At 44.9% G+C, this 55000-nt stretch overlaps 1 protein-coding gene across 3 annotated transcripts; it reads left to right on the forward strand.

Moving 5' to 3' along the window:
• The first annotated feature begins 6724 nt into the window (after positions 1-6724).
• On the forward strand, positions 6725-49534 carry LOC109882849 (carboxypeptidase Z). 3 transcript variants are annotated; one of them, XM_031820142.1, is made up of 16 exons: positions 6725-7014; positions 11516-11548; positions 22633-22687; positions 23048-23231; positions 23446-23593; positions 25805-25946; positions 26186-26259; positions 32603-32847; positions 34201-34362; positions 37740-37898; positions 38818-38885; positions 38962-39029; positions 39531-39670; positions 41812-41911; positions 44267-44412; positions 47718-49534. In XM_031820142.1, exons 1-16 carry the CDS (start codon positions 6903-6905, stop codon positions 47979-47981), a joined length of 2100 nt encoding a protein of 699 aa, XP_031676002.1. In that variant the 5' UTR covers positions 6725-6902; the 3' UTR covers positions 47982-49534. The 3 variants fall into 3 exon arrangements, with proteins under 3 accessions (XP_031676002.1, XP_031676004.1, XP_031676003.1); XM_031820144.1 differs by having other exon boundaries at positions 32603-32799; XM_031820143.1 differs by having other exon boundaries at positions 22636-22687.
• Positions 49535-55000: the final 5466 nt, after the last annotated feature.

Genomic DNA, 55000 nt, shown 5'->3' on the forward strand with positions numbered 1-55000 from the left:
TACCTACAGTCACATACCTCTTTACTTACAGTCACATACCTCTTTACTTACAGTCACATACCTCTTTACCTACAGTCACATATCTCTATACCTCCACCTACAGTCACATACCTCTTTACCTACAGTCACATACCTCTTTACTTACAGTCACATACCTCTTTATCTACAGTCACATATCTCTATACCTCCACCTACAGTCACATACCTCTTTACCTCCACCTACAATCCCATACCTCTTTACCTCCACCTACAGTCACATACCTCCTTACCTCCACCTACAGTCACATACCTCCTTACCTCCACCTACAGTCACATACCTCCTTACCTCCACCTACAGTCACATACCTCCTTACCTCCACCTACAGTCACATACCTCTTTACCTCCACCTACAGTCACATACCTCCACCTACAGTCACATACCTCCACCTACAGTCACATACCTCTTTACCTCCACCTACAGTCACATACCTCTATACCTCCACCTACAGTCACATACCTCTATACCTCCACCTACAGTCACATACCTCTTTACCTCCACCTACAGTCACATACCTCCACCTACAGTCACATACCTCTTTACCTCCACCTACAGTCACATACCTCTATACCTCCACCTACAGTCACATACCTCTTTACCTCCACCTACAGTCACATACCTCTTTACCTCCACCTACAGTCACTTACCTCTATACCTCCACCTACAGTTACATACCTCTATACCTCCACCTACAGTCACATACCTCCACCTACAGTCCCATACCTCTTTACCTCCACCTACAGGCACATACCTCTTTACCTCCACCTACAGGCACATACCTCTTTACCTCCACCTACAGGCACATACCTCTTTACCTCCACCTACAGGCACATACCTCTTTACCTCCACCTACAGTCACATACCTCCACCTACAGTCCCATACCTCTTTACCTCCACCTAGTCACATACCTCTATACCTCCACCTACAGTCACATACCTCTTTACCTCCACCTACAGTCACATACCTCTATACCTCCACCTACAGTCCCATACCTCTTTACCTCCACCTACAGTCCCATACCTCCACCTACAGTCACATACCTCTATACCTCCACCTACAGTCACATACCTCTTTACCTCCACCTACAGTCACATACCTCTTTACCTCCACCTACAGTCACATACCTCTATACCTCCACCTCCAGTCACATACCTCTTTACCTCCACCTCCAGTCACATACCTCTTTACCTCCACCTACAGGCACATACCTCTTTACCTCCACCTACAGTCACATACCTCCACCTACAGTCCCATACCTCTTTACCTCCACCTAGTCACATACCTCTATACCTCCACCTACAGTCACATACCTCTTTACCTCCACCTACAGTCCCATACCTCTTTACCTCCACCTACAGTCCCATACCTCTTTACCTCCACCTACAGTCCCATACATCTTTACCTACACCTACAGTCACATACCTCTATACCTCCACCTCCAGTCACATACCTCTTTACCTCCACCTCCAGTCACATACCTCTTTACCTCCACCTACAGTCACATACCTCTATACCTCCACCTCCAGTCACATACCTCTTTACCTCCACCTCCAGTCACATACCTCTTTACCTCCACCTACAGGCACATACCTCTTTACCTCCACCTACAGTCACATACCTCCACCTACAGTCCCATACCTCTTTACCTCCACCTAGTCACATACCTCTATACCTCCACCTACAGTCACATACCTCTTTACCTCCACCTACAGTCCCATACCTCTTTACCTCCACCTACAGTCCCATACCTCTTTACCTCCACCTACAGTCCCATACATCTTTACCTACACCTACAGTCCCATACCTCTTTACCTACAGTCACATACCTCTATACCTCCACCTACAGTCACATACCTCTTTACCTCCACCTACAGGCACATACCTCTTTACCTCAACCTACAGGCACATACCTCTTTACCTCCACCTACAGTCACATACCTCTTTACCTCCACCTACAGTCACATAGCTCCACCTACAGTCACATACCTCTTTACCTCCACCTACAGTCACATACCTCTATACCTCCACCTACAGTCACATACCTCTATACCTCCACCTACAGTCACATACCTCTTTACCTCCACCTACAGTCACATACCTCCACCTATAGTCACATACCTCCACCTACAGTCACATACCTCTTTACCTCCACCTACAGTCCCATACCTCTATACCTCCACCTACAGTCACATACCTCTTTACCTCCACCTACAGTCACATACCTCTTTACCTCCACCTACAGTCACATACCTCTATACCTCCACCTACAGTCACATACCTCTATACCTCCACCTACAGTCACATACCTCTATACCTCCACCTACAGTCACATACCTCTATACCTCCACCTACAGTCACATACCTCCACCTACAGTCACATACCTCCACCTACAGTCCCATACCTCTTTACCTCCACCTACAGTCACATACCTCTATACCTCCACCTACAGTCACATACCTCTATACCTCCACCTACAGTCACATACCTCCACCTACAGTCCCATACCTCTTTACCTCCACCTACAGTCACATACCTCTATACCTCCACCTACAGTCACATACCTCTATACCTCCACCTACAGTCACATACCTCCACCTACAGTCCCATACCTCTATACCTCCACCTACAGTCACATACCTCTTTACCTCCACCTACAGTCACATACCTCCATACCTCCACCTACAGTCACATACCTCTTTACCTCCACCTACAGTCACATACCTCTATACCTCCACCTACAGTCACATACCTCTTTACCTACAGTCACATACCTCTTTACTTACAGTCACATACCTCTTTACCTACAGTCACATATCTCTATACCTCCACCTACAGTCACATACCTCTTTACCTACAGTCACATACCTCTTTACTTACAGTCACATACCTCTTTATCTACAGTCACATATCTCTATACCTCCACCTACAGTCACATACCTCTTTACCTCCACCTACAATCCCATACCTCTCTACCTCCACCTACAGTCACATACCTCCACCTACAGTCCCATACCTCTTTACCTCCACCTACAGTCCCATACCTCTTTACCTCCACCTACAGTCACATACCTCTATACCTCCACCTACAGTCACATACCTCTATACCTCCACCTACAGTCACATACCTCTATACCTCCACCTACAGTCACATACCTCCACCTACAGTCCCATACCTCTTTACCTCCACCTACAGTCACATACCTCTATACCTCCACCTACAGTCACATACCTCCACCTACAGTCCCATACCTCTATACCTCCACCTACAGTCCCATACCTCTATACCTCCACCTACAGTCACATACCTCTTTACCTCCACCTACAGTCACATACCTCTATACCTCCACCTACAGTCACATACCTCTATACCTCCACCTACAGTCACATACCTCTATACCTCCACCTACAGTCACATACCTCTATACCTCCACCTACAGTCACATACCTCTTTACCTGCACCTACAGTCACATACCTCCACCTACAGTCACATACCTCTATACCTCCACCTACAGTCCCATACCTCTATACCTCCACCTACAGTCACATACCTATTTACCTCCACCTACAGTCACATACCTCTTTACCTCCACCTACAGTCACATACCTCCACCTACAGTCACATACCTCTATACCTCCACCTACAGTCACATACCTCTATACCTTCATACATTAAGCAGGACATTCATACCAGCCTTACAGTCCAATTGTAACCCAGTAGTAGTGTGAGCTGCTCTCATAAAGCGACATGGAGGCTGTTTCTACAGCCGGACCCTGTTTCTACAGCCGGACCCTGTTTCTACAGTCGGACCCTGTTTCTACAGTCGGACCCTGTTTCTACAGTCGGACCCTGTTTCTACAGTCTGAGGCTGTTTCTACAGTCGGAGCCTGTTTCTACAGTCGGAGGCTGTTTCTACAGTCGGAGGCTGTTTCTACAGTCGGAGGCTGTTTCTACAGTCGGAGGCTGTTTCTACAGTCGGAGGCTGTTTCTACAGTCGGAGCCTGTTTCTACAGTCGGACCCTGTTTCTACAGTCGGACCCTGTTTCTACAGTCTGACCCTGTTTCTACAGTCTGAAGTCCCCTGTGTTTTCCCCCGCGGTGGAGAAATTGTGCGCACCGACACGGAGTGTGTGTGTGTCTTTGTGTGTGTATGTGTGAGTGTTGTGTGTGTGTCTTTGTGTGTATATATGTGTGTGTGTGTGTTCTCGGTTTGTGTGTGTGTGTCTTTGTGTGTGTCCTTAAGGTATCCCTCCATACCTCAGAAGGCTCCCTGAGTAACATACTTCACATTCCTGGCAACAATGGCTCTGTTTTCACTAGCCTGTTTTACAGAGGGTCTTCAGAGCTGTTTTCAGTAGTCTGTTTTACAGAGGGTCTTCAGAGCTGTTTTCACTAGCCTGTTTTACAGAGGGTCTTCAGAGCTGTTTTCACTAGCCTGTTTTACAGAGGGTCTTCAGAGCTGTTTTCAGTAGCCTGTTTTACAGAGGGTCTTCAGAGCTGTTTTCAGTAGCCTGTTTTACAGAGGGTCTTCAGAGCTGTTTTCAGTAGTCTGTTTTACAGAGGGTCTTCAGAGCTGTTTTCAATGGACACTAGTTTTACATTGAGTTGTATTGACAGTGAGTTTGTGTTTTTGAAGTCAAAGTGAACTTTAAAGACATGATTCTAAAATTGTTTCAGTAAGTTATTTATTAATTGTAAAAATGTCAGGTAATTAAATGTTATTTTGTGACGACTAATGCTGCATCCCAAATGGAACAGTAAACCCTATTCTCTATGGGCCCTGTGGTCTAAAGTAGTGCACCCTATTCCCTATGGGCCCTGGTCTAAAGTAGTGCACCCTATTCCCTAAGGGCCCTGGTCAAAAGTAGTGCACCCTATTAGACCTACAAGGTATCACGGTCCCACTTCAGAGTCAAACGTTTCAGATGGGGGGAGGGAGGCTAAACGTCAATGTGTGAAGTGAAAGTAAACATTGATTAAAGTTTTAGTCATTAAATACAGAGTGTTTAAAACGTCTTCGTGACGTTTGAGCTAACGTAGGCTAATGCGATTAGCATGAGGTTTAGCTAACGTAGGTTAATGCGATTAGCATGAGGTTGAGCTAATGTAGGCTAATGCGATTAGCATGAGGTTGAGCTAACGTAGGCTAATGCGATGAGCATGAGGTTGAGCTAACGTAGGCTAATGCGATTAGCATGAGGTTGAGCTAACGTAGGCTAATGCGATTAGCATGAGGTTGAGCTAACTTAGGCTAATGCGATTAGCATGAGGTTGAGCTAACGTAGGTTAATGCGATTAGCATGAGGTTGAGCTAACGTAGGCTAATGCGATTAGCAATGAGGTTGAGCTAACATAGGCTAATGCTATTAGCATGAGGTTTAGCTAACGTAGGTTAATGCGATTAGCATGAGGTTGAGCTAACGTAGGCTAATGCGATTAGCAATGAGGTTGAGCTAACAGGCTAATGCGATTAGCATGAGGTTGAGCTAACGTAGGCTAATGCGATTAGCATGAGGTTGAGCTAACGTAGGTTAATGCGATTAGCATGAGGTTGAGCTAACATAGGCTAATGCGATTAGCATGAGGTTGAGCTAGCCTAGGCTAATGCGATTAGCATGAGGTTGAGCTAACCTAGGCTAATGCGATTAGCATGAGGTTGAGCTAACCTAGGCTAATGCGATTAGCATGAGGTTGAGCTAACGTAGGCTAATGCGATTAGCATGAGGTTGAGCTAACGTAGGCTAATGCGATTAGCATGAGGTTGTAAGTAACATGAAAATGAAGAGGCTAAAAGTTGTTTTTATTTTATATTTTATTTAACCTGGCTGGTACTGTCATTGGGGGATGCAGGGACAGACTGTCATTGGGGGATGCAGGGACAGACTGTCATTGGGGGATGCAGGGACAGACTGTCATTGGGGGATGCAGGGACAGACTGTCATTGGGGGATGCAGGGACAGACTGTCATTGGGGGATGCAGGGACAGACTGTCATTGTGGCTTTCCATTTTAAGTTCCGCTGTCTCCTGGACAACCTCTCTGGGACTAAATAAACTGCCAAGACTCTTGAGACACACACGTACACACCATGCACACACACACACACACACACACACACACACACAAACACAGACCTGAAATTCCTCAGACAGCTTCCAGTAATAAGAGACTCTTCTCTCTGACGCCACAAACTATAAACCAAGAGGTCTTTACATTTAATCCACCCGTTCAACACACACGGTAGGACATGTTCCTCTTTTGTCTTCCCGCCAACACACACACACACACACACTCTGGATGTCTTCTGTAATATGATCTACTGGAAGAGTATTCTCCTGATTTTCCTGGCTGTGGGGGTTCAGGAAGACAGACAGGGAGAGGAGAAAACGTTTTTCAACTGTGGGAGGTAGGAGAGAGAGAGAACGGGGAGAGAGAGACAGAGGAAGACTGAAAGAGGAAGAGAGACTGAAAGAGGGAGAGAGACTGAGAGAGGGAGAGAGACTGAGAGAGGGAGAGAGACTGATAGAGGGAGAGAGACTGATAGAGGGAGAGAGACTGATAGAGGGAGAGAGACTGATAGAGGGAGAGAGGGAGAGAGACAGAGAGAGGGAGGGGGGGAGAGAGAGAAAGAATACGTTTTCAACTGTGGAAGGTAGGAGAGAGAGAACTTTTTCATCTGTGGAAGGTAGGAGAGAGAGACTGAGGAATTTAATCTGTGGGAGGTAGGAGAGAGAGACCGAGGAATTGAATCTGTGGGAGGTAGGAGAGAGAGACCGAGGAATTGAATCTGTGGGAGGTAGTGTAGTGTAATTACGGAGTGTATAGCAGACCTGCTCCACTCCGTACCAAACCTGCCACATCACTATGGACACAATGGAATATAAGACACATTTAACCGTTTTTACCCTCTTCTGTGTCCTGTCGATATGCTGGTGTGCCCCTCAACGGTTCTGCCAGCCTGGAGAAGACAGTTCGGGTAAAGTACCACTTGTATTCATTCATCATCCTCATGGCTGGTTACGCATCACGGAGCTATTGAAGTAAGTTACGAGGTCGTTTCTGAGACGATTGTCTTTTTTTTCCCCCCCATGTGATTTTATAAAAGCGTATAGTGTTTGTTTGCTACAGCCTAGCGGTCCATCCAGATTAGCTACTCAGTGCTTCTACATCTGCATGGCTGCTTGGGGTTTTACGCTTTAGGGTTCTGTATAGAAACGTTAATGTGCACTGTCCCTTTAAAAATATAACATTTACTCAAACTCAGTATGAGTATTTCAAGTCAGGTTACTAGTATTTCACGTCAGGTTACTAGTATTTCAAGTCAGGTTACTGGTATTTCACGTCAGGTAACTAGTATTTCAAGTCAGGTTAATAGAGATTTCAAGTCAGGTAACTAGTATTTCAAGTCAGGTTAATAGAGATTTCAAGTCAGGTAACTAGTATTTCAAGTCAGGTAACTAGTATTTCAAGTCAGGTTACTAGTATTTCAAGTCAGGTTACTAGTATTTCAAGTCAGGTTACTAGTATTTCAAGTCAGGTTACTAGTATTTCAAGTCAGGTTACTAGTATTTCAAGTCAGGTTACTAGTATTTCAAGTCAGGTTACTAGTATTTCAAGTCAGGTTACTAGTATTTCAAGTCAGGTAACTAGTATTTCAAGTCAGGTAACTAGTATTTCAAGTCAGGTTACTAGTATTTCAAGTCAGGTTACTAGTATTTCAAGTCAGGTTACTAGTATTTCAAGTCAGGTTACTAGTATTTCAAGTCAGGTTACTAGTATTTCAAGTCAGGTTACTAGTATTTCAAGTCAGGTAACTAGTATTTCAAGTCAGGTTACTAGTATTTCAAGTCAGGTTACTAGTATTTCAAGTCAGGTAACTAGTATTTCAAGTCAGGTTACTAGTATTTCAAGTCAGGTTACTAGTATTTCAAGTCAGGTTACTAGTATTTCAAGTCAGGTTACTAGTATTTCAAGTCAGGTAACTAGTATTTCAAGTCAGGTTACTGGTATTTCAAGTCAGGTAACTAGTATTTCAAGTCAGGTTACTGGTATTTCAAGTCAGGTAACTAGTATTTCAAGTCCAAACCACAGTATCCGTTTATAAGTGCAATATAATTTTAGAAAAAATGTCAAAGTAAATGTCATCACAGATGTTGATTCTTCGTCTGTGTTGGTGTCTGACGTTCTACAGTGGCTTGCGAAAGTATTCACACCCTTGGCATTTTTCCTATTTTGTTGCCTTTACAACCTGGAATTAAAATGTTTTTTTCTATGGGGGTTTGTATCATTTGATTTACACAACATACCTACCACTTTGAAGATGCAACATCTTTTTTCTTATTGAGAAACAAACAAGAAATAAGACAAAAAAACAGAAATTTAGCATAACTATTCACCCTCCCAAAGTCAGTACTTTGTAGAGCCACGTTTTGCAGCAATTACAGCTGCAAGTCTCTTGGGGTATGTCTCTATAAGCTTGGCACATCGAGCCACTGGGATCTTTGCCCGTTCTTCAAGGCAAAACTGCTCCTGCTCCTTCAAGTTGGATGGGTTTCGCTGGTGCACAGCAATCTTTAACACATATCACAGATTCTCAATTGGATTGAGATCTGGGCTTTGACTAGGCCATTCCAAGACATTTAAATGTTTCCCCTTAAACCACTAGAGAGTTGATTTAGTAGTATGCTTAGGGTCATTGTCCTGCTGGAAGGTGAACCTCCTTCCCAGTCTCAAATCTCTGGAAGACTGAAACATGTTTCCGTCAAGAATTTCCTTGGATTTAGCGCCATCCATCATTCATTAAATTCTGACCAGTTTCCCAGTCCCTGCAGATGAAAACCATCCCCACAGCATGATGCTGCTGCCACCACCATGCATCACTGTGGGGATGGTGTTCTCGGGGTGATGAGAGGTGTTGAGTTTGCGCCAGACATAGTGTTTTCTTAGATGGCCAAAAAGCTCACTTTTAGTCTCATCTGACCAGAGTACCTTCTTCCATATGTTTGGGGAATCTCCCACATGCCTTTTGGGAAACACCAAACGTGTTTGCTTATTTTTTTCTTTAAGTAATGGCTTTTTTCTGTCCACTCTTCCATAAAGCCCAGCTTTGTGTAGTGTACAGCTTAAAGTGGTCCCATGGACAGATACTACAATCTCCACAACCACAGGCTCTTTGGAAGGGTTGCCAGAAGAAAGCTCTTTCTGACCCCAAGACACAGACGCAAACGCAAACGCTTGGAGTTTACCAAACGTCATTTAAATTAGGACTGGAAGAAGGTGCTCTGTTCAGATGAGACCAAAATTGAACGTTTTGGTCAGAAACAGCATCAGCAGAGATGCATACAAGGAGAGGCACCTCATACCCACGGTGAAATATGGTGGGGGGTCAGTGATGTTTTGGGGCTGTTTTAATTCCAGAGGTCCAGGGGCACTGGTTAAGATTGATGGCATAATTATATCCACCAAGTATCAGGCAATTTTGGCTGACAATCTGGTTGCCTGTGCCAGAAGGCTGGGACTTGGCCGTAGGTGGACTTTCCAACAAGACAATGACCCAAAACATACCTCAAGATCCACACAGAAATGGTTCTGTGACAAAAAAAATCTATGTTCTGCCATGGCCATCTCAGTCACCAGACCTCAATCCAATTGAAAACCTGTGGGATGAGTTGAAGAGGGCAGTTGATAAGCGCAAACCCAAGAATGTGAAGGATCTTGAAAGGATCTGCATAGAGGAATGGTCCAAAATCCCTCCAAATGTGTTCCTTAACCTTGTCAAACATTACAGGAAAAGACCATGCTGTTATCCTTGCCAGAGGTGGTTGCACTAAGTAGTAAATGAGTGCCAAGAATTATGAAACCTTGATTTTGGTTAAATTTCTTTTGTATTAAATAATTATGATTTCGGTTGGTTCCATTGAAACATTAATAAAGTCCAGTATTTCTCATACGCTGGTATTTTGAGTTTATCTCTATAATTGTATTGTTTGTGCATTGCCAGTCAGGAGCGCTAGTAATTTTGGAGCCCACTGTACATGGTAGGTCTACGGGTTCTCAAGGAGAGGTTAGAGAACCACTGCAGTAGGTTACATAGAGTCTGGGGGTTCTCCAGGAGAGGTTAGAGAACCACTGCAGTAGGTTACATAGAGTCTGGGGGTTCTCCAGGAGAGGTTAGAGAACCACTGCAGTAGGTTACATAGAGTCTGGGGGTTCTCCAGGAGAGGTTAGAGAACCACTGCAGTAGGTTACATAGAGTCTGGGGGTTCTCCAGGAGAGGTTAGAGAACCACTGCAGTAGGTTACATAGAGTCTGGGGGTTCTCCAGGAGAGGTTATAGAACCACTGCAGTAGGTTACATAGAGTCTGGGGTTCTCCAGGAGAGGTTAGAGAACCACTGCAGTAGGCTACATAGAGTCTGGGGTTCTCCAGGAGAGGTTAGAGAACTACTGCAGTAGGTTACATAGAGTCTGGGGGTTCTCCAGGAGAGGTTAGAGAACCACTGCAGTAGGCTACATAGAGTCTGGGGGTTCTCCAGGAGAGGTTAGAGAACCACTGCAGTAGGTTAAATAGAGTCTGGGGGTTCTCCAGGAGAGGTTAGAGAACCACTGCAGTAGGTTACATAGAGTCTGGGGGTTCTCCAGGAGAGGTTAGAGAACCACTGCAGTAGGTTACATAGAGTCTGGGGGTTCTCCATGAGAGGTTAGAGAACCACTGCAGTAGGTTACATAGAGTCTGGGGGTTCTCCAGGAGAGGTTAGAGAACCACTGCAGTAGGTTACATAGAGTCTGGGGGTTCTCCAGGAGAGGTTAGAGAACCACTGCAGTAGGTTAAATAGAGTCTGGGGGTTCTCCAGGAGAGGTTAGAGAACCACTGCAGTAGGTTACATAGAGTCTGGGGGTTCTCCAGGAGAGGTTAGAGAACCACTGCAGTAGGTTACATAGAGTCTGGGGGTTCTCCAGGAGAGGTTAGAGAACCACTGCAGTATGTTAAATAGAGTCTGGGGGTTCTCCAGGAGAGGTTAGAGAACCACTGCAGTAGGTTACATAGAGTATGGGGGTTCTCCAGGAGAGGTTAGAGAACCACTGCAGTAGGTTACATAGAGTCTGGGGGTTCTCCAGGAGAGGTTAGAGAACCACTGCAGTAGGTTACATCGAGTCTGGGGAATCTCCAGGAGAGGTTAGAGAACCACTGCAGTAGGTTACATAGAGTCTGGGGGTTCTCCAGGAGAGGTTAGAGAACCACTGCAGTAGGTTACATAGAGTCTGGGGGTTCTCCAGGAGAGGTTAGAGAACCACTGCAGTAGGTTAAATAGAGTCTGGGGGTTCTCCAGGAGAGGTTAGAGAACCACTGCAGTAGGTTACATAGAGTCTGGGGGTTCTCCAGGAGAGGTTAGAGAACCACTGCAGTAGGTTACATAGAGTCTGGGGTTCTACTACACGTACTTCTATTGTGATGTGTTTTGTGTTTTGTGTTTTGCAGGAAGATGCAACAACGGTCCTGATGAAGAAAAACGTAAGTTGTTTCACTGAACTTTTTATTCTTATAAGAAAATAAATTAAATGTCAATAGGATTGTAAAATATATCTTATGTATGATAGTCCATATCAACCGTATAACAGTGCACTGGATCTGACAGTGTTTATAGTGTACATACCACACTGTATCTTAGTGTTTATAGTGTACATACCACACTGCATCTCAGTGTTTATAGTGTACATACCACACTGCATCTCAGTTTTTATAGTGTACATACCACACTGTATATGACAGTGTTTATAGTGTACATACCACACTGTATCTGACAGTGTTTATAGTGTACATACCACACTGTATCTTAGTGTTTATAGTGTACATACCACACTGCATCTCAGTGTTTATAGTGTACATACCACACTGCATCTCAGTTTTTATAGTGTACATACCACACTGTATATGACAGTGTTTATAGTGTACATACCACACTGTATCTTAGTGTTTATAGTGTACATACCACACTGTATCTCAGTGTTTATAGTGTACATACCACACTGTATCTTAGTGTTTATAGTGTACATACCACACTGTATCTGACAGTGTTTATAGTGTACATACCTCACTGTATCTGACAGTGTTTATAGTGTACATACCACACTGTATCTGACAGTGTTTATAGTGTACATACCACACTGTATCTGACAGTGTTTATAGTGTACATACCACACTGTATCTTACAGTGTTTATAGTGTACATACCACACTGTATCTGACAGTGTTTATAGTGTACATACCTCACTGTATCTGACAGTGTTTGTAGTGTACATACCACACTGTATCTTAGTGTTTATAGTGTACATACCACACTGTATCTGACAGTGTTTATAGTGTACATACCACACTGTATCTGACAGTGTTTATAGTGTACATACCTCACTGTATCTGACAGTGTTTATAGTGTACATACCTCACTGTATCTTAGTGTTTATAGTGTACATACCACACTGTATCTTAGTGTTTATAGTGTACATACCACACTGTATCTGACAGTGTTTATAGTGTACATACCACACTGTATCTGACAGTGTTTATAGTGTACATACCTCACTGTATCTTAGTGTTTATAGTGTACATACCACACTGTATCTTAGTGTTTATAGTGTACATACCACACTGTATCTTACAGTGTTTATAGTGTACATACCACACTGTATCTTAGTGTTTATAGTGTACATACCACACTGTATCTTAGTGTTTATAGTGTACATACCACACTCTAGCTGACAGTGTTTGTAGTGTACATACCACATTGTATCTTAGTGTTTATAGTTTACATACCACACTGTATCTTAGTGTTTATAGTGTACATACCACACTGTATCTTAGTGTTTATAGTGTACATACCATACTGTAGCTTAGTGTTTATAGTGTACATACCACACTGTATCTTAGTGTTTATAGTGTACATACCACACTCTAGCTGACAGTGTTTGTAGTGTACATACCACATTGTATCTTAGTGTTTATAGTGTACATACCACACTGTATCTCAGTGTTTATAGTGTACGTACCACACTGTATCTGACAGTGTTTATAGTTTACATACCACACTGTAGCTGACAGTGTTTATAGTGTACATACCACACTGTATCTTAGTGTTTATAGTGTACATACCACACTGTATCTGACAGTGTTTATAGTGTACATACCACACTGTATCTTAGTGTTTATAGTGTACATACCACACTGTATCTCAGTGTTTATAGTGTACATACCACACTGCATCATAGTGTTTGTAGTGTACATACCACACTGTATCTTAGTGTTTATAGTGTACATACCACACTGTATCTTAGTTTTTATAGTGTACATACCACACTGTATCTGACAGTGTTTATAGTGTACATACCACACTGTATCTTAGTGTTTATAGTGTACATACCACACTGTATCTTAGTGTTTATAGTGTACATACCACACTGTATCTTAGTGCTTATAGTGCACATACCACACTGTATCTTAGTGTTTATAGTGTACATACCACACTGTATCTTAGTGTTTATAGTGTACATACCACACTGTATCTTAGTGTTTATAGTGTACATACCACACTGTATCTTAGTGTTTATAGTGTACATACCACACTGTATCTTAGTGCTTATAGTGTACATACCACACTGTATCTTAGTGTTTATAGTGTACATACCACACTGTATCTTAGTGTTTATAGTGTACATACCACACTGTATCTTAGTGTTTATAGTGTACATACCACACTGTATCTTAGTGTTTATAGTGTACATACCACACTGTATCTTAGTGTTTATAGTGTACATACCACACTGTATCTCAGTGCTTATAGTGCACATACCACACTGTATCTTAGTGTTTATAGTGTACATACCACACTGTATCTTAGTGTTTATAGTGCACATACCACACTGTATCTTAGTGTTTATAGTGTACATACCACACTGTATCTTAGTGTTTATAGTGCACATACCACACTGTATCTGACAGTGTTTATAGTGTACATACCACACTGTATCTTAGTGTTTATAGTGTACATACCACACTGTATCTTAGTGTTTATAGTGCACATACCACACTGTATCTTAGTGCTTATAGTGCACATACCACACTATCTTAGTGCTTATAGTGCACATACCACACTGTATCTTAGTGTTTATAGTGTACATACCACACTGTATCTTAGTGTTTATAGTGCACATACCACACTGTATCTTAGTGTTTATAGTGTACATACCACACTGTATCTTAGTGTTTATAGTGCACATACCACACTGTATCTTAGTGTTTATAGTGTACATACCACACTGTATCTTAGTGTTTATAGTGCACATACCACACTGTATCTTAGTGTTTATAGTGTACATACCACACTGTATCTGACAGTGTTTATAGTGCACATACCACACTGTATCTGACAGTGTTTATAGTGTACATACCACACTGTATCTTAGTGTTTATAGTGTACATACCACACTGTATCTGACAGTGTTTATAGTGCACATACCACACTGTATCTGACAGTGTTTATAGTGCACATACCACACTGTATCTGACAGTGTTTATAGTGTACATACCACACTGTATCTTAGTGTTTATAGTGTACATACCACACTGTATCTGACAGTGTTTATAGTGCACATACCACACTGTATCTGACAGTGTTTATAGTGCACATACCACACTGTATCTGACAGTGTTTATAGTGTACATACCACACTGTATCTTAGTGTTTATAGTGCACATACCACACTGTATCTTAGTGCTTCTAGTGTACATACCACACTGTATCTTAGTGTTTATAGTGTACATACCACACTGTATCTTAGTGTTTATAGTGTACATACCACACTGTATCTTAGTGTTTATAGTGCACATACCACACTGTATCTTAGTGCTTATAGTGTACATACCACACTGTATCTTAGTGTTTATAGTGTACATACCACACTGTATCTTAGTGTTTATAGTGCACATACCACACTGTATCTTAGTGTTTATAGTGCACATACCACACTGTATCTTAGTGTTTATAGTGCACATACCACACTGTATCTTAGTGTTTATAGTGTACATACCACACTGTATCTTAGTGTTTATAGTGTACATACCACACTGTATCTTAGTGTTTATAGTGTACATACCACACTGTATCTTAGTGTTTATAGTGTACATACCACACTGTATCTTAGTGTTTTTAGTGCACATCCACATGTGGATTTGTGTCAATACAGCTACAGTTGAAGTCGGTAGTTCACATGCACTGTTGTGCTCAAAATATATCTTCATTATTAAAAAGCCACAGGGCCAACCCAATGTGCAAAATATAAAGTACTCATGAAATAGTAGGAGATATTCCTCTCAGGAAAACAATGTACGACAAAGGCAAAGGGGATCCCATCATATATACAGTTGGAGTCAGAAGATTACATACACTGAGGTTGGAGTCATTAAAACTCGTTTTTCAACCACTCCACATATTTCTTGTTAACAAACTATAGTCTTGGCAAGTCGGTTAGGACATCTACTTTGTGCAAGACACAAGTCGTTTTTCCTACAATTGTTTACAGACGGATTGTTTCACTTATAATTCAATGTATCACAATTTCAGTGGGTCAGACATTTACATACACTAAGTTGACTGAGCCTTTAAATAGAAAATTCCAGAAAATGATGTCAAGGCTTTAGAAGCTTCTGATAGGCTAATTGCCATACTTTGAGTCAATTGGAGGTGTACCTGTGGATGTATCCCAAGGCCTACCTTCAAACTCAGTGCCTCTTTGCTTGAAATCATGGGAAAATCAAAATAAACCAGCCAAGACCTCAGAAATACAATTGCAGACCTCCGCAAGTCTGGTTCATCCTTGGGAGCAATTTCCCAATGCCTGAAGGTACCACATTCATCTGTACAAACAATAGTATGCAGGTATAAACACCATGGGACCACGCAGCCGTCATACCGCTCAGGAAGGAGATGCGTTCTGTCTACTAGAGATGAACGTACTTCGGTGCGAGAAGTGCAAATCAATCCGAGAACAACAGCAAAGGACCTTGTTAAGATGCTGGAGGAAATAGTTACAAAAGTATCTATATCCACAGTAAAACGTGTGCTATATCGACATAACCTGAAAGACCGCTCAGCAAGGAAGAAGCCACTGCTCCAAAACCGCCATAAAAAAAGCCAGACTTCGGTTTGCAACTGAACATGGGGACAAAGATCATACTTTTTGGAGAAATGTCCTCTGGTCTGATGAAACAAAAATATAACTGTTTGGCCATAATGTCCATCGTTATGTTTGGAGGAAAAATGGGCAGGCTTGCAAGCCGAAGAACACCATCCCAACCGTGAAGCACGGGGGAGGCAGCATCATGTTGTGGGGTGCTATGCGTCAGGAGGGACTGGTGCACTTCACCAAACAGATGGCATCATGAGAAGTAAAATTATGTGGATATATTGAAGCAACATCTCGAGACATCAGTTATATAAAAGTTGAAGCTTTTGTCGCAAATGGATCTTCCAAATGGACAATGACTCAAAGCAGACTTCCAAAGTTGTGGCAAAATGGCTTAAGGACAACAAAGTCAAGGTATTGGAGTGGCCATCAAAAGCCCTGACCATAATCCTATAGAAAGTGTGTTGGCAGGACTGAAAAAGTGTGTGCGAGCAAGGAGACCTACAAACCTGACTCAGTTACACCAGCTCTGTCAGGAGGAATGGGCTAAAATTCCCCCGTGGGAAGCTTGTGGAAGGCTACCCGAAACGTTTGACCCAAGTTAAACAATTTAAAGGTAATGCTACCAAATACTAATTGAGTATATGTCAACTTCTGACCCACTGGGAATTTATTGAAAGAAATAAAGCTAAAATAAATCATTCTCTCTACTATTATTCTGACATTCTACATTCTTAAAATAATGTGGTGATCCTAACTGACCTAAGAAGGGGAATTGTGACTCTGAATAAATGTCAGGAATTGTGAAATCTGAGTTTAAAGGTATTTGGCTAAGGTGTATGTAAACTTCCCGACTTCAACTGTATATATCTGTATATTCTGATAATTGTCTGTGTATTCTGTTTATTGTCTGTGTATTCTGTTTATTGTCTGTGTATTCTGTTTTATTGCCTGTGTACTCCGCTTGTTGTCTGTATATTATTTTAATTGGCTGTCTGTATATTCTGTCTGTCTGTATATTCTGTCTGTCTGTATATTCTGTCTGTCTGTAGATTCTGTATGTCCGAAGATTCTGTTTATTGTCTGTAGGTTCTGTTTATTGTCTGTAGGTTCTGTTTATTGTCTGTAGGTTCTGTTTATTGTCTGTAGGTTCTGTTTATTGTCTGTAGATTCAGTTTATTGTCTGTAGGTTCTGTTTATTGTCTGTAGGTTCTGTTTATTGTCTGTAGGTTCTGTTTATTGTCTGTACATTCTGTTTATTGTCTGTAGATTCTGTTTGTCTGTACGTTCTGTTTATTGTCTGTACGTTCTGTTTATTGTCTGTAGGTTCTGTTTATTGTCTGTAGGTTCTGTTTATTGTCTGTAGATTCTGTTTATTGTCTGTAGATTCTGTTTATTGTCTGTAGATTCTGTTTATTGTCTGTAGGTTCTGTTTATTGTCTGTAGGTTCTGTTTATTGTCTGTAGATTCTGTTTATTGTCTGTAGGTTCTGTTTATTGTCTGTAGGTTCTGTTTATTGTCTGTAGATTCTGTTTATTGTCTGTAGGTTCTGTTTATTGTCTGTACGTTCTGTTTATTGTCTGTAGGTTCTGTTTATTGTCTGTAGATTCTGTTTATTGTCTGTAGATTCTGTTTATTGTCTGTAGATTCTGTTTATTGTCTGTACGTTCTGTTTATTGTCTGTAGGTTCTGTTTATTGTCTGTAGATTCTGTTTATTGTCTGTAGATTCTGTTTATTGTCTGTAGATTCTGTTTATTGTCTGTACATTCTGTTTATTGTCTGTACGTTCTGTTTATTGTCTGTACGTTCTGTTTATTGTCTGTAGGTTCTGTTTATTGTCTGTAGATTCTGTTTATTGTCTGTAGGTTCTGTTTATTGTCTGTAGGTTCTGTTTATTGTCTGTAGGTTCTGTTTATTGTCTGTAGGTTCTGTTTATTGTCTGTACATTCTGTTTATTGTCTGTAGATTCTGTTTGTTGTTTTTTGGCAGTACCATTTAACAGATTCAAATTCCTTTACATGCAAATGTAGCAGGATGGAACAAGCCTGTACATAGATGCCTGCATATAGATGTCTGTGTGCATCCCAAATGTCAGACTGTTCACTATATAGTGCACTACTTCTGCCCAGGGGCCATAGGGACTAGGATCCCAAATGGCAGACTGTTCACTATATAGTGCACTACTTCTGCCCAGGGGCCATAGGGACTAGGAACACCGTTTGGAACACCTCCGTAGTCTCAGGAACATTAGTTAGGACCCTGTAGGGGGATGTTCTGTACTGTCACCTGTCTGTCTGGGATGATGTAAATTACAGTTATGTAGATATCACTTAACAAAGAAATGTATTGTTAATAAAAAACATTCTAGGCAGAGTTGCAAAGAAAAAGCCATATCTCAGACTGGCCAATAAAAAGAAAAGATTAAGATGGGCAAGATAAGACACTGGACAGAGGAACTCTGCCTAGAAGGCCAGCACACCGGAGTCTCCTCTTCACTGTTGACGTTGAGACTGGACAGAGGAACTCTGCCTAGAAGGCCAGCATTCCGGAGTCTCCTCTTCACTGTTGACGTTGAGAGTGGAAAGAGGAACTCTGCCTAGAAGGCCAGCATCCCGGACTCGCCTCTTCACTGTTGACGTTGAGACTGGACAGAGGAACTCTGCCTAGAAGGCCAGCATCCCGGACTCGCCTCTTCACTGTTGACGTTGAGACTGGACAGAGGAACTCAGCCTAGAAGGCCAGCATCCTGGAGTCGCCTCTTCACTGTTGATGTTGAGACTGGACAGAGGAACTCTGCCTAGAAGGCCAGCATCCCGGAGTCTCCTCTTCACTGTTGACGTTGAGACTGGACAGAGGAACTCTGCCTAGAAGGCCAGCATCCCGGACTCGCCTCTTCACTGTTGATGTTGAGACTGGACAGAGGAACTCTGCCTAGAAGGCCAGCATCCCGGAGTCTCCTCTTCACTGTTGACGTTGAGACTGGACAGAGGAACTCTGCCTAGAAGGTCAGCATCCCGGAGTCGCCTCTTCACTGTTGACGTTGAGACTGGACAGAGGAACTCTGCCTAGAAGGCCAGCATCCCGGAGTCGCCTCTTCACTGTTGACGTTGAGACTGGACAGAGGAACTCTGCCTAGAAGGCCAGCATCCCGGAGTTGCCTCTTCACTGTTGACGTTGAGACTGGACAGAGGAACTCTGCCTAGAAGGCCAGCATCCCGGAGTCGCCTCTTCACTGTTGACGTTGAGACTGGACAGAGGAACTCTGCCTAGAAGGCCAGCATCCCGGAGTCGCCTCTTCACTGTTGACGTTGAGACTGGACAGAGGAACTCTGCCTAGAAGGCCAGCATCCCGGAGTCACCTCTTCACTGTTGACGTTGAGACTGGACAGAGGAACTCTGCCTAGAAGGTCAGCATCCCGGAGTCGCCTCTTCACTGTTGACGTTGAGACTGGACAGAGGAACTCTGCCTAGAAGGCCAGCATCCCGGAGTCGCCTCTTCACTGTTGACGTTGAGACTGGACAGAGGAACTCTGCCTAGAAGGCCAGCATCCCGGAGTCTCCTCTTCACTGTTGACGTTGAGACTGGACAGAGGAACTCTGCCTAGAAGGTCAGCATCCCGGAGTCTCCTCTTCACTGTTGACGTTGAGAGTGGAAAGAGGAACTCTGCCTAGAAGGCCAGCATCCCGGACTCGCCTCTTCACTGTTGACGTTGAGACTGGACAGAGGAACTCTGCCTAGAAGGCCAGCATCCCGGAGTCTCCTCTTCACTGTTGACGTTGAGACTGGACAGAGGAACTCTGCCTAGAAGGCCAGCATCCCGGAGTCTCCTCTTCACTGTTGACGTTGAGACTGGACAGAGGAACTCTGCCTAGAAGGCCAGCATCCCGGAGTCTCCTCTTCACTGTTGACGTTGAGACTGGACAGAGGAACTCTGCCTAGAAGGCCAGCATCCCGGACTCGCCTCTTCACTGTTGATGTTGAGACTGGACAGAGGAACTCTTTCTAGATGGCCAGCATCCCGGAGTCGCCTCTTCACTGTTGACGTTGAGACTGGACAGAGGAACTCTGCCTAGAAGGCCAGCATCCCAGACTCGCCTCTTCACTGTTGATGTTGAGACTGGACAGAGGAACTCTGCCTAGAAGGCCAGCATCCCGGAGTCTCCTCTTCACTGTTGACGTTGAGACTGGACAGAGGAACTCTGCCTAGAAGGCCAGCATCCCGGAGTCTCCTCTTCACTGTTGACGTTGAGACTGGACAGAGGAACTCTGCCTAGAAGGTCAGCATCCCGGAGTCTCCTCTTCACTGTTGACGTTGAGACTGGACAGAGGAACTCTGCCTAGAAGGCCAGCATCCCGGACTCGCCTCTTCACTGTTGACGTTGAGACTGGACAGAGGAACTCTGCCTAGAAGGCCAGCATCCCGGAGTCTCCTCTTCACTGTTGACGTTGAGACTGGACAGAGGAACTCTGCCTAGAAGGCCAGCATCCCGGAGTCTCCTCTTCACTGTTGACGTTGAGACTGGACAGAGGAACTCTGCCTAGAAGGCCAGCATCCCGGAGTCTCCTCTTCACTGTTGACGTTGAGACTGGACAGAGGAACTCTGCCTAGAAGGTCAGCATCCCGGAGTCTCCTCTTCACTGTTGACGTTGAGACTGGACAGAGGAACTCTGCCTAGAAGGCCAGCATCCCGGACTCGCCTCTTCACTGTTGACGTTGAGACTGGACAGAGGAACTCTGCCTAGAAGGCCAGCATCCCGGAGTCTCCTCTTCACTGTTGACGTTGAGACTGGACAGAGGAACTCTGCCTAGAAGGCCAGCATCCCGGAGTCTCCTCTTCACTGTTGACGTTGAGACTGGACAGAGGAACTCTGCCTAGAAGGTCAGCATCCCGGAGTCTCCTCTTCACTGTTGACGTTGAGACTGGACAGAGGAACTCTGCCTAGAAGGCCAGCATCCCGGACTCGCCTCTTCACTGTTGACGTTGAGACTGGACAGAGGAACTCTGCCTAGAAGGCCAGCATCCCGGAGTCTCCTCTTCACTGTTGACGTTGAGACTGGACAGAGGAACTCTGCCTAGAAGGCCAGCATCCCGGAGTCTCCTCTTCACTGTTGACGTTGAGACTGGACAGAGGAACTCTGCCTAGAAGGCCAGCATCCCGGAGTCTCCTCTTCACTGTTGACGTTGAGACTGGACAGAGGAACTCTGCCTAGAAGGCCAGCATCCCGGACTCGCCTCTTCACTGTTGACGTTGAGACTGGACAGAGGAACTCAGCCTAGAAGGCCAGCATCCCGGAGTCGCCTCTTCACTGTTGACGTTGAGACTGGACAGAGGAACTCTGCCTAGAAGGCCAGCATCCCGGAATCTCCTCTTCACTGTTGATGTTGAGACTGGACAGAGGAACTCTGCCTAGAAGGCCAGCATCACAGAGTCGCCTCTTCACTGTTAACGTTGAAACTGGTGTTTTGCGGGTACTAATTAATGAAGCTGCCAGTTGAGGACCTGTGAGGTATCTGTTTCTCAAACTAGACAGTCTAATGTACTTGTCCTCTTGTTCAGTTGTGCACCGGGGCCTCCCACTCCTCTGTCTATTCTGTTTAGAGCAAGTTTGCGCTGTTCTGTGAAGGGAGTAGTACACAGCGTTGTAAGATCTTGAGTTTCTTGGCAATTTCCTGCATGGAACAGCCTTCATTTCTCAGAACACGAATAGACCGACGAGTTTCAGAAGAAAGTTCTTTGTTTCTGGCCATTTTGAGCCTGTAATCGAACCCACTAATGCTGATGCTCCAGATACTCAATGAGTTTAAAGAAGGCCAGTTTTATTGCTTCTTTAATCAGGACAACAGTTTTCAGCTGTGCTGACATAATTTTTTTCTCCCTGCAACGTTCTCAGAACCTCCCTGCAACGTTCTCAGAACCTCTCTGCAACGTTCTCAGAACCTCCCTGCAATGTTCCCAGAACCTTCCTGCAACCTAAGAATCTACGTTCCAAGAACAGGCTAAATGTTCCATTTTAAATGTCAGGAAACCTATGTCTTTGTTCCCAGAACGAATGAGAAACCAAAAACGTACTTTCCCACAACTTCCAAGGATCCAAATGTGCTGCTAGCTGGGTAAAGTCCCTTAAGTCTTGAGTAAGTCCTATATCATAGTAATATCAACAAAGTAGACAGTAAAGTGTGACCAGGTTCAGTTGTCAAACGTTGTCCAACAATGCAGATAGAAATGCCATGACTACAGCCGACATGACTCCTAGTTCGACATGTCAGAGAGGCATGTTTGTTCTACATAACATATTTCTATCTGAATGTTCCAAAATGTTGTGTCCTCCTCACCCTCCTCTCTTCACAGCAGCCGTGTGTTCAGAGATTAACCTGGGTTACTCCTCTTACCCCTAACCCTCCTCCCTCACTCCACAGCAGCAGTGTGTTCAGAGATTAACCTGGGTTACTGCAACGACCTGGACTACTCCAGGTGAGTCTTCAGGTTACCCTCCCTTACTATAGACCAAGAGTGCATCCCAAATGCCACACTATTCCCTATATAGTGCAGTACTTTTGACCAGGGCCCATAGGGGGTTCCCTCCCTTACCCTAGGGTGAAGATATTTCCCACATGGAAATGGAAGAGATTCACTTTGTTTGAGAAAAAACATTACCAATATATTCTCATTTACCTGACTGATTGATTCACTGACTCATCAACAGACCGATTCACAGACTGACTGACTAACTAATTGATTGATTGATTCACCTACTGACTGACTGTTCAACAGACTGATCTTCAGATCGACCAATCAACCAATTGATCAATTGCTCATCTCCTCTCTCCCCAGGACCATCTTCCCTAACATCCTAGGTCAGCAGTCTCGTCACGAGGTGGAGTCTGGAGCTGAGTACCTCCTCCTCTCTGTGATCCACGGTCTCCTCAACGGGGAGTGTTCCCCCGACATCCGTCTGCTGGGGTGCTCCGTACTCGCCCCGCGCTGCCAAGACCTACCCAGCCCCGCACCTGTCAAGGTGTGTCCCAGTTAGCACATTTAGTTCCAGCCCCACAACAGTCAAGGTGTGTCCCAGTTAGCACATTTAGTTCCAGCCCCACAACAGTCAAGGTGTGTGTGCTGGAGGGGTTGGATACAGGATGGGTGTCCATCTCATATGGATTAATACAGTATTATTTTTCTCCTCATATTCCCCCTTCTTCTTCCCTCTTCTTCTTCTTCTTCTTGTAAAGTCATGCCGCAGTGCATGTGAGGCGGTGAAGAAGGGGTGTGGCCACGCGTTCGAGGGCATCGACATGGCGTGGCCTTACTTCCTAGACTGTGACCGATTCTTCGCCGGCGAACAGGAAGGCTGTCACGACCCGTTGGCCCCGTTAAGAGGTAGCCCTCCCAGGAATTGTACATGTTAAAAATAACTTGTTGAATATACATAATTAATTATAATTACACGATAAGAGTTTTTACTGTACTGTAACACAAATTGAATTGTTAAAAGCTCTGAGAGACGTTAGTGTCCCACCTGTCCAACATCCGGTGAAATTACAGAGAGCGAAATTCAAAATACACAATTTGTATTAAACAGAAATACAAGTTTAAAAGCTTAACATCTCGTTCATCCAGCCGCTTTGTCAGATTTCAAAAAGGCTTTATGGCGAAAGCACACCATGCGATTATCTAAGGACAGCGCCCCGCTTACAAAAGCATTCGAAACATTTTCCAAACAAGCAAAAGGCATCACGAAAGTCAGAAATAGCGATAAAATAAATCACTTACCTTTTGAAGATCTTCCTCTGTTTGCAATCACACGGGTCCCAGCTACATAACAAATGGTCCTTTTGTTCGATAAAGTCCTATCTAATATCCCCCAAAAAATGTCAGTTTAGTTGGCGCGCTTGACTGAGTAATCCACCTGTTACCCTCATTCAAAATGCATACAAATGAACCCGAAATTTCGTCCAAACAAGTCAAACAACGTTTCTAAAAGATCCTCAGGTACCCTAATATGTAAATAAAATATACAATTTAAGATGGAGATTAGTATGTTCATTACCGGAGATAAATAACGAAGTGTGCGCCCTCAACGACGCACGCCACAACACTACAGCCAAAATGGAAGCCACCTAGAAAAACTGCCAATTCTAGCTCATTTTTCAAAAAACAAGCCTGAATCTCTTTCTAAAAACTGTTGACATCTACTGGAAGCCCTAGGAACTGCAATCTGGGAGGTATTCCATTGATTTTCCCATAGACAGCCATTTTAAATGATGTCATCTCCCCCCAAAGAAATTCCAGATGGATTCTCCTCGGGTTTTCGCCTTTTACAGTTTCTGAAACTTTAGAGTGTTTTCTATCCAATACCACCAATTATATGCATATCCTAGCTTCGGGCCTGAGTAACAGGCAGTTTACTTTGGGTACCTCATTCATCCAACCTTCCGAATACTGCCCCCTAGCCCAAAGAAATTCCAGATGGATTCTCCTCGGGTTTTCGCCTTTAACTCTTGATTCTAGCCATCCCGGATCCGGGATCGTGAATACAGCCTCAAGCTCATTATCATAACTATTCAAGAAAATCGCAAATGAAATGAAATAAATATGTTAGCTCTCAAGCTTAGCCTTTTGTTAACAACACTGTCATCTCAGATTTTCAAAATATGCTTCTCAACCATAGCAAAACAAGCATTTGTGTAACAGTATTGATAGCTAGCGTAGCATTTAGCGTTAGCATCAGCAGGCAACATTTTCACAAAAACCAGAAAAGCATTCAAATAAAATCATTTACCTTTGAAGAACTTCAGATGTTTTCAATGAGGAGACTCTCAGTTAGATAGCAAATATTCAGTTTTTCCTGAAAGATTATTTGTTTATGAGAAATTGCTCCGTTTGGTGCGTCACGTTTGGCTACCAAAAAATAATAATAATTCAGTCAGTTCAACTTCAGTTCAACTTTTTTCCAAATTAACTCCATAATATCGACTGAAACATGGTAAACGTTGTTTAGAATCAATCCTCAAGGTGTTTTTCACATATCTCTTCGATGATATATCGTTTGTGGAAGTGTGCGTTCTCCTCTGAATCTCATGGGAAAATGCCTCCAGTTGAAGATTACGCACCAATTTAGACAAAGGACACTGGGCGGACCCCTGGTAAATGTAGTCTCTTATGGCCAATCTTCCAATGATATGCCTACAAATACGTCACAATGCTGCAGACAACTTGGGGAAACGACAGAAAGGGCAGGCTCATTCCTGGCGCATATAAGGAGACAATGGAAAACAGAGCCTCAAAAATTCTGCTAATTTCCTGTTTGAAGTTTCATCTTGGTTTCGCCTGTAGCATGAGTTCTGTGGCACTCACAGATAATATCTTTACAGTTTTGGAAACGAAGATGTTAATCTTTCTGTCAATATCAGATGTCTATGTCCTGGGAAATGTTCTTAGTTATTTACAACCTCATGCTAATCGCATTAGTCTACGTTAGCTCAACCGTCCCGTGGATGGGACACTGATCTCGAAGAAGTTTTAAAATGTGTTTCAGAAAACCAATTACGATCAATTCAGCTAACCCCCCTCCTCCTTTCGCCCTCTCAGCCAGACATGAAGTGGCTTTCTCCAACCTGTCTCCAGACGAACCCTCCACCATCATTCAGTTCACGTACCACTCCAACGCCCAGATGTACAGCGTTCTGAAGAGGACTGCTGCCAAGTGCTCTCACATCTCCCGCACCTACAGGTACTGGCTGTTGTCTGCTGCTGTTTGCTTTGGCAGGAAATACAACCTCAAGGGGATGAATAAACTACCGATCTGTGTATCTATATGTCTACAGTACTGATCTGTGTATCTATATATCTACAGTACTGATCTGTGTATCTATATATCTACAGTACTGATCTGTGTATCTATATATCTACAGTACTGATCTGTGTATCTATATATCTACAGTACTGATCTGTGTATCTATACATCTACAGTATCGGACGCAGCACAGAGGGGAAAGACCTCCTGGCCATAGAGTTCACAGACAACCCCGGAGGGCATGAACTATGTGAGTGTGTAACGATTTAAGGTGGAGTGATTTCTGGGGTTTGAACTGCACAGCAATGGGACAAGTGAGCTAGGGAGCCCATTGGTACAGGGCTAGTTGAGGACCTCCTGTTTATTAAAGCCTATTGGTACAGGGTTAGTTGAGGACCTCCTGTTTATTAAAGCCTATTGGTACAGGGTTAGTTGAGGACCTCCTGTTTATTAAAGCCTATTGGTACAGGGTTAGTTGAGGACCTCCTGTTTATTAAAGCCTATTGGTACAGGGTTAGTTGAGGACCTCCTGTTTATTAAAGCCTATTGGTACAGGGTTAGTTGAGGACCTCCTGTTTATTAAAGCCTATTGGTACAGGGTTAGTTGAGGACCTCCTGTTTATTAAAGCCTATTGGTACAGGGTTAGTTGAGGACCTCCTGTTTATTAAAGCCTATTGGTACAGGGTTAGTTGAGGACCTCCTGTTTTTTAAAGCCTATTGGTACAGGACTAGTTGAGGACCTCCTGTGTCTTAAAGCCTATTGGTACAGGGCTAGTTGAGTATCTCCTGTGTCTTAAAGCCTATTGGTACAGGGCTAGTTGAGTTTCTCCTGTGTCTTAAAGCCTATTGGTACAGGGCTAGTTGAGGACCTCCTGTGTCTTAAAGCCTATTGGTACAGGACTAGTTGTGGACCTCCTGTGTCTTAAAGCCTATTGGTACAGGACTAGTTGTGGACCTCCTGTTTATTAAAGCCTATTGGTACAGGGCTAGTTGAGGACCTCCTGTGTCTTAAAGCCTATTGGTACAGGACTAGTTGTGGACCTCCTATGTCTTAAAGCCTATTGGTACAGGACTAGTTGTGGACCTCCTGTTTATTAAAGCCTATTGGTACAGGGCTAGTTGAGGACCTCCTGTGTCTTAAAGCCTATTGGTACAGGACTAGTTGAGGACCTCCTGTTTATTAAAGCCTATTGGTACAGGGCTAGTTGAGGACCTCCTGTGTCTTAAAGCCTATTGGTACAGGGCTAGTTGAGGACCTCCTGTGTCTTAAAGCCTATTGGTACAGGGCTAGTTGAGGACCTCCTGTTTATTAAAGCCTATTGGTACAGGACTAGTTGAGGACATCCTGTGTCTTAAAGCCTATTGGTACAGGACTAGTTGAGGACATCCTGTGTCTTAAAGCCTATTGGTACAGGACTAGTTGAGTATCTCCTGTGTCTTAAAGCCTATTGGTACAGGACTAGTTGAGGACCTCCTGTTTATTAAAGCCTATTGGTACAGGACTAGTTGAGGACCTCCTGTGTCTTAAAGCCTATTGGTACAGGGCTAGTTGAGGACCTCCTGTGTCTTAAAGCCTATTGGTACAGGGCTAGTTGAGGACCTCCTGTTTATTAAAGCCTATTGGTACAGGACTAGTTGAGGACATCCTGTGTCTTAAAGCCTATTGGTACAGGACTAGTTGAGGACATCCTGTGTCTTAAAGCCTATTGGTACAGGACTAGTTGAGTATCTCCTGTGTCTTAAAGCCTATTGGTACAGGACTAGTTGAGGACCTCCTGTTTATTAAAGCCTATTGGTACAGGACTAGTTGAGGACCTCCTGTGTCTTAAAGCCTATTGGTACAGGGCTAGTTGAGGACCTCCTGTGTCTTAAAGCCTATTGGTACAGGGCTAGTCGAGGACCTCCTGTGTCTTAAAGCCTATTGGTACAGGACTAGTTGAGGACATCCTGTGTCTTAAAGCCTATTGGTACAGGGCTAGTTGAGGACCTCCTGTGTCTTAAAGCCTATTGGTACAGGGCTAGTTGAGGACCTCCTGTGTCTTAAAGCCTATTGGTACAGGACTAGTTGAGGACCTCCTGTGTCTTAAAGCCTATTGGTACAGGACTAGTTGAGGACATCCTGTGTCTTAAAGCCTATTGGTACAGGACTAGTTGAGTATCTCCTGTGTCTTAAAGCCTATTGGTACATAGCTAGTTGAGGACATCCTGTGTCTTAAAGCCTATTGGTACAGGGCTAGTTGAGGACCTCCTGTGTCTTAAAGCCTATTGGTACAGGGCTAGTTGAGGACATCCTGTGTCTTAAAGCCTATTGGTACAGGACTAGTTGAGTATCTCCTGTGTCTTAAAGCCTATTGGTACAGAGCTAGTTGAGGACATCCTGTGTCTTAAAGCCTATTGGTACAGGGCTAGTTGAGGACCTCCTATGTCTTAAAGCCTATTGGTACAGGGCTAGTTGAGGACCTCCTATTTATTAAAGCCTATTGGTACAGGGCTAGTTGAGGACCTCCTGTGTCTTAAAGCCTATTGGTACAGGACTAGTTGAGGACATCCTGTGTCTTAAAGCCTATTGGTACAGGGCTAGTTGAGTATCTCCTGTGTCTTAAAGCCTATTGGTACAGGGCTAGTCGAGGACCTCCTGTGTCTTAAAGCCTATTGGTACAGGACTAGTTGAGTATCTCCTGTGTCTTAAAGCCTATTGGTACAGGACTAGTTGAGTATCTCCTGTGTCTTAAAGCCTATTGGTACAGGGCTAGTTGAGGACATCCTGTGTCTTAAAGCCTATTGGTACAGGGCTAGTTGAGGACCTCCTGTGTCTTAAAGCCTATTGGTACAGGGCTAGTTGAGGACCTCCTGTGTCTTAAAGCCTATTGGTACAGGGCTAGTTGAGGACCTCCTGTGTCTTAAAGCCTATTGGTACAGGACTAGTTGAGTATCTCCTGTGTATTAAAGCCTATTGGTACAGGACTAGTTGAGTATCTCCTGTGTCTTAAAGCCTATTGGTACAGGGCTAGTTGAGGACATCCTGTGTCTTAAAGCCTATTGGTACAGGGCTAGTTGAGGACCTCCTGTGTCTTAAAGCCTATTGGTACAGGGCTAGTTGAGGACCTCCTGTGTCTTAAAGCCTATTGGTACAGGGCTAGTTGAGGACCTCCTGTGTCTTAAAGCCTATTGGTACAGGACTAGTTGAGGACATCCTGTGTCTTAAAGCCTATTGGTACAGGGCTAGTTGAGGACCTCCTGTGTCTTAAAGCCTATTGGTACAGGACTAGTTGAGGACCTCCTGTGTCTTAAAGCCTATTGGTACAGGGCTAGTCGAGGACCTCCTGTGTCTTAAAGCCTATTGGTACAGGGCTAGTCGAGGACCTCCTGTGTCTTAAAGCCTATTGGTACAGGACTAGTTGAGGACCTCCTGTTTATTAAAGCCTATTGGTACAGGGCTAGTTGAGGACCTCCTGTGTCTTAAAGCCTATTGGTACAGGGCTAGTCGAGGACCTCCTGTGTATTAAAGCCTATTGGTACAGGGCTAGTTGAGGACATCCTGTGTCTTAAAGCCTATTGGTACAGGACTAGTTGAGGACCTCCTGTGTATTAAAGCCTATTGGTACAGGGTTAGTTGAGGACCTCCTGTGTCTTAAAGCCTATTGGTACAGGGCTAGTCGAGGATCTCCTGTGTCTTAAAGCCTATTGGTACAGGACTAGTTGTGGACCTCCTGTTTATTAAAGCCTATTGGTACAGGGCTAGTTGAGGACCTCCTGTGTCTTAAAGCCTATTGGTACAGGACTAGTTGAGGACCTCCTGTGTCTTAAAGCCTATTGGTACAGGGCTAGTTGAGGACCTCCTGTGTCTTAAAGCCTATTGGTACAGGGCTAGTTGAGGACCTCCTGTTTATTAAAGCCTATTGGTACAGGACTAGTTGAGGACATCCTGTGTCTTAAAGCCTATTGGTACAGGACTAGTTGAGGACATCCTGTGTCTTAAAGCCTATTGGTACAGGACTAGTTGAGTATCTCCTGTGTCTTAAAGCCTATTGGTACAGGACTAGTTGAGGACCTCCTGTTTATTAAAGCCTATTGGTACAGGACTAGTTGAGGACCTCCTGTGTCTTAAAGCCTATTGGTACAGGGCTAGTTGAGGACCTCCTGTGTCTTAAAGCCTATTGGTACAGGGCTAGTCGAGGACCTCCTGTGTCTTAAAGCCTATTGGTACAGGACTAGTTGAGGACATCCTGTGTCTTAAAGCCTATTGGTACAGGGCTAGTTGAGGACCTCCTGTGTCTTAAAGCCTATTGGTACAGGGCTAGTTGAGGACCTCCTGTGTCTTAAAGCCTATTGGTACAGGACTAGTTGAGGACCTCCTGTGTCTTAAAGCCTATTGGTACAGGACTAGTTGAGGACATCCTGTGTCTTAAAGCCTATTGGTACAGGACTAGTTGAGTATCTCCTGTGTCTTAAAGCCTATTGGTACAGAGCTAGTTGAGGACATCCTGTGTCTTAAAGCCTATTGGTACAGGGCTAGTTGAGGACCTCCTGTGTCTTAAAACCTATTGGTACAGGGCTAGTTGAGGACATCCTGTGTCTTAAAGCCTATTGGTACAGGACTAGTTGAGTATCTCCTGTGTCTTAAAGCCTATTGGTACAGAGCTAGTTGAGGACATCCTGTGTCTTAAAGCCTATTGGTACAGGGCTAGTTGAGGACCTCCTGTGTCTTAAAGCCTATTGGTACAGGGCTAGTTGAGGACCTCCTGTGTCTTAAAGCCTATTGGTACAGGGCTAGTTGAGGACCTCCTGTTTATTAAAGCCTATTGGTACAGGGCTAGTTGAGGACCTCCTGTGTCTTAAAGCCTATTGGTACAGGACTAGTTGAGGACATCCTGTGTCTTAAAGCCTATTGGTACAGGGCTAGTTGAGTATCTCCTGTGTCTTAAAGCCTATTGGTACAGGGCTAGTCGAGGACCTCCTGTGTCTTAAAGCCTATTGGTACAGGACTAGTTGATTATCTCCTGTGTCTTAAAGCCTATTGGTACAGGACTAGTTGAGTATCTCCTGTGTCTTAAAGCCTATTGGTACAGGGCTAGTTGAGGACATCCTGTGTCTTAAAGCCTATTGGTACAGGGCTAGTTGAGGACCTCCTGTGTCTTAAAGCCTATTGGAACAGGGCTAGTTGAGGACCTCCTGTGTCTTAAAGCCTATTGGTACAGGGCTAGTTGAGGACCTCCTGTGTCTTAAAGCCTATTGGTACAGGACTAGTTGAGTATCTCCTGTGTATTAAAGCCTATTGGTACAGGACTAGTTGAGTATCTCCTGTGTCTTAAAGCCTATTGGTACAGGGCTAGTTGAGGACATCCTGTGTCTTAAAGCCTATTGGTACAGGGCTAGTTGAGGACCTCCTGTGTCTTAAAGCCTATTGGTACAGGGCTAGTTGAGGACCTCCTGTGTCTTAAAGTCCATTGGTACAGGGCTAGTTGAGGACCTCCTGTGTCTTAAAGCCTATTGGTACAGGACTAGTTGAGGACATCCTGTGTCTTAAAGCCTATTGGTACAGGGCTAGTTGAGGACCTCCTGTGTCTTAAAGCCTATTGGTACAGGACTAGTTGAGGACCTCCTGTGTCTTAAAGCCTATTGGTACAGGGCTAGTCGAGGACCTCCTGTGTCTTAAAGCCTATTGGTACAGGGCTAGTCGAGGACCTCCTGTGTCTTAAAGCCTATTGGTACAGGACTAGTTGAGGACCTCCTGTTTATTAAAGCCTATTGGTACAGGGCTAGTTGAGGACCTCCTGTGTCTTAAAGCCTATTGGTACAGGGCTAGTCGAGGACCTCCTGTGTATTAAAGCCTATTGGTACAGGGCTAGTTGAGGACATCCTGTGTCTTAAAGCCTATTGGTACAGGACTAGTTGAGGACCTCCTGTGTATTAAAGCCTATTGGTACAGGGCTAGTCGAGGACCTCCTGTGTATTAAAGCCTATTGGTACAGGGCTAGTTGAGGACATCCTGTGTCTTAAAGCCTATTGGTACAGGACTAGTTGAGGACCTCCTGTGTATTAAAGCCTATTGGTACAGGGTTAGTTGAGGACCTCCTGTGTCTTAAAGCCTATTGGTACAGGGCTAGTCGAGGATCTCCTGTGTCTTAAAGCCTATTGGTACAGGACTAGTTGAGGACCTCCTGTGTCTTAAAGCCTATTGGTACAGGGCTAGTTGAGGACCTCCTGTTTATTAAAGCCTATTGGTAAAGGACTAGTTGAGGACCTCCTGTGTCTTAAAGCCTATTGGTACAGGGCTAGTCGAGGATCTCCTGTGTCTTAAAGCCTATTGGTACAGGACTAGTCGAGGATCTCCTGTGTCTTAAAGCCTATTGGTACAGGACTAGTCGAGGATCTCCTGTGTCTTAAAGCCTATTGGTACAGGGCTAGTTGAGTATCTCCTGTGTCTTAAAGCCTATTGGTACAGGGCTAGTTGAGGACCTCCTGTGTCTTAACATCTTCTAAAATGAACTTTGACACAGGTTTTGTCTTGAGCAATTCCTTTCCTGTGTCTCTCACCCCCTCCCTTCCTCCCCCTCCTCTCCCTCTCCCTCCCCCATCTCCCCCTCCTCAGTGGAACCGGAGATCAAGCTGGTTGGCAACATGCATGGCAACGAGGTCCTGGGTCGTCAGTTGCTGCTCTACCTGGCCCAGTACCTGTGTTCCGAGTATCTCCTTGGCAACCAGCGTATCCAGACGCTCGTAAACACCACGCGCATCCACATCCTGGCATCCATGAACCCCGACGGTTACGAGCTGGCGGCCGCCGAGGTAGAGGATAGCAACGACCCGGAACAACAACCACACCACAACCAGGAAGTAAATCGGAAATTTAAAAAAAACGTCGAAGCCGGACCAACCAACCGCCGCGTAGAGATAGAAAGAGGCCACGCCTCCTATCTTCTCCATTATATAGAGTCTGTGACAGCATGTGTTGGGGCTCTTCTCTTTCTAAGCCTTGCCCCTTTTCCAACTGCCTATCATCTACCTGAGCTCTCCTATTGGTTCAGCCAGCCCCTCCCACTACCAGAGAGACAGAGTGACAGTGTCCTTAACCAATCAACAAGAGCAGTCGGTTAGACTGTTGTCATGGAAACGCAGTGCCATTTTATTTATTTTTTTGTAACTGTGTTTAAGGTCGAAGAAGTAACTCTGCTAGAAATCTCAAAACGTTTTTCTTGAAATAACAAATTTAACAAATGTATTTTTAATAGATAGAACGTCTAGTCGTTGTTTTTTCCCAACAGCAGTGGGCAGCTCTATTGTCTTTATCATCATCTTTTCAAACAACCGAGGGATTTCTGGGCTGTCTTCACACAAACAACATGTCTCTACAGACACCCTGGTTCGATATCCAGGCTGTATCACTACCCGGCTGTGATGGGGAATCCCATAGGGCGGCGCACAATTGGCCCAGCGTCGTCCGGGTTCGGACGGTGTAGGCCGTCATTTTAAATAAGAATTTGTTCTTCACTGACTTGCCTCGTAAAATAATTTTAATTAAATAAAATGTTTACTGGACAGCTTGTTCTCTCCAGACGGATTACATAGTCTGTCCCTAAGTTACTTCCTGTATAAAGAACGATCATGTGACTTGACTGGGAAAATCTCTGGGCCCTCTTCTGGGTCACATGGTCAACAAAACACTCCTGACCTCTTATATTCATCCTATCCAATCACATTCTTCTAACCGACATGTCTTCCCATTACCCATGATTCTTCACTCCTCCCCGTCACGCTCCTGCAGGGTTGTGGGGTGTTCAACCATGTCTAGGGTCACGACCTTTACCCTCTGTGTGTGTTTGTGTAGGGTCACGACCTTTACCCTCTGTGTGTGTCTGTGTAGGGTCACGACCTTTACCCTCTGTGTGTGTCTGTGTAGGGTCACGACCTTTACCCTCTGTGTGTGTCTGTGTAGGGTCAGGACCTTTACCCTCTGTGTGTGTCTGTGTAGGGTCACGACCTTTACCCTCTGTGTGTGTCTGTGTAGGGTCACGACCTTTACCCTCTGTGTGTGTCTGTGTAGGGTCACGACCTTTACCCTCTGTGTGTGTCTGTGTAGGGTCACGACCTTTACCCTCTGTGTGTGTGTGTGTGTAGGGTCACGACCTTTACCCTCTGTGTGTGTCTGTGTACGGTCACGACCTTTACCCTCTGTGTGTGTCTGTGTAGGGTCACGAGTTCAACGGTTGGACGGTAGGTCGCACCAACGCTCAGAACCTCGACTTGAACCGGAACTTTCCTGACCTTACGTCTATCCTCTACCGGAATCGCAGGATGAAACGGTTCCGCACAGACCACATCCCCATCCCAGACTCTTACTGGTTTGGTAAGGTATGTATATATCACTAATCTCGCTACACTGGTGTCGGTAGTGGGATGGCGCCAGTGAGGCCATCGGAGAGGTGTGTACACATGAGTGATGTAACTAGCTTCTCTATGGCAAGTCCCTCAGGTGTAGGTACCTCTCCGATGGTATGGGAACTTATTCTTCTGTTGATGTGGGAAAGTATAGGACATTCCTACTGTACAGGACATTCCTAATGTTTTGGTAAGGTTTAGGATATTCCTACTGTACAGGACATTCCTACTGTTTTGGTAAGGTACAGGACATTCCTACTGTACAGGACATTCCTACTGTTTTGGTAAGGTACAGGACATTCCTACTGTTTTGGTAAGGTACAGGACATTCCTACTGTTTTGGTAAGGTACAGGACATTCCTACTGTTTTGGTAAGGTACAGGACATTCCTACTGTTTTGGTAAGGTACAGGACATTCCTACTGTACAGGACATTCCTACTGTTTTGGTAAGGTACAGGACATTCCTACTGTTTTGGTAAGGTACAGGACATTCCTACTGTACAGGACATTCCTACTGTTTTGGTAAGGTACAGGACATTCCTACTGTTTTGGTAAGGTACAGGACATTCCTACTGTTTTGGTAAGGTACAGGACATTCCTACTGTTTTGGTAAGGTATAAGACATTCCTACTGTTTTGGTAAGGTATAAGACATTCCTACTGTTTTGGTAAGGTACAGGACATTCCTACTGTTTTGGTAAGATACAGGACATTCCTACTGTACAGGACATTCCTACTGTTTTGGTAAGGTACAGGACATTCCTACTGTTTTGGTAAGGTACAGGACATTCCTACTGTTTTGGTAAGATACAGGACATTCCTACTGTACAGGACATTCCTACTGTTTTGGTAAGGTATAAGACATTCCTACTGTTTTGGTAAGGTACAGGACATTCCTACTGTTTTGGTAAGGTATAGGACATTCCTACTGTTTTGGTAAGGTACAGGACATTCCTACTGTTTTGGTAAGGTATAGGACATTCCTACTGTTTTGGTAAGGTATAGGACATTCCTACTGTACAGGACATTCCTACTGTTTTGGTAAGGTACAGGACATTCCTACTGTTTTGGTAAGGTATAGGACATTCCTACTGTTTTGGTAAGATACAGGACATTCCTACTGTTTTGGTAAGGTACAGGACATTCCTACTGTTTTGGTAAGGTACAGGACATTCCTACTGTTTTGGTAAGGTACAGGACATTCCTACTGTTTTGGTAAGGTACAGGACATTCCTACTGTACAGGACATTCCTACTGTTTTGGTAAGGTACAGGACATTCCTTCTGTTTTGGTAAGATACAGGACATTCCTACTGTTTTGGTAAGGTACAGGACATTCCTACTGTACAGGACATTCCTACTGTTTTGGTAAGGTATAAGACATTCCTACTGTTTTGGTAAGGTACAGGACATTCCTACTGTTTTGGTAAGGTATAGGACATTCCTACTGTTTTGGTAAGATACAGGACATTCCTACTGTTTTGGTAAGATACAGGACATTCCTACTGTACAGGACATTCCTACTGTTTTGGTAAGGTACAGGACATTCCTACTGTTTTGGTAAGGTACAGGACATTCCTACTGTTTTGGTAAGATACAGGACATTCCTACTGTACAGGACATTCCTACTGTTTTGGTAAGGTATAAGACATTCCTACTGTTTTGGTAAGGTACAGGACATTCCTACTGTTTTGGTAAGGTATAGGACATTCCTACTGTTTTGGTAAGATACAGGACATTCCTACTGTTTTGGTAAGGTACAGGACATTCCTACTGTTTTGGTAAGGTATAGGACATTCCTACTGTTTTGGTAAGGTATAGGACATTCCTACTGTACAGGACATTCCTACTGTTTTGGTAAGGTACAGGACATTCCTACTGTTTTGGTAAGGTATAGGACATTCCTACTGTTTTGGTAAGATACAGGACATTCCTACTGTTTTGGTAAGGTACAGGACATTCCTACTGTTTTGGTAAGGTACAGGACATTCCTACTGTTTTGGTAAGGTACAGGACATTCCTACTGTTTTGGTAAGGTACAGGACATTCCTACTGTACAGGACATTCCTACTGTTTTGGTAAGGTACAGGACATTCCTTCTGTTTTGGTAAGATACAGGACATTCCTACTGTTTTGGTAAGGTACAGGACATTCCTACTGTTTTGGTAAGATACAGGACATTCCTACTGTTTTGGTAAGGTACAGGACATTCCTACTGTTTTGGTAAGATACAGGACATTCCTACTGTTTTGGTAAGGTACAGGACATTCCTACTGTTTTGGTAAGGTACAGGACATTCCTACTGTTTTGGTAAGATACAGGACATTCCTACTGTTTTGGTAAGATACAGGACATTCCTACTGTTTTGGTAAGGTACAGGACATTCCTACTGTTTTGGTAAGGTACAGGACATTCCTACTGTTTTGGTAAGGTACAGGACATTCCTACTGTTTTGGTAAGATACAGGACATTCCTACTGTTTTGGTAAGATACAGGACATTCCTACTGTTTTGGTAAGATACAGGACATTCCTACTGTTTTGGTAAGGTACAGGACATTCCTACTGTTTTGGTAAGGTACAGGACATTCCTACTGTTTTGGTAAGGTACAGGACATTCCTACTGTTTTGGTAAGATACAGGACATTCCTACTGTTTTGGTAAGATATAGGACATTCCTACTGTTTTGGTAAGGTACAGGACATTCCTACTGTTTTGGTAAGGTACAGGACATTCCTACTGTTTTGGTAGATACAGGACATTCCTACTGTTTTGGTAAGGTACAGGACATTCCTACTGTTTTGGTAAGGTATAAGACATTCCTACTGTTTTGGTAAGGTACAGGACATTCCTACTGTTTTGGTAAGGTACAGGACATTCCTACTGTTTTGGTAAGGTATAGGACATTCCTACTGTTTTGGTAAGGTACAGGACATTCCTACTGTTTTGGTAAGGTACAGGACATTCCTACTGTTTTGGTAAGGTACAGGACATTCCTACTGTTTTGGTAAGGTACAGGACATTCCTACTGTTTTGGTAAGGTACAGGACATTCCTACTGTTTTGGTAAGGTACAGGACATTCCTACTGTTTTGGTAAGATATGTTCTAGGGGTGTCCAGAGTTTTAGACAAAACCAGTTTTGAAAGGGATATGTGTAATTATCCTTCTTCTCTCCTTCTCTCCTTCTCTCCTCCTCTCCTCTCCTCTCCTCTCCTCTCCTCTCCTCTCCTCTCCTCTCCTCTCCTCTCCTCTCCTCTCCTCTCCTCTCCTCTCCTCTCCTCTCCTCTCCTCTCCTCTCCTCTCCTCTCCTCTCCTCTCCTCTCCTCTCCTCTCCTCTCCTCTCCTCTCTCAGGTAGCTTCAGAGACCTATGCAGTGATGAAGTGGATAAGGTCTGTGCCGTTTGTCCAGTCTGCGAGCCTCCATGGCGGAGAGCTGGTGATCTCTTATCCCTTTGACTTCTCTAGACACCTCCATGAAGAGAGGATGTTCTCCCCTACACCTGATGAACAGGTACCCTGTCCTGTAATACACCTGATGAACAGGTACCCCTGCCCTGTAATACACCTGATGAACAGGTACCCTGCCCTGTAATACACCTGATGAACAGGTACCCTGCCCTGTAATACACCTGACGAACAGGTACCCTGTCCTGTAATACACCTGACCAACAGGTAACCTGTCCTGTAATACACCTGATGAACAGGTACCCTGTCCTGTCCTACACCTGACCAACAGGTACCCTGTCCTGTCCTACACCTGATGAACAGGTACCCTGTCCTGTCCTACACCTAATGAACAGGTAACCTATCCTATAATACACCTGACCAACAGGTAACCTGTCCTATAATACACCTGACCAACAGGTAACCTGTCCTGTAATACACCTGATGAACAGGTACCCTGTCCTACACCTGATGAACAGGTACCCTGTCCTGTAATACACCTGATGAACAGGTACCCTGTCCTGTCCTCCGCCTGACCGACAGGTACCTGTCCTACACCTGACCAACAGGTACCTGTCCTAAACCTGACCAACAGGTACTCTGTTCTATACCTGACCAGCAGGTACCCTGTCCTAAACCTGACCAACGGGTACCTGTCCTAAACCTGACCAACGGGTACCTTTCCTAAACCTACCCAGCATGTACCTATCCTAAACCTGACCAACATGTACCTGTCCTAAACCTGACCAACAGGGACCCTGTCCTACACCTGACCAACAGGTTCCTGTCCTAAACCTGACCAACAGGTACTCTGTTCTAAGCCTGACCAACAGGTACTCTGTTCTAAACCTGACCAGCAGGTGCCTGTCCTAAACCTGACCAACAGGTACCCTGTTCTACACCTAGTTCATGTCAGTGGTGAAAACCTCTTCTGTTCCCAGGCCAGAAAATGCCATGTTGAAGAGTGACTGTGTTCCTCTCTGCAGGCATTTAAGCAGCTGGCCCGGACATACGCAGACTCTCACGCCAGCATGGCCGACAACAACACGGAGAGGTGATTATATTCCTGGCTATTATTATGAATGATTATATTACCCCCTGTTACATGACCTATATATTGTATATTCTAGGTGTGGAGCGTCCTTCATCCGAAGTGGAGGCATCATCAACGGAGCTCTGTGGTACAGCTTCCCAGGGGGTACGGAACCTTCTATATCTTCTCCTCTCCTCCTCGTGTCATTCTGTCTCTCCTCCTTGTGTCATTCTGTCTCTCCTCTTGTCCTCGTGTCATTCTCTCTCCTCCTCGTGTCATTCTTACTCTCTCTTCCTCTCTTCCTCTCTTCCTCTCTTCCTCTCCTCCTCACTTCCTCTTCTCTCTCCTCCTCTCTTCCTCTTCAACTTCTCCTCTCCTCCTCCTTCTCTCCTCCTCCTTCTCTCCTCCTCTTCTCTCTCCTCCTCCTCTTCCTCCTCCTCTCTTTCTCTTCTCTCTCCTCCTCTCCTCCTCTCTTCCTCCTCTTTTCTCTCCTCCTCTCGTCCTCTCGTCCTCTTCTCCTCTCCTCCTCTCTTCCTCCTCTTTTCTCTCCTCCTCTCCTTAACCTCCCCCTCTTATTCCTGTCTCTGTCTGTTAATTCTCAGTACTTGTGTGTCTAGTGTATATATTTACGGTGTGTCCTAACTCTCTATTTCTCCGGTACCGTAGGCATGTCAGACTTTAACTACCTCCACACTAACTGTCTGGAGATTACAGTGGAGCTGGGCTGTGACAAGTTCCCTTCTGAAGAGGAGCTCTACCCAGAGTGGCTCAGGAACAAGGAGGCCCTGCTCAGTTTCATGGAGTCGGTGGGTTTGCCTCTCTATAGCCCGGCGACCAGGCAGCCATTTTGTGCCGTAGTTATACCGTAGAAGGCCTTTGTGCTGTCTCATCATTTTCTGACCATGTTTAATGTCCTTATCAGTGGTGGCTGGTGGGCAGAGATATAGGAGGACAGCTGGCTCTTTGTAATGGCTGGAATGGATTACATGGAACAGTATATTGAACACATGGAAAACATGTGTTTGATGTGTCTGATACCGTTCCATTCATTCCAATACAGCCGTTCTGTTAAAACCTCTTAAGGATCCACCCCCTTTTTTTTCCCAAATGTTCGCCTAAAATGACATGCCCAAATCTAACTGCCTGTAGCTCAGGCCCTGAAGCAGGGATATTCATATTCTTGACCACATTTGAAAGGAAACACTTTGACGTTTGTGGAAATGTGAAAGGAATGTAGGAGAATATAACACAATAGATCTGGTGAAAGACAATACAAAGAAGAAAAAAAACTGTTCTTTTGTGTATTTTTTGTACCATCATCTTTGAAATGCAAGAGAAAGGCCATAATGTATTATTCCAGCCCAGGTGTAATTTAGATTTTGGCCACTAGATGGCATCAGTGTATGTGCAAAGTTTTAGACTGATCCAATGAACCATTGCATTTCTGTTCAAAATTTTGTATCAACACATCCCGAAGAAGTTTTAAGCTGCCCTCCTACTATATATTTCTCCCGCCCACCAGCCTCCACTGACCTTAGCATTCCCTGCCATTCACTGATAGGTTTTGCAAATTCCGGAAACTCCCCCCCCCCCCCCCCCCCCCCCCCCCCCCTCAAATTTCCTGGGTTTCCAGGAATCCTGGTTGGGAGAATCCTAGGATCCTGGTTGGGAGAATCATGGAATCCTGGTTGGGAGAATCATGGAATGAGTGGGGAATAAGCCGTATATCCAGGAATCCAAATTGGGAGAATCATGGAATGAGTGGGGAATAAGCCGTATATCCAGGAATCCAAATTGGGAGAATCATGGAATGAGTGGGGAATAAGCCGTATATCCAGGAATCCTGTTTTGGAGAATCCTGGAATGAGGGGGGAATAAGCCGTATATCCAGGAATCCTGTTTGGGAGAATCCTGGAATGAGGGGGGAATAAGCCGTATATCCAGGAATCCTGTTTGGGAGAATCCTGGAATGAGGGGGGAATAAGCAGTATATCCAGGAATCCAAATTGGGAGAATCATGGAATGAGTGGGGAATAAGCCGTATATCCAGGAATCCAAATTGGGAGAATCATGGAATGAGGGGGGAATAAGCCGTATATCCAGGAATCCTGTTTGGGAGAATCTTGGAATGAGTGGGGAATAAGCCGTATATCCAGGAATCCAAATTGGGAGAATCATGGAATGAGTGGGGAATAAGCCGTATATCCAGGAATCCAAATTGGGAGAATCATGGAATGAGGGGGGAATAAGCCGTATATCCAGGAATCCTGTTTGGGAGAATCTTGGAATGAGTGGGGAATAAGCCGTATATCCAGGAATCCAAATTGGGAGAATCATGGAATGAGGGGGGAATAAGCCGTATATCCAGGAATCCTGTTTGGGAGAATCCTGGAATGAGGGGGGAATAAGCAGTATATCCAGGAATCCTGTTTGGGAGAATCCTGGAATGAGGGGGGAATAAGCCGTATATCCAGGAATCCTGTTTGGGAGAATCCTGGAATGAGGGGGGAATAAGCCGTATATCCAGGAATCCTGTTTGGGAGAATCCTGGAATGAGGGGGGAATAAGCCGTATATCCAGGAATCCTGTTTGGGAGAATCCTGGAATGAGGGGGGAATAAGCAGTATATCTAGGATTCCAGCAACTGAGATTCCTGGAATGAGGGGGGAATAAGCCGTATATCCAGGAATCCTGGGAATTTTGTTCAAATAAGCCTGATATTCGTTGATATTCACTGATATTGCCTGATATTCCCTGATATTCCCTGATATTCCCTGATATTCCCTGATATTCCCTGATATTCCCTGTCGTTCCTTGATATTCCCTGATATTCCCTGATATTCCCTGATATTCCCTGATATTCCTTGATATTCCCTGATATTCCCTGTTATTCCCTGATATTCCCTGATATTCCCTGATATTCCCTGTCGTTCCTTCTCTTCTCCAGGTCCACAGAGGTATTAAGGGAGTGGTGAAGGATGAAGAGGGCTATGGAATAAAGGGAGCATCCATATCTGTCAGGGGAATTCGTAAAGATGTCACCACAGGTAACCACCGTAATACCTGTAACACCGTAATACCTGATACCTGCTTCTGAGCAGGGTCCTCTGTTAGAGCTCTATGGAGGGAGAAAGGAGCCAAAATGGGTACTTCTGAGCAGGGTCCTCTGTTAGAGCTCTATGGAGGGAGAAAGGAGCCAAAATGGCTGCTTCTGAGCAGGGTCATCTGTTAGAGCTCTATGGAGGGAGAAAGGAGCCATTTGGGACATAGATCAGAACTAGTTTCATTCACAGAGCTTTTACAGACGCTCCAAGCAGTTTACATTGTATGGTGGAAAATGTAGAGATGTTGGCAGTATACACGCAAGGAATCACAACATTCTTTTTTGACGTTGTGTCATTACTGGAGAGACGTGACATCAAGACAAACATTTTCTCATGGTGGTTAGCCTGTAACAACATGTCACTGTCTCCCTCCTTCCCTGTCTCCCTCCTTCCCTGTCTCCCTCCTTCCCTGTCTCCCTCCTTCCAGTCACAGTGGTCAGGTATTCTGCCGCTGTGTACTCTCTGTTTAGGGCCAAATAGCATTCTAGTTTACTCTGTTTTTTGAAGTAATTATCTTTTGTTTTCTCATGATTTGGTTGGGTGTAATTGTGTTGCTGTCCTGGGGCTCTGTGGGGTGTGTTTGTGTTTGTGAACAGAGCCCCAGGACCAGTTTGCTTAGGGGACTCTTCTCCAGGTTCATCTCTCTGTAGGTGATGGCTTTGTTATGGAAGGTTTGGGAATCGCTTCCTTTTAGGTGGTTGTAGAATTGAACAGTTTTTTCTGGATTTTAATCATTAGCAGGTATCGGCTTTTCAGTTCTGCGTGCATTGTTTGGTGTTTTACATTGTACACAGGGGATATTTTTGCAGAATTCTGCGTGCAGAGTCTCAATTTGGTGTTTGACCCATTTGATGAATTATTGGTTGGTGAGCGGACCCCAGACCTCACAACCGTAAAGGGCAATGGGCTCTATGACTGATTCAAGTGTTTTTAGCCAAATCCTAATTGGAATGTGTAATTTTGTTCCTTTTGATGGCATAGAATGCCCTTCTTGCCTTGTCTCTCAGCTCGTTCACAGCTTTGTGGAAGTTCTGTCAGGGCCCAGGTCTGACAGAATCTGTGCATAAGATCTAGGTGCTGCTGTAGGCCCTCCTCAGTTGGTGACAGAAGCACCAGGTCATCAACAAATAGTAGACATTTGACTTCAGATTCTAGTAGGGTGAGGCCTGGTGCTGCAGACTGTTCTAGTGCCCTTGCCAATTAGTTGATATGAATGTTGAAGAGGGTGGGGCTTAAGCTGCATCCCTGTCTCACCCCACGACCCTGTGTGAAGAAATGTTTGTTTGTTTGTTTACATGGATGTTATAATGTTGTATGTTTTACCTTCCATCAGTTTGTATAGCAGACCCTCATGCCAAATTAAGTCAACAAAGCGTGAGAAGACATTGCATTTGTTTTGGATTGTTTGTTTGTTTGTCAATTAGGGTGTGCAGGGTGAATATGTGGTCTGTTGTACGGTAATTTAGTAAAAAGATCATTTGACATTTGCTCAGTACATTGTTTTCATTGAGGAAATGTACGAGTCTGCTGTTAATGATAATGCAGAGGATTTTCCCAAGGTTACTGTTGATGAATATTCCACGGTAGTTATTGGTGTCAAATTTATCTCCACTTTTGTGGATTGGGGTGACCAGTCCTTGTTTTTTTTTTACCTTTATTTAACCAGGCAAGTCAGTTAAGAACAAATTCTTATTTTCAATGACGGCCTAGGAACAGTGGGTTAACTGCCTTGTTCAGGAGCAGAACCTTGTCAGCTCGGGGATTTGAACATGAAACCTTTCGGTTACTAGTCCAAAACTCTAACCAATAGGCTACCCTGCCGCCCCAGGTTCAAAATACTGTGGAAGAGGCCAGAGCTATGGATGATGTTAGAGAGTTTTAGTTTAGCCAATTGAATTTCTTGTCTGTGTATTTGATCATTTCATTGAGGATACCATCAACACCACAGGCCCGTTTGGGTTGGACGGTTTGTAATTTGTACTGTAGTTCATTCAATGTAATTGGAGAATCCAGTGTGTTCTGGCAGTCTATAATAGCTGATTCTAAGATTTGTATTTGATATCTCTCTCTCCTTCCATCCCTGTCTCCTTCCCTGCCTCCTTCCCTGCCTCCCTCCCTCCCTCCCTCCCTCCCTCCCTCCCTCCCTCCCTCCCTCCCTCCCTCCCTCCCTCCCTCCCTCCCTCCTCCCTCCCTCCCTCCCTCCCTCCCCTCCCTCCCTCCCTCCCTCCCTCCCTCCCTCCCCTCCCTCCCTCCCCTCCCCTCCCCTCCCCTCCCTCCCTCCTGCCTCTCTCTCTGTAGCGGAGGAAGGTGATTACTGGAGGTTAATGAACTCAGGAACACACATCATAACAGCATCAGCTAAAGGTTACTCCAGAGTCAGCAAGAGAATTTACCTGCCTGCTCACATGGAAAAAGCTGGCCGGGTCAACTTCGTGCTCAAAAAGGTACTTGTAAAGTTATTTATATATATATATATATTATTTATTTATTTATTATTATTATTATTATTATTATTTATTATATACTTTATCTGTGATGTTTCTGTGCCAGGATCAGTGTTTTCAGAAATATGATGTTGATGTCAGGGTCATGATATCTGAGGTATATTATGTTGATGTCAGAGTCATGATATCTGAGGTATATTATGTTGATGTCAGTGTCATGATATCTGAGGTGTTGATATCAGTGTAATGATATCTGAGGTATATTATGTTGATGTCAGAGTCATGATATCTGAGGTATATTATGTTGATGTCAGAGTCATGATATCTGAGGTATATTATGTTGATGTCAGAGTCATGATATCTGAGGTATATTATGTTGATGTCAGGGTCATGATATCTGAGGTATATTATGTTGATGTCAGGGTCATGATATCTGAGGTATATTATGTTGATGTCAGGGTCATGATATCTGAGGTATATTATGTTGATGTCAGGGTCATGATATCTGAGGTGTTGATGTCAGTGTAATGATATCTGAGGTATATTATGTTGATATCTGAGGTATATTATGTTGATATCTGAGGTATATTATGTTGATATCTGAGGTATATTATGTTGATGTCAGGGTCATGATATCTGAGGTATATTATGTTGATGTCAGAGTCATGATATCTGAGGTGTTGATATCAGTGTAATGATATCTGAGGTATATTATGTTGATGTCAGAGTCATGATATCTGAGGTATAATGCTAGGCGTCCCTTGAGCGAGATACCTGTCAACAACATCCGGTGAAATTGGAGGGTGCGTAATTTAAATAAATAATCGTAATATGAAACATTTATGAACATACAAGTAACTGATATCATGTGAGCGGACCAAGTCATTGGGCGTCACTCTAAAGCAGGAAGGTGGAATAAACGAGTCAGGAGTAGGTTTTCTTGATTGAACACAGTTCTCTATTGAGGGCATTTGGTCAAGACAAACACTCCAACATAATCAATGAAAATCTCCCAAGGAAAAACATACATCTTCTTCTCCAGATGAAACAGGAACACAATAGGATTATCTTTAAACTACAACAAGAAGTCACGGGATTGTCACCGTCTTAGTGGTTCTTCCTGGATAGCTCCTCTCTCTCGGTGGCCATTCTTAGTGGTTCTCCCTGGATAGCTCCTCTCTCTCGGTGGCCATTCTTAGTGGTTCTTCCTGGATAGCTCCTCTCTCTCGGTGGCCATTCTTAGTGGTTCTTCCTGGATAGCTCCTCTCTCTCGGTGGCCATTCTTAGTGGTTCTTCATGGATAGCTCCTCTCTCTCGGTGGCCATTCTTAGTGGTTCTTCCTGGATAGCTCCTCTCTCTCGGTGGCCATTCTTAGTGGTTCTCCCTGGATAGCTCCTCTCTCTCGGTGGCCATTCTTAGTGGTTCTTCCTGGATAGCTCCTCTCTCTCGGTGGCCATTCTTAGTGGTTCTTCCTGGATAGCTCCTCTCTCTCGGTGGCCATTCTTAGTGGTTCTTCCTGGATAGCTCCTCTCTCTCGGTGGCCATTCTTAGTGGTTCTTCCTGGATAGCTCCTCTCTCTCGGTGGCCATTCTTAGTGGTTCTTCCTGGATAGCTCCTCTCTCTCGGTGGCCATCTTCCAGAGATAGTTTTCCCCCCCTTCTCTGCTGGTTCCATTCTCTCTCTTATAGGGGAAGGAGAGTATGTCATTAGTACCGTCAGCTGTGCTTAATTGCCTCCGGTTACCTTGTCTCACATGCCTTGTTGGGCTACGATCCGTGAGCCCAGCCTGCCCTCTGGTGGTCCTTCCACAATCGGTTAAAAGCTGACATTCTTTTAAATCTAACTGCATTTTCAGATTTGCAAAAGGCTTTACGGTGAAAGCATACCATGCCTTTGTTTGAGGACGGCGCCCCTATTCCCTTATTCCCTCATACTATTCCCTTATTCCCTATTCCCTTATTCCCTCACACTATTCCCTTATTCCCTATTCCCTTATTCCCTCACACTATTCCCTTATTCCTTATTCCCTTATTCCCTCACACTATTCCCTTATTCCCTATTCCCTTATTCCCTCACACTATTCCCTTATTCCCTCATACTATTCCCTTATTCCCTATTCCCTATTTCCTTATTCCCTATTTCCTTATTCCCTATTCCCTTATTCCCTATTCCCTTATTCCCTCACACTATTCCCTTATTCCTTATTCCCTTATTCCCTCACACTATTTCCTTATTCCCTATTCCCTTATTCCCTCACACTATTCCCTTATTCCCTATTCCCTTATTCCCTCATACTATTCCCTTATTCCCTATTCCCTTATTCCCTATTCCCTTATTCCCTATTCCCTATTCCCTATTCCCTTATTCCCTATTCCCTATTCCCTATTCCCTTATTCCCTTATTCCCTCATACTATTCCCTTATTCCCTATTCCCTTATCCCCTTATTCCCTATTCCCTTATTCCCTTATTCCCTATTCCCTTATTCCCTATTCCCTTATTCCCTTGCCTTTGTTTGAGGACGGCGCCCCACAACATATCTTTCAATCACAAACAGCGATTAAATAAATCACCTACTTCTGAAAATCTTCCTCTGTTTGCAATCCCAAGGGTCCCAGCTACAACAGGAATGGTCATTTTGTTAGATAAAATCCTTCTTTATATCCCAAAAAAGTCAGTTTAGTTGGCGCCATCGATTTCAGTAATCCACTCGTTCAACTGGCCAAGATAGAAACCCGAAAAACTACACCTTAACTTTGTTCAAACAAGTCAAACTACGTTTCTGTTTAATCCTCAGGTACCCTAAAATGTGAAATAACCAATAATATTTCATACGGAAAGAAGTATATTCAAATAGGACAACAAAATAAGCCGATGCTCTTTATGGCCCCAAGACTGATTTTCAAAGCTGGCTCTCTTTTCAAAGTCATATTCTTTCTTCAGCATTCATGTTACAAGCCTGAAACCTTGGACAAAGACTGTTGCCATCTAGTGGAAGCCATAGGAATTGCAATTTTTAACACTTGTGTTATACTCTCGTATATTATTTTAACAGTTTTAGAAACTTCAAAGTGTTTTCTATTCAGTACTACCAATTATATGCATATCCTGGCTTCTGGGCCTGAGTGACCTCCCCTCTCCCCTCTCCTCCCTCCTCCCCTACCTTTCATTAAAGATATGTATTTCTCTCCTCTCCTCCAGGTCCCTGTTCAGCCAGTAGGACCAGACTACCACCTGTTGTTCTCCAGTTCCTATCTCCTCCCTCCTCCCCTACCTCTCATTAAAGATATGTATTTCTCTCCTCCAGGTCCCTGTTCAGCCAGTAGGACCAGACTACCACATGTTCCTCAGCTCCTCCCTGGACACTTATGACCGCTTCGACCCTTACAACCACTTCCAGAGCTACAGCCGCTCCGAGCCGGGAGAACCGAGGGAACCCAGGGAACCCAGGGAACCGGGGATGGGAGGAGAACCGGGGATGGGAGGAGAGGGACAGGAGAAACCGTGGTGGTGGAACTACTTTACTCAGGCAGGAGTCTCTGCTCCCACCTGGCTGCTACGGAACTTCTAGAAGAATGGACTGGATAATGACTGAAACGGCACACTATTCCCTATTCCCTTATTCCCTATTCCCTTATTCCCTCACACTATTCCCTTATTTGGTGCACTACATTTGACCAAAGCCCAAGTGCATTGTGGGGCGGCAGGGTAGCCTAGTGGTTAGAGCGTTGGACGAGTAACCAAAAGGTTGCAAGTTCAAATCCCCGAGCTGACAAGGTACAGATCTGTCGTTCTGCCCCTGAACAACCTACTGTTCCTAGGCCGTCATTGAAAATAAGAATTTGTTCTTAAACTCACTTGCCTAGTTAGGTAAAATAAAAATTATTTGTAGTTTGCATCCCAAATGGCACCCTATTCCCTATATAGTGCACCCTATTCCCTATATAGTACACCCTATTCCCTATATAGTGCACCCTATTCCCTATATAGTGCACCCTATTCCCTATATAGTGCACCCTATTCCCTATATAGTGCACCCTATTCCCTATATAGTGCACCCTATTCCCTATATAGTGCACCCTATTCCCTATATAGTGCACCCTATTCCCTATATAGTGCACCCTATTCCCTATATAGTGCACCCTATTCCCTATATAGTGCACCGTATTCCCTATATAGTGCACCCTATTCCCTATATAGTACACCCTATTCCCTATATAGTACTCCCTATTCCCTATATAGTACTCCCTATTCCCTATATAGTCAAAAGTAGTGCACTGTAAAGGGAATGGGTGCTATGTGGAATGTCTCCTACAAGTAGAGGCATGAATTGATTCTCAATCTTTTTGGGGTTTCTGTCCCCATCACATGTAGCTCTGGCCGGAGTACCACCGACGTTCCCCTCATGTTACCAGAAGGCCTTATGTTCTGTTTAGGCTTCCTGTGTAGATGGGCCAGGTACCCTGTCCACCAGGGGAACACCTACCGCCACTATGGACAGGAATCTGATCATGTGTTGTGTCCTGACTAGGAATGATTCTGGGCCCCCATTAACATATTGGGTGTTCTATTGTGTTTCATTAAGACATTCTGTCTTCCTCAGTGTTCTATTGTGTTTCATTAAGACATTCTGTCTTCCTCAGTGTTCTATTGTGTTTCATTAAGACATTCTGTCTTCCTCAGTGTTCTATTGTGTTTCATTAAGACATTCTGTCTTCCTCAGTGTTCTATTGTGTTCCATTAAGACATTCTAATCACAACATTCCTCCTCTGAGTTCTGTCTTCCTCAGGGTTCTAACAATGCTTCTGTTTCAATGTCTTTCTGTCACAAAAAGTGGACTTGTGGATCTGACAGGTTGGGACACACACACACACACACACACACACACATACATACCCTAACACACACACACACACGCACACACACACAAACACACACACACAAACCCTAGCACGCTAGCACACACATTTGTCATTTTAAAGGATTGGGGGCAAATTCTAAACACACAGGCAGCTTGTGATGACTTACTGCCTTCAAGACTCAGCATGTCTAAAGATACTCCCCTCCTCCCTACTCTCCTCTCCCCCTCCTCTCCTCTCCCCTCTCTCCTCCCCCTACTCTCCTCTCCCTCTACTCTCCTCCCCCTACTCTCCTCTCCCCCTACTCTCCTCCCCACTCCTCCTCTCCCCCTACTCTCCTCGCCCCCTACTCTCCTCCCCACTCCTCCTCTCCCCCTACTCTCCTCGCCCCCTACTCTCCTCCTCCTCTCCTCTCCCCTCTCCACTCCCCTACTCTCCTCCCCCTACTCTCCTCTTCTCCTTCTCTCCTCTCTCCTACTCTCCTCCTACTCTCCTCTCCTCCTTCTCTCCTCTCCTCTCACCTACTCTCCTCACCTCCTTCCCTCCTCTCCTCTCCCCCCTCCCATACTCTCCTCTCTCTTGTTCAAACTTTCTATGGCCCCTATCTATTTCCTTCAGTAATGTTGACCAGGGTCCATAGGTCCTGACAGAGATGTTGACCAGGCCCTGACAGAGATGTTGACTAGGCCCTGACAGAGATGTTGACCAGGCCCTGACAGAGATGTTGACCAGGCCCTGACAGAGATGTTGACCAGGCCCTGACAGAGATGTTGACCAGGGTCCATCGGCCCTGACAGAGATGTTGACCAGGGTCCATCGGTCCTGACAGAGATGTTGACCAGGGTCCATAGGTCCTGACAGAGATGTTGACCAAGTCCTGACAGAGATGTTGACCAGGTCCTGACAGAGATGTTGACCAGGGTCCATCGGCCCTGACAGAGATGTTGACCAGGGTCCATCGGCCCTGACAGAGATGTTGACCAGGGTCCATCGGCCCTGACAGAGATGTTGACCAGGGTCCATCGGCCCTGACAGAGATGTTGACCAGGGTCCATCGGCCCTGACAGAGATGTTGAACAGGGTCCATCGGCCCTGACAGAGATGTTGACCAGGGTCCATCGGCCCTGACAGAGATGTTGACCAGGGTCCATCGGCCCTGACAGAGATGTTGACCAGGGTCCATCGGCCCTGACAGAGATGTTGACCAGGGTCCATCGGCCCTGACAGAGATGTTGACCAGGTCATGACAGAGATGTTGACCAGGTCCTGACAGAGATGTTGACCAGGTCCTGAGAGAGATGTTGACCAGGGTCCATAGGTCCTGACAGAGATGTTGACCAGGGTCCATAGGTCCTGACAGAGATGTTGACCAAGTCCTGACAGAGATGTTGACCAGGTCCTGACAGAGATGTTGACCAAGTCCTGACAGAGATGTTGACCAAGTCCTGACAGAGATGTTGACCAAGTCCTGACAGAGATGTTGACCAAGTCCTGACAGAGATGTTGACCAAGTCCTGACAGAGATGTTGACCAAGTCCTGACAGAGATGTTGACCAAGTCCTGACAGAGATGTTGACCAAGTCCTGACAGAGATGTTGACCAAGTCCTGACAGAGATGTTGACCAGGTCCTGACAGAGATGTTGACCAAGTCCTGACAGAGATGTTGACCAGGTCCTGACAGAGATGTTGACCAGGTCCTGACAGAGATGTTGACCAAGTCCTGACAGAGATGTTGACCAAGTCCTGACAGAGATGTTGACCAAGTCCTGACAGAGATGTTGACCAGGTCCTGACAGAGATGTTGACCAGGTCCTGACAGAGATGTTGACCAAGTCCTGACAGAGATGTTGACCAGGCCCTGACAGAGATGTTGACCAAGTCCTGACAGAGATGTTGACCAGGCCCTGACAGAGATGTTGACCAGGTCCTGACAGAGATGTTGACCAGGTCCTGACAGAGATGTTGACCAGGTCCTGAGAGAGATGTTGACCAGGGTCCATAGGTCCTGACAGAGATGTTGACCAGGGTCCATAGGTCCTGACAGAGATGTTGACCAAGTCCTGACAGAGATGTTGACCAGGTCCTGACAGAGATGTTGACCAAGTCCTGACAGAGATGTTGACCAGGTCCTGACAGAGATGTTGACCAAGTCCTGACAGAGATGTTGACCAGGTCCTGACAGAGATGTTGACCAGGTCCTGACAGAGATGTTGACCAAGTCCTGACAGAGATGTTGACCAGGCCCTGACAGAGATGTTGACCAAGTCCTGACAGAGATGTTGACCAGGCCCTGACAGAGATGTTGACCAGGTCCTGACAGAGATGTTGACCAGGTCCTGACAGAGATGTTGACCAGGTCCTGACAGAGATGTTGACCAGGGTCCATAGGTCCTGACAGAGATGTTGACCAGGGTCCATAGGTCCTGACAGAGATGTTGACCAAGTCCTGACAGAGATGTTGACCAGGTCCTGACAGAGATGTTGACCAAGTCCTGACAGAGATGTTGACCAGGTCCTGACAGAGATGTTGACCAAGTCCTGACAGAGATGTTGACCAGGTCCTGACAGAGATGTTGACCAGGTCCTGACAGAGATGTTGACCAAGTCCTGACAGAGATGTTGACCAGGCCCTGACAGAGATGTTGACCAAGTCCTGACAGAGATGTTGACCAGGCCCTGACAGAGATGTTGACCAGGTCCTGACAGAGATGTTGACCAGGTCCTGACAGAGATGTTGACCAGGTCCTGACAGAGATGTTGACCAAGTCCTGACAGAGATGTTGACCAGGCCCTGACAGAGATGTTGACCAAGTCCTGACAGAGATGTTGACCAGGTCCTGACAGAGATGTTGACCAGGTCCTGACAGAGATGTTGACCAAGTCCTGACAGAGATGTTGACCAGGCCCTGACAGAGATGTTGACCAGGTCCTGACAGAGATGTTGACCAGGTCCTGACAGAGATGTTGACCAGGCCCTGACAGAGATGTTGACCAAGTCCTGACAGAGATGTTGACCAGGTCCTGACAGAGATGTTGACCAAGTCCTGACAGAGATGTTGACCAAGTCCTGACAGAGATGTTGACCAAGTCCTGACAGAGATGTTGACCAGGTCCTGACAGAGATGTTGACCAAGTCCTGACAGAGATGTTGACCAGGTCCTGAGAGAGATGTTGACCAGGCCCTGACAGAGATGTTGACCAGGTCCTGACAGAGATGTTGACCAGGCCCTGACAGAGATGTTGACCAGGTCCTGACAGAGATGTTGACCAGGTCCTGACAGAGATGTTGACCAGGTCCTGACAGAGATGTTGACCAGGTCCTGACAGAGATGTTGACCAGGTCCTGACAGAGATGTTGACCAGGCCCTGACAGAGATGTTGACCAGGTCCTGACAGAGATGTTTGTGTACTATATTAAACAAGTCATCAGAAGAGTTAACGTCAGCTGTGTCAGTGTAAAGCTGTGTCAGTGTAAAGCTGTGTCAGTGTAAAGCTGTGTCAGTGTAAAGCTGTGTCAGTGTATAGCTGTGTCAGTGTAAAGCTGTGTCAGTGTAAAGCTGTGTCAGTGTATAGCTGTGTCAGTGTAAAGCTGTGTCAGTGTAAAGCTGTGTCAGTGTATAGCTGTGTCAGTGTATAGCTGTGTCAGTGTATAGCTGTGTCAGTGTATAGCTGTGTCAGTGTATAGCTGTGTCAGTGTATATTCTGTGTCAGTGTATAGCTGTGTCAGTGTATAGCTGTGTCAGTGTATAGCCGTGTCAGTGTATAGCCGTGTCAGTGTATAGCCGTGTCAGTGTATCGCCGTGTCAGTGTAAGCTGTGTCAGTGTATAGCCGTGTCAGTGTAAAGCTGTGTCAGTGTATAGCCGTGTCAGTGTAAAGCTGTGTCAGTGTATAGCTGTGTCAGTGTATAGCCGTGTCAGTGTAAAGCTGTGTCAGTGTATAGCTGTGTCAGTGTATAGCTGTGTCAGTGTAAAGCTGTGTCAGTGTATAGCTGTGTCAGTGTATAGCTGTGTCAGTGTATAGCCGTGTCAGTGTATAGCCGTGTCAGTGTATAGCCGTGTCAGTGTATAGCCGTGTCAGTGTATAGCCGTGTCAGTGTATAGCTGTTTCAGTGCCTACCAGAATCACAACCCTCTTCATAAATCACTATTACATGTTTTGTCCGTCAGATATTTTTCATTTCAGATTGGATAAAAAAATGGATAAAAGGGATGAAGAATCCATTGGTCTTGCTATTTGCATTATATAGGGTGTCATTAACACTGTTGGCCACTAGATGGCGCCACAGTACACAAAACGAACCACCTGTCATTCACACTGCTTTGATGGGAGATGTCATGAGTTATTTTAACCACAAGAGGGCGCAACCGTACATTAAATGAAGAAGACCAGGCCACCTTCCACCCACAGGGGTAGAAATCAAACTTTTGACAGAGAATGAAAAACAAGAGAGCAGATAGATGAGAAATTGTCCAGGCGTTGGGATTTAGAGAGAGAGATGTTATTCAAGTCTATGTTATGTCCCAGTTATCTCTCCTTCCTCCTGAAGTGTACACTCCTTCACTAGGCCTACTGCCCACAAATGATCTCTCCTTCCTCCTGAAGTGTACACTCCTTCACTAGGCCTACTGCCCACAAATGATCTCTCCTTCCTCCTGAAGTGTACACTCCTTCACTAGGCCTACTGCCCACAAATGATCTCTCCTTCCTCCTGAAGTGTACACTCCTTCACTAGGCCTACTGCCCACAAATGATCTCTCCTTCCTCCTGAAGTGTACACTCCTTCACTAGGCCTACTGCCCTCAGGTCATAAAGCATTGGATTGGTGTTGTGGTGACGTGGGCTAGAGAGAGTTTCCATGTACCCAGTCATTCCCTTTCAAATCTATGAAGGGAAGTGAACAAGTGCTCACTTGGAGAGATAATTGGGAGGCACCCATTGTGCCAAAGTCAAAGGGGCGGCAGGGTAGCCTAGTGGTTAGAGTGTAGAGGTGGCAGGGTAGCCTAGTGGTTAGAGTGTAGAGGTGGCAGGGTAGCCTAGTGGTTAGAGTGTAGAGGTGGCAGGGTAGCCTAGTGGTTAGAGTGTAGAGGTGGCAGCGTAGCCTAGTGGTTAGAGTGTAGAGGTGGCAGCGTAGCCTAGTGGTTAGAGTGTAGAGGTGGCAGGGTAGCCTAGTGGTTAGAGTGTAGAGGTGGCAGGGTAGCCTAGTGGTTAGAGTGTAGAGGATGCAGGGTAGCCTAGTGGTTAGAGTGTAGAGGTGGCAGCGTAGCCTAGTGGTTAGAGTGTAGAGGTGGCAGGGTAGCCTAGTGGTTAGAGTGTAGAGGTGGCAGCGTAGCCTAGTAGTTAGAGTGTAGAGGTGGCAGGGTAGCCTAGTGGTTAGAGTGTAGAGGATGCAGGGTAGCCTAGTGGTTAGAGTGTAGAGGTGGCAGCGTAGCCTAGTGGTTAGAGTGTAGAGGTGGCAGGGTAGCCTAGTGGTTAGAGTGTAGAGGTGGCAGCGTAGCCTAGTAGTTAGAGTGTAGAGGTGGCAGGGTAGCCTAGTGGTTAGAGTGTAGAGGATGCAGGGTAGCCTAGTGGTTAGAGTGTAGAGGTGGCAGCGTAGCCTAGTGGTTAGAGTGTAGAGGTGGCAGGGTAGCCTAGTGGTTAGAGTGTAGAGGTGGCAGCGTAGCCTAGTGGTTAGAGTGTAGAGGTGGCAGGGTAGCCTAGTGGTTAGAGCGTTGGACTAGTAACCGGAAGG

This window comes from Oncorhynchus kisutch, unplaced genomic scaffold (genome assembly GCF_002021735.2).
Source record: "Oncorhynchus kisutch isolate 150728-3 unplaced genomic scaffold, Okis_V2 scaffold3069, whole genome shotgun sequence".
In the NCBI taxonomy this organism is placed as follows: Eukaryota; Metazoa; Chordata; class Actinopteri; order Salmoniformes; family Salmonidae; genus Oncorhynchus; species Oncorhynchus kisutch.

Bases quoted from the DNA above. Each gene is read 5' to 3' on its own strand.
- LOC109882849 (XM_031820142.1), top strand. From the start codon at position 6,903: ATGGACACAATGGAATATAAGACACATTTAACCGTTTTTACCCTCTTC. The intron at 26,260-32,602 runs GTGAGTGTGTAA...CCCCCTCCTCAG, and splicing joins CCCCGGAGGGCATGAACTAT to TGGAACCGGAGATCAAGCTG. The intron at 38,886-38,961 runs GTGATTATATTC...TGTATATTCTAG, and splicing joins GCCGACAACAACACGGAGAG to GTGTGGAGCGTCCTTCATCC.